Here is a 72,089-nt window from a genome sequence, read left to right on the forward strand (position 1 = left end):
TATCTGATAGGAGAGGACAGTGGACATAGAGTAAATGGAAGGAGGTGTGAGATTGATGGATAGTTTGAGAGAATGTGGGAGGTGGTGTGGAAGGGCCTGAAGGATGTGGGCTGAACGCAGGAAATTGGGATTAGCAAGGTGAATAACATGGTCCGTATGAACTGGCTGGGCCAAAGAGATGTATTGCTTTACCCCATCCTGTCCTTTACAAGATGCAGTTCTTTCCTCTCAGTTTCCCTATTTCCACCGCATCTGTTCTTGTGATCAGTCTTTCCACTCTAGGACATCCAAGATGTCCTCCTTTTTCAGAAAATGGGTCCCCTTTTCACTACCAATACAGCCCTCAACCACATCTTTCCTTCTTTCCCTACCCCACATCACACAGAAATAACAGGCATAGGGCTCTCAGGTCCTCCCCAACACCTTATGATCCTATGCATCTGACATGCCATTTTCCACAATTTCTGCCAACATGTATACCTTCCCTTCTTGTCTCCTCTCCACTTTCCATAGCGATCACCTCTGTGGCTATCATAACTCCCTTGTCCACTTTTCTCTACCAATACCCCTCAAGACACTTACCTCTGCAGCCATGCTCAGTGTTACAATTGCCTCTACACCTTCTCCCTCACCACCATTCATGACCCGCAAGAGTCCTCACAAGAGAGGCAGTCCTTCATACGTAAATCCGTCAGCGTCATTTACTGAACCTGGTGCTCTGCTGCAGTCTCCTCGACATGGGTGAGACCAGATGCCGATTGGGGGAATCGCTTAATGGAGACGTCGGAAACAAAAGCAATGAAGTAACATATTGTGTCCATTTCGGGATGTGGCATTTCAGGGAAGATGTGCAGGTTTAGAGAAGGTATGGGAGAGATTTACCAAAATGATCCCGGGAATAAGGGACTTCAGTTATGTAGATAGGCTGGAGGTGCTAGAGATTAGACCTATAACTAAATTTGTTTTCAGGCATTTTTCAACAAAAAAATTTCCAGAGATACTTTAGCATATTTTAAATTCTTCTTGCTGTTGCCTGCCCACTCCCAAACTACCAAGTTTATTGCTCTGCAACTCATCTTTCACTAATACGCAGGCTGCAGGTTCTCAATGATATAACAACCTCCTTTATTCCTCTCTGGAAATCAGTTTGATTAAAATGAGAATCAATGCCAACAGTGCTGAACAAATAAGCTGCTTGAAGAACTCAGGAGGGTTCTCTGCTTATTAGCTTTCCTTAGCGAGCAATGATATGAAGGAAATTGAGGGGTTACTGGCAATATTCTTGTGTTGTCATTATTCCACTAGAGGAAATTTAAACCATTTCTATTTGGATTAGTACATTACTGATAGTGTCATAAAGTCATTGAAAACGACAGCACAGAAACAGGCCCTTTGGCCCATCTCGACCAGGCCAAGTCATTTAAACTGTCTAGTCACTGAAACTAAATATTCAGTGCTGATGCACGTGGTGCTAATCAGCGTGCAGTAATTGAGAGCTAGTTGCTGTATAGGCAGCCCCATATTATCGATGAGGCAGCATCGTTGCTTTTCCAGAAAATGGTTTATTCTGGAATTTTCCATACCACGAAACTGCATCACCTGCACATGTGTCAAGAAATGTGTCAACACAGGTGCCCCTCAGGACTGTCTCCTAAGCCCCCTCCTTTACTCCCTGTATACTCATGACTGTCTCGCCACCCACTGCTCCAATCTATTAATTAAATTTGCTGACAAAACTACACTGATTGGCTTTATCTCAAATAATAATGAGGCAGACCTACAGAGAAGAAGTCATCATCCTGACGCAGTGGTGTCAACAAAACAACCTCTTCCTCAATGTCGCAAAAACAAAGGAACAGGTTGTGGGCTACAGGAGGAATGAAGACAGGCTAACCCCAATTGACATCAATGGATCTGGGGATGAGAGGGCGAACAGCAATAAGTTCCTCAGCATACCCGTCACCGAGGATCTCACGTGGTCTGTACATACCGGCTGTGTGGTGGAAAAAGCACAACAGCGCCTCTTTCACCTCAGATAGTTGAAGAAGTTTGGCATGAGTACCCAAATCCTAAGGACTTTCTACAGGGGCACAATTGAGAGCATCCTAACTGGCTGCATCACTGCCTGGTTTGGGAACTGTACCTCCCTCAATTGCAGGACTGTGCAGAGAGTGGTGCGGACAGCCCAGCGGATCTGTAGATGTGAACTTCCCATTATTCAGGACACTTACAGAGACAGGTTCATAAAAAGGACCCGAAGGATCATTGGGGGCCCGAATCACCCCAACCACAAACTGCTCTAGTTGCTACCATCCAGGAAACGGTACCACTGCATTAAAGCCAGGACCAACAGGCTCCGGGGACACTTCTTCCACAAGGTCATCAGACTGATTAATTCATGCTGATACAATTGTATTTCTATGCTATATTGACTGTCCTGTTGTACATACCATTTATTACAAATTACTATGAATTGCACATTGCACATTCAGACGGAGACGTAACAAAGATTTTTACTCTTAATATATGTTAAGGATGTGAGAAATAAAGTCAATTCAATTCGAAAGCTAGTTGAAAATATGTGTTGATTTATTTACTGTATTTACAAAACGATTCCATGAGAATTAATTTTATTCCATATCTCAAATTTATGAACCACGTTTTCTGAATTTTGTATGGGTGAATTTCCATAGCTGTAATGAGTAAGTTCTGTATTGATATTTTGAACACACTTTTTTGTTTTGTTATTCTTTCCAGCAGAGGTCACTGCAATATCAATTTAATGTATAAACTGCCACTGTTCTCATGAGTAAACCCTGCCCCAAAGACTTTGATTAAGAATTAAAGACGAAAGCTTTCCTATTGTTGAAAGGATCATTTGGTTGCATCAGTAAGAAGCAGCTGCAGTCAATCATAGGGTAAATACAACTTGTATCTGGAATAAGGTGCTCAAGATAGCTTTCATTTTAGAGACTTCTTGGGTCCTGGTAACCACCTAATGTGATAAGGAACAACAATACTGGGGTTGATATTCTAGCAAAACAAAATTTAGGAATATACATTTTAACCTTCTGCTCCAAATGACCAAGTAGAAGATTAAAATTGCAGTACTTTCCAGGAAATTGGGTACTCAGTATTTATCATCAATGGGAAGTTAAATCTGCAAGACATTTATTCAATTGTTAACAAACTTATATTTAAATATCAGTCAATTTATATTGCCTTGTTTTGTTTTCTCTTGGGTTGCTGTTTACTCAAGTAGTTAGTATTCTGTAAAAATTTGGAAACTTTTGAAAACTTTTGAGAAGTCCTTGTGTAATATTTAGAGTCATAGTCATTGAGTTATACAGAATGGAAACAGGCCCATGCTAACCAAGTTATCAACCTTCACTAGCTCTGTTTGTCTGTGTTTAGCCTGTATCTCCCCAGACCTTTCTATCATTTACTTACAATACACACAAAGTGCTGGAGGAACTCAACAGGCCAGGCAGCATCTGTGGAAAAAGTACAGTCAACGTTTCGGGCCGAGACCCTTCGGTGGGACTCCGGCCTGCTTCAGCAGATTCAAGTATCCGTTTACTTGTCCAGATATTTTCTAAACATTGTAATTGTACCTGCCTCTACTACATCCTCTGGAGGCTTGTTCTGCATACCTGCCACCGACTATGTGAAAAGATAGGCCTTCACATCCCTTTTAAATCATTTCCCTCTCACCTTAAGTCTTTTTCTTTCTTTTGCCCGCTACACCGCTGGCATGTATGGCATCAATGAAGGTCACCTACCTCCGGTGGCATTCACCGCTTCCTCCATCATGTCAGTAGCTTCCTCCCAGATTGCTGTCAGTCATGCAAACTGATAACAGAATTATTTTTTTTTGCCCAGTCATGGGTGTTAACTCTGAGCTGAACCCTGAGCCTGGAGGATCGGGGGATCATTCTTAATCTGGCCTCTAACCTTTGACCTGTTTGGTATGGATGAAGCTACCAAGAGCCAAAGCATAAAATCCTGACTCCAGCCGGCATAGTTTTCTGGGTTTTTGCGGCAAGCTTCCAAACCATACAAGGTTCTGGTACTCTTGGAGGCAGTTTATCTAAACCTTCTACTTTTAGGCTCCCTACCATGGTAAATAATCTGTGCCTATTCGCCTTATCTGTACCTCTCATATTTTATATAAGGTCATCTCTCAGCCACCTATGTCCCAAAGAAAAAATAACGGCCTACCCAATCTCTCCTTAAACTCAAGTCCTTCAGTCCTGGGTACTCCAGTACTGTTACTATAGAACAATAAATTTCCTGGCATATGTCAGTGATAATAAACCTGATTCTGATTCTGATCATGTTTCTGAATTTTTTTCTGTGCCCTTTTCAGCTTAATGACATTCTTCCTGTAGCTCTGTGACTAAAACTGCAAAAAAATTCTCCAAACATTGTCTCATCAACATCACGTACAGTTTTAGACATAAAATCCCAAATCTTGTACTCAATCCCCTGACTGATGAAAGCAGGCCTACCAAATGCCTTCTTCATTACCCTGTCTACTTATGTCACCACTTTCAGGGAACAAAATACTTGTAGCTAAATCGCATGTATGTACCTAACCCCAATAGGATACAGTATGTCCATCCTTTCACCCTGAGAATGAAACCAGTGAATCTTCTCTGAATTACGACCAAATAGTGAGAACAAAACAGTACATAGAATTCTAGGTGTAATGTTACCCATCTTCTGTATCACTGCAGTGATTTAATGTTATACTTGGAGAGAAAAGACAATATTCCATATGCCTTCCTAATTACCTACATGCTAATTTTCTTTTTTCTTGGAAGAAACCCAAATCACTCTCAACAGAAATATCCTGTAGTCTCTTTTGATCAAAAATTTTCTTTTTTTTTGGTCTTCTTAACAAAGAGGTTAATCTCCCAATTCCCTATATATAGAAACATAGAAACATAGAAAACCTACAGCACAATACAGGCCTTTCGGCCCACAAAGTTGTGCCGAACATGTCCCTACCTTAGAAATTACTAGGCTTACCCATAGCCCTCTGTTTTTCTAAGCTCCATGTACCTATCCAAAAGTCTCTTATAAGACCCTATTGTATCCACCTCCACAACCGTTGCCAGCAGCCCATTCCAAGCACTCACCACTCTCTGAGTAAAAAACTTACCCCTGATATCTCCTCTGTACCTACTCCCCAGCACCTTAAACCTGTGTCCTCTTGTGGCAACCATTTCAGCCCTGGGAAAAAGCCTCTGACTATCCACACGATCAATGTCTCTCATCATCTTGTACACCTCTATCAGGTCACCTCTCATCTTCCGTCACTCCAAGGACAAAAGGCCGAGTTCACTCAACCTATTCTCATAAGGCATGCTCCCCAATCCAGGCAACATCCTTGCAAATCTCCTCTGCACCCTTTCTATGGCTTCCACATCATTCCTGTAGTGAGGCAACCAGAACTGAGCACAGTATCCAGTATTCTATTCACCATACTTCGTTATTCTAATTTTTTAAATTTGCAATTTTTGTCATCTTTTCATAACTTTCTTTCCCACTTCATTTTTAATCATCAGCAAATTTAACTACAAGCCTCCAAATCAAGAGTGAGGTCAAGAAAACTGGGCATTATCCGTTGTTTTTGGTTGCATTAAAGTACTTGAATCTACAAGGCCTTCCATGTGAGTAAGATGCAGAAGAAACTGTGAGTTTACTCTGAAAAAGGAACAGTCTATCCTGACGCATTTTAAAAATGCGTCATTTATACTACACGCTGCATCCACAAAGCAAACAGCATTATGAAGGACCCCACACACCCCTCATGAAATCTCTTCTCCCTCCTGCCATCTGGGAAAAGGCTCCGAAGCATTCGGGCTCTCACGACCAGACTATGTAACAGTTTCTTCCCCCAAGCTATCAGACTCCTCAATACCCGAAACCTGGACTGACACCTTGCCCTACTGTCCTGTTTATTATTTATTGCAATGCCTGCACTATTTTGTGCACTTCATGCAGTCCTGGGTAGGTCTGTAGTCTAGTGTAGTTTTTTTCTGTGTTGTTTTTTTACATAGTTCAGTCTAGTTTTTGTACTGTGTCATGTAACACCACGGTCCTGAAAAAATTTTGTCTCATTTTTACTATGTACTGTACCAGTCGTTATGGTTGAAATGACAATAAAAAAGTGACTTGACTTGAAAATAATGGGGCCTTCAATCAGGCTTGCTTGAAGGAATTTCTGGTCAATTACCATCAGCATATAACCTATTATATTAAGATTAAGTATGCCTACTGTTCCATACCCAGACTGTATTTCAGTAAATCTGATCACTTGGCTGTCCCTTTCCTCCTTGCATACAAACAGAGGCTAAAGAGCAAAGCCCCAGAGATTAGGACAACAAAGAATTGGATGTGGGAAGCAGAAGAGTCGCTATGGTATTGCTTTGAATCGATGGACTCGACCGTGTTAAAGGACACTCCTGTGGATCTGAATGAATACACCATGGTTGTCACGGGCTGTATAAAAGCTGTTGTAGATGATTGTTTCCCTACTAAATCATTCAGAGCCTTCACCAAACAGAAGCCTTGGATGAACAAGGAGATCTGCAATCTGCTGAGGGCCAGATCAGAAGTATTCAAGTCAAGTGACCAAAGAAGTTACAAGAGGTCCAAGCATTACCTCCAAAGAGCCATCTAATGGGCAAATGGCAACTGTAGACTAAACTTGCATCAATGAAGCTTGCTCAAACAGTGGCTGCGGGCTTGAATGCTGTCACCTCATAAGTTAAAATCTTATAAGATCTTATGGAACGAAGGAGGATGAGAGGTGACCAGATAGAGGTGTACAAGATGATGAGAGGCACTGATCGTGTGGATAGTCAGAGGCTTTTTCCCAGGGCTGAAATGGCTGCCACAAGAGGACACAGGTTTAAGGTGCTGGAGAGCAGGTACAGAGGAGATGTCAGAGGGGTAAGTTTTTTACTCAGAGAGTGGTGAGTGCATGGAATGGGCTGCCGGCAACGGTGGTGGAGGCGGATACAATAGGGTCTTTTAAGAGGCTTTTAGATAGGTACATGGAGTTTAGTAAAATAGAGGGCTCTGGGTAAGCCTAGGAATTTCAAAGGTAGGGACATTTTCCACACAACTTTGTGTGCCGAAGGGCCTGTATTGTGCTGTAGGTTTTCTATGTTTCTAAAATCAAGCGATTTAGGTGACAACACGCTTCACTTCCAGATGAGCTCAATGTCTTCAATGCTCACTTATACTGTCAAAACATGGAGAAACCATCATGAACATAAAAACGGAACCATTTGAACTCCCTGATGATCCTGTGATTTCAGTCTCTGTGGCTGATGTGCAAGCAGCCTTCAGGAGGGTGAATCCATGAAAAGTGTCTTATAGAAAGTAGTGGATATGGTCTAGTCCACCATGGGTAAAGCCCTCCCTGCCATTCAGCACATCTACACAGGAAAGTGGCACCCATCGTCAGAGACTCCCACCATGCAGGCCATGCTGCAATCAGGAAGAAAGTACAGGAGCCTCGGGACTCACACCACGGGGTTCAGGAATAGTTATTACCTCTCAACCATCAGGCTCTCGAACCATAGGGGATAATTTTACTCAACTTCACTTGCCCCGTCACTGAAATGTTCCCACAACCCATGTCTCACTTTCAAGGGCCCTTCACCTCATGTTCTCAATTAATTATTAATTTTTTTATTATTTCTTTCTTTTTGCATTTGCACAGTTCGTTATCTTTTTCACACTGGTTGAATGCCCAAGTTGGTGCAGTCTTTCTGTTATGGTTAATATCCGATTATAGATTTATTGAGTATGCTGCAAGAAAATGAATCTCAGAGTTTTATAAGGTGACATATATGTCCTTTGATAAGCAATTTACTTTGAACTTTGAACTTTTTATTTTGAGTTTTGAGAGAGCTGAGCAGCCTTCTGGCTGTTGATATGATTTGCCTTTGAATAACATTGCTTTTGAACTGCAATAAAAACTGGTTGAACAAGTGACAACAACAGCTATTTTTCACACCAGTGCAGTTGAAAGTCCCGTCATTGACATATTTTAGGCATTACCTTACTATTGCCATAACTGTGTGGGTTTAACAGCTGAAAAAACAATGCTAAAGAACACAAAACTCTCACGAAGAAGAGAAGATATGATAGTAATAGCTAGCACTAAAACACCCAGAAGCAAGTGCTAATTTACTTCGTTCTGCATTTCAACATTGCATAGATCAATTTCTAACCATGCTCATTTAAAATATCCATGATGATAGTACATTCTTCAATAAAGTTTAGTAGTGCAATTGCGGGTACTACTCAAACCTCAGGCCAAATGAAAAATATAAGCACATACTTTTATTGTCCAGTTCTACAACATAAAATTGGAACACGTTGTTGACAGAGTAGTGTTCAAGAAGGACCTAAATATTTAGTCCATTGTGTTGCTTGGTGTAGTAACTCCTGTGCTGGTCTTCAGAATCTGTTGCACTTGGAGGATGGTAAGATGATAAATATGCGTTAGTGCTCCTAGACTAGGGAAATAGAAATCAGGATACCCACACCTGTTAACATGACTTCTGCCAGATGTATTGGCATAGTCAGGAACCCTCACCAACCAGGCCATGTTCTCTTCTCACTGCTGCCAACAGGAAGAAGGCACAAGAGCCTCTGGACAAATGCCACCAGGTTCAGGAATGGTTATTACCCCTCAACCATCTACCTCTTTTGTCAACTACACTCACCACATCACTGAACAGTTCTTGCAAACCATGGACTCACTTTAAAGGACACTTCACCTCACATTTCCAATATTTATTGTTCATTTATTTATTATTATAGTCATTATCGGTGTATTTATTTTCTCAGCTCAGGCTGGTAAAACCTAAGGAACAGGCATAGCCAGGCACACTCATTTCTCAATTGCCAGGAACTTTCAGACTATTCTAGTGGTGTTTAGTATTGTGGCTTTCTGAAGGTTTACATAAATATTGCTGTATAGGCCTAATTGTTTAATGCTGTTGTGTAGTGTCTTTGGGATGATGCCAGTTGTTAATATTATTATTGGGACAATGTATATCTTGCTTATGCTCCAGAGCCTTTCAATTTCCTCTTTTAATTCAGCATATTTCTGGTGTTTTTTTCACATTGATGTCTGTATGTTATGTGTGCTTGGAATTGTTGTATCTATTAAGTAAGTCGTTCTTGCTTGTTTATCCTGTATTATTATATCTGGACAGTTATGGATCATCATAATATAATTTGTGGGACTCTGACTCTAAAATTGGACCAGGTTTGTATTTATGTAAGGTATGGTTACTTTTATGAGTTTGGATTTTGGTGAATGACGTTTGCCAATTGATTGTGCCTGTGTAAGTAATCAGATTGAGCTAAAGTGCTGCAGGATCCTGTAATGTGTTGGATTGTTTCTGGTCTCTCTTGGCTTTGACTGAGTGAATGGTGATGGTGGGACTGGCTATCAGAACATCTCCTAGCACCATGAGATGGACAGTCCTGTCCACCCGAAACACAACCAAGAGATGGAAAGGGAAAAATAGAAGAGGATAAAACTGTAGTAATTTGTGAAGGGGCAGGAGTTGTGTAAAGTTTAGCTTGTGAGAGCGGCTGAAACATTTTTTTAATTCTTTGTTGTGTTACTACATTTAATTTTATTTTCCTTCATCTTTTTTTTTAAAGTTGTAAGCATTTGGAGTTGTTGAAAGTTCCTGAATATTCGATCATGAGTAAATTTGACATTACTATAGGTACATTGCTCACTGAAATGGTGTGACTTGTTTGTGTTTGGAGTATTTCTTGGGACAGTGAAACCAAGTATAAATGGAAGCAGTTTTGGTCTGACTGAGTAGTGTGTGATTGGTCTCTGGCTGTAACAGATGGCCAAAGCTAGCTGCTGATACTCAGGAGGCAATCACCCTTCTACAGAGTTTTGGTGTTTAACCTTCAGATGGTGTTTGCCAGAATAGTTTTCTCTTTCCCCGCAAGTAACATGTCAGTAGGAAGTGTATCATCTTCATCAGAGTTTATCACCAATGAAGCCTGCATCTCATTTAATCAGTCACAAGGAATAACAGTGCTAGGAATAACAGGAGAAAATGTGGAAATATTCCAGAGGTCGGACAACATGGAAGATCATTGAACTGAAACCTTGATACTATAACTCAGTACTAATGAAAATAATACCTCAGTGCCGTTGGATAGTTAGATCCATTGAAGGAAAAGAAGGAAGATAGAACACCTTTGCTCTATCCACAACAAACAGGATTTCCCATTGACCAACCTTTTTAATTCCACTCCTCAATCCCATTCCAACATGTTGCTCCTTGGCCTCCTCAACTTCTGCGATGAAGCCACTCTCAGATTGGAGGAACAACACCTGATATTCCATCTGAGTAGCCTCCAGCCTGATGACATGTCTAACTGAGTAATTTCTCTGTCCTTCCCTTTCTCTCTTGTTCCATTTCTATTCTGACTTACCACCTTCTCTTTTCTTCACCTATCCATCACCTCATTACAATGATGCCGACTGCTTTACTGAAGCAGCAATCAGCTTACCTAGAGTCCATAGAGTGGTGGCTGGCTCCTGTGATGTGCTGAGCTGTGTCCACAACTGTCTCAGTATCTTGTGGACACATGCTGAACATTTCCTTTACTAAGTCATTATGCATCCAGACAGAATGCTTTCTATGGTGCATCACCTGAACAGTTGTTGGCTCTGCACTCATCCAGGCCAGTGAAGATTATTCTATCATACATATGACATGCATTATAGAAGGTGTCAAGTGCTTTGGGGTCATTTATCTGAGTCATTTATCTCAGGATATCCTGTCTATGACCTACTGTATTCATGCAGTTACAATATTTATATTGCTGATAACTTTTGATTTTCTGATCATTGGTGACTCCCTTGATGTTAATGGTAGACTCAGCAATAACTGAGCCATTGAATGTCAAGGATAGGCTGTATGAACCTCTCTTATATGGAGATAGTAATTGTCCTGCACATTCCATTGTGAGTTTTACATGCACCCTGTATCCAAACATTATCTTGTTACATGCAGACATGGGCTGCCTCAGTTGCTTGGAAGCTGTGCAGAGAACTGTACAATGTGCCATAATCATGCAAACACTTCCAGCTTTGATGAAATGACAGGAGAAAGACTTTGATGAAGAAGCTGAAGGTGGTTGGACAGAAGACACTGTCCTGAGGAATTCTTGCAGGGAAGTCTTGGGGCTGGATAATTGACCATTGATCATGACAAACATCTTCTGTTGTACAAGACTTCATCAACTGAGGTGCTTTCCTTTGATGTCCATTGAATTCAGTTTTACTAAGGTACCATTGATGCCGCACTCAGTCAAAAGTTGCTGTGATATCAAGGACAGTCAATACCATCCATCAAACTTGTGGAATTCAGAATTTTAATCTATCTTTGAATTAGGCTATGGTTAGATATAAAGTCAAATGATCTGATAGTTAGGTTACTGATGAGAAAATGTTGTTTGATAGCACTATTATTGACAGTTTCCATCACTTTCCTGGTGATTGAGAACAAACTCATTGAGCGGTAATTAGATCAATTGGATTTGGTGTGATTTTGTGAAGAAAACAAATCTGTGCAATTTTTCACTCCAGGTGATAACTTTTCACCTGCGCTGGAACAGATTCACTGGCGGCCCATGTTCTCTCTGGTAGGATTCTGAGTTGTCTGTGTTACAGCTGAGACAGACGTGTAATATTTATTGTATCCTGCACTCTCAGCTGTTTCAACTCTGCTCCTAGAGACATGGTTGGATATTCTAAAAGGATGGAAATGTTCCCGCAAATGTAAGATAATGCTTTTAAAGTTACCTGTGGAAAACACTTTCATGTTTTGTCTGAGCAACTCCATTATTCTTTTTAGTCTAATTCCATATGAAAATCTATGCCGTGGCAGGCTTAATGAAATGATTCACTGTTCTCTCTGTATTAAAGCCCATAATCTATACCCAATGCTGAGAAAGCCACAGAGCAATTAAAATGCCATCCTGTAAGTATAATCTGTAATTCTACTCCACTAGTAAACACCACGATTATCTAAAGCTAAAACCTGCCAAGGTAGGAAGCCTATAAATTTTATCAGAGATGTGAATGAAAGCCTCTGTACAATACTTCCTGGCTGCATGTTAGTCTTCCTTACAGATGTTGTTAGATTAAATATAGGTCATGTTTAGTGCATGTCAATAGTATCTACCCATTAAGGAAACTATTTTGAAATCAGTCAGTGCTAATGTATGCAAAGGAAAGGAGTGAGAACACTCTGTTCTGATGGATGAGGTTCAGTGAGTTGGGAAAGAGAACAGAAAAAGCCTGCACATTGTGGGTTTCCTTTTCTTCTGACCATTCAGATTATACATTGTTAATTGTAGAACATACCATTCTGCTGATAATGCCCAGACAGAAATGTAGCAGAGCAAAAATTCATATTGTATGCTCACTGAACACAATTAGATAAGAAAATGTTGTATTGTCAGGTAATTCGGTGTAGATATTAAAGTTAAACATGGCTTCAGTTAAAAACTTTACCAGATTGGCTGGCTACAAAATCACACTAATCTCAGACATTTTCAGATCTTCATATGACATCAATGATTTCACTATTCATATTTGTTATATGGCACAGATGTATGAACAATAACAATAACATTGTTCTATTTCTCATGGTGGTGTTAAGTAATGGCACAAAAAATATAATCATGATCCCTGAAATTTCAAAATTATGAAAGTGAGGGGATTCACAGCCTGAAATTTTGTTCCCCTCTGGTTTAAAACCCCCAGCTGAATCACTTCCAATACTTCAGTAGGGATGTTGCCTAGGATTCCTCATTAAACTCAAAATGGACTCTCATGTGATCTGTGTAAATTCCAAGAGTTCAGCAGACCTTGAGACTACTAAATGGCTATGCTAAGGAATTTAATTGTTTCTTTTCTTCATTGCTGTACAGCTGAAAATTGGTTCTAACCAAGTGGAAGTAATCTACAGTCCTCTTTTATTTACTCCATAACTTTGACTGGGTGCTTCTCAGCTACCAAGCTACACATACACTTCCGTTGTTGTTCAGTTGTTAAGTTAAGTCCGACTCTTCGTGACCTCATGGACTCCTGCACACCAAGCCTTCTTGTTGGAAACTGCCTCTCCAAGATCCCTCAAGATCATACACATTGTCTGAGTAATATTATCTATCCATCATAGCCTCTGTCACCCTTTCCTTCTTTTACCTTCAGTTTTACTTAACATGAGAGTATTCTCCAAGGAATCCTGGCTTCTCTTGATGTAGCCAAAATATTTTGGCTTTTGCCTCAATATGAAGCCTCCTAGTGAGCAGTCTGGCTGTATTTCTTCAAGTATTGACTTGCTGGATCTTCTTGCTGCCCAACAAACTCTTAACACTTTTCTCTAGCATCCAAGTTCAAAGGCGTCGATCCTTTTGTATTCAACCTTTCTAATACTCCAGCTCTCACAGACCTACACCACAACTGGAAATACCATAGACTTGACTATACGGATCTTCATAGACAATGTCATGTCTCTGCTCTTCAGTATTTTACCTAAATTTGTCATTGCTGTCCTCCCCAGGAGTAAGCATCGTTTAATTTTGTGGCTGCAGTTACCATCTATAGCAACTTTTGAACCGAGGAAGACAAAATCCGTCACTGCCTCCACTTCCTTCCCATTTATTACCATGGAGTTAATAGGGCTGGTCAACATAATCTTGGTTTTCTTAATATTGAGCAACAGCCAGCTTTTGTACTTCCTTCTTTCACTTTGATTAGAAGCTTCATCAGATCCTCCTCACTTTCAGCCATTGGAGGAGTATCATCTGCATATCTTTGGTTGTTAATATTTCGTTGGGCAACTTTGATTCCAACATTTGAGTCCTCTAGACCAGCATTCCTCATGATGTGTTCAGCATATAGATTAAATAAGTAGGGTGACAGAATGCAGCCTTGTTGTACTCCTCTCCCAATCTTGAAACAGTTTGTTGTTCCGTGTTCAGTTCTAACTGTTTTTTCTTGAAATTCATAAAAGTTTCTCATAAGGCAGATCAGATGTCCAGGTATCCCCATTTCTTTAAGGACTTGCCATATTTTATTATGGTCCACTCTGTTGAAGGCTTTAGAGTAGTCAATAAAACATAGATAAATACTTTCTCGAATTCCCTCGATTTCTCCAATATCCAACATAGGTTATCAATTTGGTCTCTGGTGCTTCTAAAAACAGCTTGTACATCTGGCAGTTTGTGTTCCATATATTGCTGGAGTCTTGCTTGCATGATCTTTAGCAATACCTTGCTAGCATGTAAAATTAATGAAATTGTTTGGTAATTTGAACATCCCTTTACATTTCCCTTCTTGGGAATTGGGACAGATATGTTCGAATGCTGTTCATAGACTTCAGATCAGCATTCAACACAATCATCCATCAGAAGCTGATTGGAAAGCTGAGCCTACTGGGCCTGAACACCTCCCTCTGCAACTGGATCCTAGACTTCCTGACTGGGAGACCTCAGTCAGTCTGGATCGGGAGCAGCATCTCCAACACCATCACACTGAGCACGGGAGCCCCCCAAGGCTGCGTGCTCAGTCCACTGCTGTTCACTCTGCTGACCCACGACTGTGCTGCAACACACAGCTCGAACCATATCATCAAGTTCGCCGATGACACAACTGTGGTGGGTCTCATCAGCAAGAACAATGAGTCAGCATACAGAGAAGAGGTGCAGTGGCTAACGGACTGGTGCAAAGCCAACAACCTGTCTCTTAATGTGAACAAAACAAAAGAGATGGTTGTTGACTTCAGGAGGGCACAGAGTGACCACTCCCCACTGAACATCAACGGCTCCTCAGTAGAGATCATTAAGAGCACCAGATTGCTTGGTGTTCACCTGGCAGAGAATCTCACATGGTCCCTCAACACCAGCTCCATAGCAACGAAAGCCCAGCAGTGTTTCTACTTTCTGTGAAGGCTGAGGAAAGTCCATCTCCCACCCCCTATCCTCATCACATTCACAGGGGTTGTATTGAGAGCATCCTGAGCAGCTGCATCACTGCCTGGCTCGGAAATTGCACCATCTCAGATGGCAAGACCCTGCAGTGGATAGTGAGGTCAGCTGAGAAGATCATTGGGGTCTCTCTTCCCGCCATTACAGACATTTACACTACACACTGCATCCGCAAAGCAAACAGCATTATGAAGGACCCCACGCACCCCTCATACAAACTCTTCTCCCTCCTGCCATCTGGGAAAAGGCACCGAAGCATTCGGGCTCTCACGACCAGACAATGTAACAGTTTCTTCCCCCAAGCTATCAGACTCCTCAACACCCAGAGCCTGGACTGACATCAACATACTGCCCTCCACTGTGCCTATTGTCTTGTTTATTATTTATTGTAATGCCTACACTGTTTTGTGCACTTTATGGGTAGGTCTGTAGTCTAGTGTAGTTTTTTTCTGTGTTGTTTTTATGCAGTTCAGTGTAGTTTATGTACTATTTCATGTAGCACCATGGTCCTGAAAAATGCTGTCTCATTTTTACTGTGTTCTGTACCAGCAGTTATGGTCAAAATGACAATAAAAAGTGACTTGACTTGGGATATAAACTGATCTTTTCCAGTCTAAAGGCTATTGTTGTGTTTTCCAGATCTGCTGGCAAATTGCATGCAACACTTTTACAGCATCACCTTTTAAAGTTTTAAACAATTCAACTGGAATCCTGTAACATCCTCCAGCCTTATTATTGGCAATGTTTTCTATCGCCCATTCGACTTCACTTTCCAGAATGTCCAGCTCTAGATCGTTGAGATAGTCATTGCAGGTGTCTTCACTGTTGGGATCTTCCCTGTACAATTCTTCTGTGTATTCCTGCCAACTCTTTTTGGTGTCTTCTGTTTCTGTAAGGTCCTTCCCTTCATTGTCTTTTATTATACTCATTTTTGCATGAAATGCTCCTTTGATTTCTCTAATCTTCTTGAATAGATCTCTTGTTTTTCCAATTCTGTTGGCTTCTTCAGCTTCCTTGCATCATTCCTTTAAGTAAGATTCATTATCTTTCCTTGCTATCTTCTTGAACTTTGCGTTCAGTTGAAGTTTCCAATCTCCATTGGCCTTCACTTCTCTTTACTACTCAGCCACTTGTAGAGCCTCCACAAGAAGCATTTTTGCTTTCCTGGCCTTCTTTTTGTTTGCAATATTTTTTGTAGCCACCTCTTGTATAATGCTCCTTACTTCTGTCCATAGTTCTTCTGGCTTTCTCTCTACCAGGTTTAATCCATTGAATCTGTTCTTCACCTCCACAGAATATCCTTGAGGGATACTACCAACTTCAAACTTTGCTGGTACGTTGGTTTTCCTGATGCTCTTCAGTTTCATTCTGAATATCGCAACAAGCAGCTCATGGTCTGAGCCACAATCTACTCCTGGTCTTGTTTTAGCTGACTGTATAGAGCTCTTCTATCTCTGATTGCAAAGTATGTAGTCAATCTGGTTTCAGTGTTGACTGTCTGGTGATGTCCATGTATAGAGCCACCTCTTAGGCTGTTGGAAGAGGGCATTTGCTATAACCAGAGAGTTAATTTAGAAAAATTCTACCAGTCGACATCCTGCTTCATTCTGTACTCCAAGGCCAGAGCTGCCCGTTACTCCAGGTGTTCTGTGTTTTCCAGTCTCCAATGATAAATGTAACATTCTTCTTTGGTGTCATATCCAGAAAGTGCGGCAGTTCAGCGGAATATTTGCATCAGTGATGCACAGGATGGTCTTAATCCCCACACAATGCTCCTTTGGGGAACTTTATTTACATTGTCCTGAGAGCTGCCTGTCAATTAGTTAATTTAATGAACACTCATCCTTAGGGTCTAATGACAGCTTTCTCATCCTGGTCTCAAGCCTGATCCCCACCCAAGATGATAACCATACGCTCTCCAATTCCTATTTCTTCTGTCTAACCAAACTAGTTGTCTACCCCATGTCTCTGTTATCAAGTAAACTGCCAATCTAGTATCATACTTCAAATAATTTTCCAATCTGTTGCTCAATGCCTTTCACTCACCCCCCACCCCACACAAAATCTACCCAGATTGAAACTTCAGTGCGGTAGTGAGAGAGTGGGTCAATTTCACACATGAAGCCTTTCAAAGAAACATTCATATTTCTATTTTACATTAAGATATAGAAGGGGCCCATTCCAGCCCACTGGGTTTGTGCATGGCCACGGAGAAATCCCATTCTCTACTAATTTTCCCCATAACTTATTTTCCCCACACTTCCATTAATAACACTCCCCCCACGATCACCAGATGCTACCATTCTCACTTTCTGAGGCTCAGTGTCTGAATAACTTACCACCTACACGGCTTTGGAATAGGACAGAAAGCCAGATTACCCAGAGGAAACCCAGAGATCACAGACATACTCCATGCAGACAGCATCAGAGAGATCAAAATTGAACTCAGGATGCTCGAGCTATGACTCAGTGGCACTAGTATCTGCACCACTTTGCCACACTCATTTATGGTTGCTAAGAAAATGGTTTGCATAATGTTGTATCTTTGTAAGTGAAGTAATTAATTTTCAAATAAATATTTAAAGTAAGGAAGGTTGAGATTTCTCACAAATTCCACAATTATCATTTCAGGTCTTCCATGCACATGATCTGTTAAGGTAAGGAGAACATTCACCCTGAGGTCCAACAGCATGCAGCATGCCCCTAAAATGATATACAATCGGTCCATGCATGATTCGAGAGGGCACGGGCCTTCTGATATTAGGGTAAGCAGTCTACAGTTTCTTGTTTCCTTTCTTACTTCAGCTAATATAGGAGTAAAATTTGCCATTCCACAATCTGAAGAAGCTGTTCCATTCACTGGAGAGCCTGGAAAATGCTAATCAATGCATCACTATTTCTATGACTGCCTACTGCAGTACCCCTGGGATACAAATTATCAGTGACTGAAGATATACCAGCTTTCAGTGGTTTTGCTGTTATTAATTTCTCCAGCAACCTTATTTTGCTGATACTAATTCTGTTCAGCGTCCTATCTTAACCACTTTTTAGTTCCTTAACATTTCTGGAACCTTAATCATGTCCTTTCCTGTGAAGATACAACCAATGGATTTGCTTAATTGCTCAGTCCTTTTCCTGCTCTATGTTATGAATTCTGCCATTTCTGATTGTAGGGGACCTGCACTTGACCTCAATAATCTTTAGTGTTTTACATCTTTGTAAAACCTTTTACAGTGGATGTTAAGTCGCTGCATGTATATTGTCATGTCCCATTTTTGTTCTCTCTGTTCTTTGCTAAACTCTAAATTGCTTCAGTAATCACATGTTATTCTGCTTTGGATCTAATGCTGTCTTTTAACTTATTTTGTTAGCTATGGTTGGGTTGTTTTCCCATTTGTACTTTTTACAACACAGGAAAATATAAGATTGATAAGTCCCCAGGGCCGGATGTGATATACCCTAGGTTGCTGTGGGAAGTGAGAGAAGAGATCGCTGGAGCAGTAGCTATGATCTTTGAATCCTCTTTGACTGCAGGGGAGGTGCTGGAGGATTGGTGAATGGCAAATGTAGTTCCCTTGTTTAAAAAAGGTAATAGGGAGAATCCTGGAAACTATAGACCAGAGAGTCTTACGTTGGTGTTCTGCAAACTACTGGAAAGGATTCTTAAGGATAGGATCTACAAGCATTTGGAGATGTACAGTCTACTCAAGGATAGTCAACATGGCTTTGTGAAGGGAAGGTCGTGCTCACGAGCCTAGTTGAGTTTTTTGAAGAGGTAACAAAAGAAATTGATGAGGGTAGGGTGGTAGATGGGGTCTACATGGACTTTAGCAGGGCATTTGACAAGGTCCCCCACAAAAGACTCATCCAGAAAGTCATGAGGCATGGGATAAGTGGAACCTTGGCTGTTTGGATAAAAAATTGGCTTACAGGAAGAAAGCAGAGGATAGCAGTGGAAGGAAAGTATTCTGCCTGGAGGTCGGTGACTAGTGGAGTGCCGCAAGGATCTGTCCTGGGTCCCCTGCTCTTTGTGATTTTTATAAATGAACTGGATGAAGAGGTGGAAGGATGGGTGAGTAAGTTTGCGGATGACACCAAGATTGGAGGAGTTGTCGATGGAGCTGTAGGTTGTCGAAGGTTACAAGAGGATATAGACAGGATGCAGAGTTGGGCAGAAAAGTGGCAGATGGAGTTCAATCCAGATAAGTGTGAGGTGATGCATTTTGGAAGGACAAACCAGAAGGCTGAGTACAGGGTTAACGGTCGATTACTTAAGAGTGAGGATGAACAGAGGGACCTTGGGGTTCAAATCCATACATCCCTCAAGGTCGCTGTACAGATTGATAGGGGAGTTAAGAAGGCTAATGGAAGGCTAGGTGTCATTAATAGGGGGATTGAGTTCAAGAGTAGAGAGGTCATGTTGCAACTCTACAAATCTCTGGTGAGACCACATTTAGAGTATTGTGTTCAGTTCTGATCACCTCATTATAGGAAGGATGTGGAAGCTATGGAGAGAGTGCAGAGGAGATTTACCAGGATGTTGCCTGGATTGGAAAACAAGTCTTATGAGGCAAGGTTAGCAGAACTGGGACATTTCTCTTTGGAGCGTACAAGAATGAGAGGGGAGAAGATTATGAGAAGCATAAATAGGATGGATAGCCAGCACCTGTTTCCCAGGGCACAAATAGCAAACAGCAGAGGGCATATGTACAAGTTAAGGGAGGGAAGTTTAGGGGAGACATCGGGGTAAGTTTTTTTTACACAGAGGGTTGTGAGTGCCTGGAATGACTTGCCAGGGATGGTGGTGGAGGCTAAAACATTAGGGGTATTTAAGAGCCTCTTGGACAGGCACATGGATGAAAGAAAAATAGAGGGTTACAGGGTAGTGTGGGTTTAGTACTTTTTTTTAAGGAATATATGGGTCAGCACAACATCGAGGGCTATAGGGCCTGTCCTGTGCTGTAGCGTTCTAGTGTCTAGTAACTGTTGCAGTTTCTGCATTCATTCCTAAAATGCTAGCTATAGCCTATCTATTATATTGACTTTTAATGAAGGTCCACATCTGGCAAGATGGAAAATTGTTAGTAATTCGTACTTGCAGCATGAGAAAAAGTTTACAGTGGCAGGTTAGCATTTCCTACTGTGGTTTCCTTCCACTGAGGTAGACAGACTCTAGAACACTCCACATTATATTTTGTTGCAAAAGTACAGATAAGCGGTTGGTCATTACAGTCCTTAAAGTGGTATGACCTTGGAATAACAAAGATAGTTTACAACCAATAATACATGCTACAGTTGGTGTATGGACATGACCCTCACCATAGAATACTTTGATACTTTGAAACTATCAACAATCATTGATCTGTTTTAAATGCTCTTTGCAGATATTTTAAAACTAGTCAATTACACATAACTATTAAAGTAAACAAGATTAAAAATTAAAGAAAGCAAACACTTTTAAAATAATATATAAGGTATAAAGACTCAAACTTACCTTTCTTCATAAGGCTGGTGAAATTCAAATGAATGGTGCTTCTGTGTCTGTAGCCACCTTTCTCGGGGGCAGGTGCAAAGAACACAGCAAACAGCTCAGTGGTGAGGCTAGTAAGGAGTCAGGTGTGCTGGGCCTGACCTCTGTGCTTCCTAGATACATGCAATTTGATTTTCAGTTCCCTTCTTTAGTGAAACTGCAGGGGAATCAGACATTTGGTGTGTAAATGTCACATTATAAATTATTCCAAGGTGATGATTCGCAGCTTCGCTCCCGTCATTATAGACCTATCTTCTCTCCACTGCAAATGTCTGCAAAATCTTGAACCCAACCCCCCTGACTCTGAGGCAGAGACATCACCGTGTTTGCAGTGGCCATTCTGTCCTTTTTGCAGCATCTCTGATTGTACCATAATCCTAGAACTGAACATAACACCGACTGTCTTATATCCCTATGATAACATCTAGCAGTTTCCATATCATATTCTGACTATAAACCCAGCATTCTATTTCTGTTTTTATTAACTTCTTTTAATTACAAGGCATTGAAAGTGATCCGCCTACCATCACTGGTCTCTTTCCAAATCTCCCTCTGCCAGCTCACTCCCATTTATTGTCTAATTACAAAGCAGCCTTTCTTGTTGTTCAATGTTTTACTTTTGTCCATGCTTTTTGAGCATGGCTGTACAATTGTTCACCTAACCTTAATTATAAAACTTCTATGACTTTTACTGGCTCAACTGTTCTTCCTTCTTAAGTCTTATCAGCCAAGCTAGTAAATGTACCTTTGATTCTGATATCCAGGTCATTAATAACTTAGAAATACCAGAGTCAAACACTGCAGAAGCCAATCAACACTTTCTCAACCATCCGATGATGTGGGATTTTTCTTCAACTTGGAAGAGGAGAGTGCCAGTGGATTGACATCAGCATGTGCTCAAAGCCAGTACGTGGCTACCCCTCTGCATCTTGTAGTCATTGACTACTAGGAATCATGTTGTACCAAATATGAAGAAAATGGCAGGTCCAGGAAATTATAGAGTAGAATCACAGAGATATACGTTCATCACAGAAACAGGCTTTTCTCCCACTGAGATCATACTGATTGTCAACCATCCATTTATATTAATCCCATTTTGCATTCTTCCTCCATTCTGGTCACTTCCACAACAATTGTTTACGCAACTTACAGTGGCCAGTTAGCTTGCCAACCCAAATATCTTTAGGGCATAGAAGGAAACCAAAGCACTCACTGGAAATTAATGAGTCACAGGGGGAATGTGCAAACACTACTCAGGTAGCAGCCAGGGTCAGGACTGACCAGGGCTTCTGGCACTGTAAGACTACAGTTCTACTAGCTGAGACAAAGTGGGTAGGTTTGATGGAGAAATGGGTAGATTTGGAATTGTGGGGATCTCTAACCTCAGAAATTGTTAGCTTTGAATGAAAACTAAAATATCTCAACCTGTCTACATCAGGTTATGACTGAGCCTGGATCAGTTGGATCATTTGGATGCAGGAGATGGCAGTGACTCAATTTCACCAACATGCTTAGAGCAGACTTGTTCCAAAAAGGCACTTCACTTGACGTTTCATCTGTCTTCATGATTTAACCTGAGTTGATCCTGCGCTCTGTAAAATGGAACATTTCACTCCACTCTTTAAAAAAGGAGGAAGGCAGCAGAAAGGAAATTATAGACCAGTTAGCCTGACCTCTGTGGTTGGGAAGATGTTAAAGTTAATTGTTAAGGATGAGATGATGGAGTACTTGGTGACACAGGACAAGATGGTACAAAGCCAGCATGGTTTCCTTCAGGGAAAATCCTGCCTAACAAACCTGTTTGAATTCTTTGAAGAGAATACAAGTTTGATAGATAAAGGAGATGCAGTGGATGTTGTATATTTGGATTTTTAGAATGCCTTTGACAAGGTGCCACACATGAGGCTGCTTTCTAAGTTAATAGCCCATGGTATTACAGGAAAGTTACTAACATGGTTAGAGCATTGGCTGATTGGTAGAAGGCAGCAAGTGGGAATAAAAGGATCCTTTTCTGGTTGGCTGCCAGTGACTAGTGGTGTTCCACAGGGGTGGTTTTGGGACCATTTCTTTTTATACTGTGTATAAATGATTTAGATGATGAAATAGATGGCTTTGTTGCCAAGTTTGTAGATGATACAAAGATTGGTGGAGGGGCAGGTAGTGTTGAGGGAACAGGGAGGATAGAGAAGGACTTAGATTAGGAGAATGGGCAAGAAATTGGCAAATGAAATACTATGTTGGAAAGTGCATGGTCAATCACTTTGGTAGTAGAAATAAATGTGGAGACTATTTTCTAAATAGGGAGACATTCCAGGAAACTGAGATGCAGAGGAACTTGGGAGTCCTTGTGCAGAACACCCTGAAGGTTAACTTGCAGGTTGAGTCGGTAGTGAGGATGGAAGATGCCATGTTAGCATCCATTTCAAGAGGTCTAGAATACAAACGCAAGCGTGTGATGTTGAGGCTTTGTAAGGTACTGGTGGGGCCTCACCTTGAGTATTGTGAACAGTTTTGGGACCCCCATCTTAAAAAAGATGTGCTGGCACTGGAGAGGGTCCAGAGGTGGTTCACAAGGATGATTCCAGGAGTGAAAGTGTTATCATACAAGGAATGTTTGATGGCTCTGGGTCTGTACTTGCTGGAATTCAGATGGATAAGGCGTGATCTCATTGAAACTTCTTGAATGCTGAAAGGTCTAGACAGAGTTGATGTGGAAAGGATGTTTCCCAAGGTGGGAGAGTTTAGGATACAGGAGTAGCCTTTCAAAACACATATGTGGAGAAATATGCTTTTGGCAAAGGGTGGTGAATTTCTGAAATTTGTGGCCATATGCAGCTGTGGAGGCCAGGTCACTGGGTGTATTTAAGACAGAGATTGATAGGTTCTTGATTGGACATGTCATCAAAGGTTACGGAGAGAAGGCTGGGAACTGGGATTGAGGAGGCGAAAAAAAAGGATCAGCCATAATTAAATGGTGGAGCAGACCCGATGGGCCGAATGGCCCAATTCTGCTCCTATGTCTTACAGTCTTCAAGCAGTGGCCCCTTTGAACACACTGATTGGGTCTCATCTTGATGGGTATGGAATTTCTGAGCAGGGATTCGAGTAGGGATTAGGTTAGCATTTCTTTTGATTCCTCTTTAATAATGAGTAGAGTTGGAATGTGTCCCAAAGAGAAATAGACTTAAATTTCAAAAATAACAGACAAAACATCCAATAATCTGACATGATCAGCATTTGGTGCCAGACTGGCAGGTTTCCCAGACTATGATTATCCCAGCAAATGTTTACTTTGTGTTTTTAAATGTTATGTGAAATTGTAATAAATTTTCCAGTTTAAAAGGTGCATGAGAGCCCAGGCACTAGTGAAAGAAAAGGGAACACAGGGGCGAGGGACCCATGACTTGAAAAGGAGGGTACTTGGGTCCTGCTGAAATAAACTTGGCTCCCTTTTCACTAAGAGAGAGTGAGGATTGGGTTCTTAATGGGTGTTAATGGAGAGTGGGAACTGGGCCCAGTGAGAGGAACAGAATGCAGAAATTGAGGCCTCAGTTCATAGAATGGGAGTGCTGGAATGGTGTTCCAGTGAGTGGAAGTGGTCCCAGGATGGGATCCTGGAAGTGTCCCCTGATGATTGAAAAGGGAGTGGAGTGAACATTACCTGGAGAGCCAGAAACTAAACTATCGTACTATTGTACGTGGCCTATCAGCGGTGTCAACAGAGCACCAATCATCAGTTGGATAGCAGGGAAGGTTCGGGCATAAAGGGGAAGTCATCAAAGGGGCTGTCATCGGCCGAGTGATCTGAGGTAGAGTGGTAGGGCTTTGGCTCATTCAGGCTTCAGCAAGATAAGTGGGTAAGTGGACTTTGTTTTTTTTCTCTTTCCATTTTTTTTAGAGGAATACAGAGCATGTCTGTAGGGTTAGTACCTTGCTCTGGGTGTCAGATGTGGGAATCCTGGGAATCTTCTAGTCTCCCAGATGGCCACATCTGTGCCAGGTGTACGGAGATGCAGCTCCTGAGAGACCGTGTTAGGGATCTGGAGCTGCGGCTTAATAGGGAAGGTGAGCAGGAGATAGATAGGAGCTACAAGAAGTTAGTCACCCCGAGGATGCGGGAGTTAGGTAAGTGGGTGACTGTCAGGGAGGGAAGGGAAGAGCTCAGATAGTAGAGAGCACCCCTGTGGCCATCCCCCTCAGTAACTGTTATCTCGTGTTGGATGCTGTTGAGGGGGTGACCTGACAGAGGATGACCATGGTGATTGGGTCTCTGGCACTGGGCCTGGTTCCGTGGTGCAGAAGGGAGAGAAGAAAATGAGGAATGCGGTAGTCATAAGGGATTCCATAGTGAGGGGAACAGACAGGAGGTTCTGTTTGCCTGATAGAGATACCCACATGGTGTGTTGCCTCCCAGGTGCCAGGGTATGGGATGTCTTGGATCAGATGCAGAGTATTCCGAAGGGAGAGGGTGAACAGCCAGAAGTCTTGGTACACGTTGGTACCAATGACGTAGGTAAAAAAAGGGAGGAGGTCCTGAAGAGAGAATTTAGGAAGCTGAAAAGCAGGACCTCCAGGGTAGTAGTTGCTGACTGTGGCATGTGCTAACGAGCACAAGAATAGCACGATCAGGCATATTAATGTGTGGCTGAGAGACTGGTGTAGGGGGCAGGGCCTGGGGTTCCTGGATCATTGGGACCTCTGCTGGGGAAGGCACAGCCTGTACAAAAAGGATAGTTGGTCCAATATCCTAGCAGGCAGGTTTAATAGAGTTGTTAGAGAGGGTTTAAACTAATTTGGCGAGGGGGGTTGGGAACTGGAGTAATAGGGCTGAGGAAGGGGAAAACAGAAATAAATCAAAGATAACCTGCAACAGAGATGATGGAAAGGACAGGCAGGAGATGAAGCGTAATCACAGCCAGTGGGATGAGTTACAGGGCAATGTGGACGTGGTGCAATTAAAACAGAAAGCACCAAATACTGGACTGAAAGTGTTACATTTGAATGCACGCAGCACAAGGAATAAAATGGACGATCTTGAAATTCAGCTACGCATTGGCAAATATGACATTGTGGGCATCTCTGAAACTTGGCTAAAGGTTGGCTGCTATTGGGAGCTGAATGTCCAAGGATATATGGTGTATCAGAAAGATAAATTAGTAGGCAGAGGGAGTGGTGTGGCCCTCTGTAAAAGAAATAATATTAAATCATTAGAAAGGGATGTCATAGGATCAGAAGGTGTAGAGTCTATGGGTTGAATTAAGAGATGACAAGGGTAAAAGGACCCTAATGGCAGTGGTATTCAGGCCTCCAAACAGCAGCCGGGATGTGGATTACAAATTACAGCAGGAGATAGAAAAGGTGTGTCAGAAAGGCAATGTCATGATAATCGTTGGGGATTTTAACATGAAAATGGATTGGGAAAACCAGGCCTGTACTGGACCTCAAGAGAGAATTTGTAGAATGTCTGAGGGATGGCTTTTTAGAACAGCTTGTTGTTGAGCCCACTAGGGGATTGGCTGTACTGGATTGGGTGTTGTGCAATGATCCAGAGATGATAAGTGAGCTTAAGTTTAAGGAACCCTTAGAGAACAGTGATCGCAATATGATCGAGTTCACTTTGAAATTTGAGAAGGAGAAGCTAAATTCAAATGTGTCAGTATTTCAGTGTATTAAAGGAAATTACAATGGCAAGAGAGGGGAACTGGCTGAAGTTGACTGGAAAGAGACACCAGCAGGAAGGACAGCAGAGCAGCAATGGCTGGAGTTTCTGCGAAAAATGAGGGAAATGCAGGACAGATATATTCCAAACAAGAAGAAATTTTCGAATGGAAGAGGGGCACTGCTGTGGCTGACAAGTGAAGTCAGAGCCAAAATAAAAGCAAAAGAGAGGGCATACAAGAATAGAGGATTGAGAAGCTTATAAAAACTTGCAGAAGGAAACTAAGAAGGTCGTTAGGAAGGAAAAGATGAATTATGAATGGATGCTGGTGACTAATATCAAAAAAGATACTAAAAGCTTTTTTTTAAGTATATAAATGATAAAAGAGAATTGAGGGTAGATATAGGACCAATAGAAAATGACACTGGAGATATTGTAATGAGAGACATAGAGATGGAGAGGAACTGAATGTATATTTTGCATCAGTCTTCACAGTGGAAGACATCTGCAGCATACCAGACATTTAAGAGTGTCAGGGAAGTGAAGTATGTGCAGTGAAAATTATGACTGAGAAGGTGCTCAGGAAACTTAATGGTCTGAGGGTGGATAAATCTCCTGGACCTGATGGAATGCACCCTCAGATTCTGAAGGAAGTAGCTGGAGAGACTGCAGAAGCATTAACAAAGATCTTTCAAGAATCGATAGATTCTGGCATTGTACCAGATGACTGAAAATTTGTAAATGTTACTCTGCTATTTAAGAAGGGTGGGAGGTAGCAGAAAGGAAACTATAGACCTGTTAGCCTGACATCAAGTGTTTGGAAGTTGTTGGAATCGATTGTTAGGGATGAGATTACGGAATACCTGGAGGCACATGACAAGATAGGCCAAAGCCAGCATTGTTTCCTGAAAGGAAAATCCTGTCTGACTAACCTACTGTAATTTTTTGAGGAAATCACAAGCAGGATAGACAAAGAAGATGTAGTAGATGTGGTGTACTCGGATTTTCAGAAGGCCTTTGACAAGGTACTGCACATGAGGCTGCTTAGCAAGATAAGAGCATGTGGAATTATAGGGGAGTTACTAGCATGGGTGGAGCATTGGCTAATCGGCGGAAAACAGAGATTGGGAATAAAGGGATCCTTTTCTGACTGGCTGCCGGTTACCAGTGGAGTTCCACAGGGGTCGGTGTTGGGACCGCTGCTTTTTATGATGTGTGCCAATGATTTGAACAATGGAATTAATGGATCTGTGGCTAAATTTGCTGATTATACAAAGGTAGGTGGATGAGTGATAGTGTTGAGGAAACAGAAAGCCTGCAGGGAGACTTAGATAGTTTAGGGAGATGGGCAAAGAAATGGCAAATGAAATACAATGTTGGAAAGTGTATAGTCATGCAGTTTGTTGGAAGAAATAAATGGGCAGACTATTATTTAGATGGGGAGAGAATTCAAAATGCAGAGATGTAAAGGGACTTGGGAGTCTTTGTACAAGATAACCTAAAGTTTAACCTCCAGGTTGAGTCAGTGGTGAAGAAGGTGAATGCAATGTTGCCATTCATTTCTAGAGGTATAGAATATAAGAACAGGGATGTGATGTTGAGGTTCTATGCGTAGGCCTGCATTAGTCACGATAGACCATGGAAAGTTTCCAGGGCTCAAGCCTGGGCAAGGTTTTTTATATGGAAGATGGCAGTTGCCCAAGCTGCAAGTCTCCTTGCTCCACGCCACCAATGTTGTCCAAGGGAAGGGCATTAGGACCCATACAGCTTGGCACTTATAGATTCTATAAGGCACTCGTGAGACCACAGTTGGAGTTTTGGGTTCCTTATTTTAGAAAGAATATACTGACATTGGAGAAGGTTCTGAGAATATTCATGAAAATGATTCTAGGAATGAAAGGGTTATTGTATGAGTAATGTCTAATGCTATTGGGCTGTATTCCCTGAAGTTCAAGAGAATGAGGGGGGATCTCATAGAAACATTTCGAATGTTAAAAGGCCTGAACAGATTAGATATGGCAAAGTTATTTCCCATGGTAGGGGAGTCCAGGACAAGCGGGTACGACTTCAAGATTGAAGGACATCAATTTAGAACAGAGGTGCGGAGAAATTACTTTAGTCAGAGGGTGATAAATCTGTGGAATTTGTTGTCACAAGTGGCTGTGGAGGCCAAGTCATTGGGTGCATTTAAGGCAGAGATAGATAGGTTCTTGATTAGCCAGGGCATCAAAGGGTATGGGGCAAGGAGTGGGAATGACTGGAAGAATTGGATCAGTCCATGATTGAATGGCGGAGCAGACTCCATGGGCCGAATGGCCTACTTCTGCTCCTATATCTTATGGTCTTATGATCTTATTAGGATCTCTGTCAGTATTTTCCTGTAGACCAAATTCAGGGAGGTTAGCATTTTAGAAACTGCTTTGCTGCTTTCACAGAAACATACTCAAGAACTCTGAGAATTTATATATCTCATCATTTCAAGAGAAATGTGTACAGGTTTATACAATGAAGTTCCTCTCCTGCATTTTTATGGAACAGGGCAAGTTGGAAGACTCCCAGATCACCATGCTGAACAGCTTCCCCCTTCAGGATAGCCAGCTTCAATTGCCTTTCTCAGGGTATTTACCATACCCTATCATGATCACCAATCTCTCCCAGCCTTTGACCACTCACCCCAATATGCATTCACGCACCTATCACTTTTGTAGTTGCAGCCTCCCTTCCTGCTGGCAAGCAGCATCCACGTCGGCCAGAGGAACAGACCTATTACTCAGCTCAGTTTGGTGCATGTGGAACCCAGCTCTGGAATTGATCTTTGCTCCCTATCCTGTCAATGAAATCATATGAGGAAGTCTATGCTCTTCTTTCAGAAAGCTCTTAAATGTCACTCTGTGAAAGCAATGGAAAGCAATCTATCAAATAATCACCTCCAAGTTTTATGTAATCATTAATTTTCCTTATGTGTAAGTGTATTTCTGTTTATAGCAAACAAGGACAATTCTTATTACAAAAAAGGAAATGATGAAACTACAGGCAACCTCCTCCTGATAAGAAATTGTGGCCCAAAAAGATCAGGGCAATTAGGGGTTAATTGGATAACAGTGCCCTAATACTTGAAATGCAGCATCCTAAGGAAGCCACAATAGCCATTTTAGGGTTATTCAAATTATGAAGTTGTTAATGTTTTAGATTGAGACCCTACTTCAGGACTGTAAAGGAAGAGAGGGATAGGGATGAGGCAGGGGAGATGGAAATGGAGGAGATGGAGATGGAGATGATGGAGATAGAGATGCAGATGATGGAGATGGCGTGAGATAGTGTTGGCGCGTGGCCTAGTGGATAAGGCACCGGACTAGTAACCTGAACTGAAGGTCACTGGTTCGAGCCTCAGCTGAGGCAGCATGTTTGTGTCCTTGAGCAAGGCACTTAACAACACATGGCTCTGTGACGACACCGGTGCCAAGCTGCTTGGGTCCTAATGCCCTTACCTTGGACAACATCGGTGGCGTGGAGAGGGGAAGGCTTGTAGCTTGGGCAACTGCCGGTCTCCCACACAACCCTGCCCAGGCCTGCCCCCAGGAAACCTTCCAAAGCGCAAATCCATGGTCTCACGAGACTAACGGAGGCCTATAGTCTATCGTTGATGGAGATGGAGATGATGGAGATAATTGAGATGGAGATGATGGAGATGGAAATGCAGATGATGGAGATGGAGATAATTGAGATGGAGATGGAGATGACGGAGATAATTGAGATGGAGATGATGGAGATGGAAATGCAGATGATGGAGATGGAGATGGAGATGATGGCGATGGAGATGATGGAGATGGAAATGCAGATGATGGAGATGAAGATCGAAATGATGGAGATGGAAATGCAGATGATGGAGATGGAGATGATGGAGATGGGGATGGAGATGGATTGGGAAACAAAGGCAAGTGAGAGATAGATGGAAGCAGAAAAGGAAAACAAAACAGGTGGAACAAAATGGGTAGACAGGAGAGTGACAATAGAAGCAACTGCTGGAAAATAATAAGTGGTAACTAGTACTGGATTCTGAGAAGGAAGGAATCTGATATCAAGAATCATTAGGGGAGGAGTGAAGGGCAGAAAAAATAATTTGATGGGGGATGGAATCTTGCAGGTAAAGCATGTGGATAGTAGGTAAATGGACCCAAAAACAGATTGTGGACAAAAATGGGTAATGGGGAAGAGGGAATAGGAAATAGAATAGAAATGGGAGGAGAGAGATAAATGAGAAAGGGAGAGGGAGAATGGATCACAATGGGCATGGTTAACTGAAAGAAGAAAATACAGTTGTTCTAAACTTGACACATTAAACTTGCTAAAGTTTGCATCATGGATTCTGTCCTTCTTGTTGTACTTTATTTGTCAGATGTGAATACTTTGCAGAGATTTGAGTGTCATTGTCCTTCTTTGTGGCTGGCATTGCATTTTTTTTTCTGGAATGTGGCCTAAGCCACAGAGAGGATGACCTAATTTTAGAGCATTTTTAAAAAAACACATACCAGCTCTGTAACAATATTCAAGTGGGGATTCCACAAGGGTGCCTTCATCAGTATTTCCAGCTTATATGTAACCACAGTTATCGGGTACCACTCAATATACATGAATATTCCTGCTATGGCTTATACATACACTTTGTATAGGTAAAAAACGGGATCAGGTCCTACAAGGTGAATTTAGGGAGTTAGGAGATAAACTAAAAAGTAGGACCACAAAGGTAATAATCTCTGTATTACTACCAGTGCCATGTGCTAGTCAGAGTAGAAATAGGATATTCCAGGTGAATACGTGGCTTGAAAAATGGTGCAAGGGGGAGGGATTCAAATTTCTGTGGCGTTGGAACCAGTTCTGGGGGAGGTGGGACCAGTACAAACAGGACAGTCTGCACCTGGGCTGGACTGGAACCAATGTCCTAGGGGGAGCGTTTGCTACTGCTGTTCAGGAGGATTTAAACTAATGTGGCAGGGGGATGGGAACAAGTGCAGAGAGACAGAGGGGTGTAAAATGAGGGTAGAAGCAAAAAGTAGTAAGGTGAAAAATAAAAGTGGCAGGCAAGCAAATCCAGGGCAAAAATCAAAAAGAGCCACTTTTCAACATAATTGTATAAGGGCTAAGAGTGTTGTAAAAACAAGCCTGAAGGCTTTGTGTGTCAATGCAAGGAACATTCGTAACAAGGTGGATGAATTAAATGTGCAGATAGTTATTAATGAATATGATATAGTTGGGATCACAGAGACATGGCTCCAGGGTGACCAAGGATGGGAGCTCAACATCCAGGGATATTCAATATTCAGGAGGGATAGACAGGAAAGAAAAGGAAGTGGGGTAGCATTGCTGGTTAGAGAGGAGATTAACACAATAGAAAGGAAGGACATTAGCCTGGAGGATGTGGAATCGATATGGGTAGAGCTGCATAACACTAAGGGGCAGAAAATGCTGGTGGGAGTTGGGTACAGGCCACCTAACAGTAGTAGTGAGGTTGGGGATGGCATTAAACAGGAAATTAGAAATGCGTGCAATAAAGGAACAGTAGTTATAATGGGTGACTTCAATCTACATATAGATTGGGTGAACCAAATTGGTAAGGGTGCTGAGGAAGAGGATTTCTTGGAATGTATGTGGGATGGTTTTCTGAACCAACATGTCGAGGAACCAACTAGCGAGCAGGCCATTCTAGATTGGGTATTGAGCAATGAGGAAGGGTTAGTCAGCAATCTTGTCGTGCGAGGCCCCTTGGGTAAGAGTGACCATAATATGGTGGAATTCTTCATTAAGATGGAGAGTGACATAGTTAATTCAGAAACAAAGGTTCTGAACTTAAAGAAGGGTAACTTTGAAGGTATGAGACGTGAATTAGCTAAGATAGACTGGCAAATGATACTTAAAGGGTTGACGGTGGATATGCAATGGGAAGCATTTAAAGATCGCATGGATGAACTACAACAATTGTTCATCCCAGTTTGGCAAAAGAATAAACCAGGCAAGGTAGTGCACCCGTGGCTGACAAGGGAAATTAGGGATAGTATCAAGTCCAAAGAAGAAACATACAAGTTAGCCAGAAAAAGTGGCGCACCTGAGGACTGGGAGAAATTCAGAGACCAGCAGAGGAGGACAAAGGGCTTAGTTAGGAAAGGGAAAAAATGCTTATGAGAGAAAGCTGGCAGGGAACATAAAAACTGACTGTAAAAGCTTTTATAGATATGTGAAAAGAAAAAAATTGGTTAAGACAAATGTAGGTCCCTTACAGTCAGAAACAGGTGAATTTATCATGGGGAACAAGGACATGGCTGACCAATTGAATAACTACTTTGGTTCTGTCTTCACTAAGGAGGACATAAATAATCTTCCAGAAATGGTAGGGGAAAGAGAGTCTAGTGAGATGGAGGAACTGAGGGAAATACATGTTAGTAGGGAAGTGGTGTTAGGTAAATTGAAGGGATTAAAGGCAGATAAATCCCCAGGGCCAGATGGTCTGCATCCGAGAGTGCTTAAGGAAGTAGCCCAAGAAATAGTGGATGCATTAGTGATAATTTTTCAAAACTCTTTAGATTCTGGATTAGTTCCTGAGGATTGGAGGGTGGCTAGTGTAACCCCACTTTTTAAAAAAGGAGGGAGAGAGAAACCGGGGAATTATAGACCGGTTAGTCTGACATCGGCGGTGGGGAAAATGCTAGAGTCGGTTATCAAAGATGTGATAACAGCACATTTGGAAAGAGGTGAAATCATCGGACAAAGTCAGCATGGATTTGTGAAAGGAAAATCATGTCTGACGAATCTTATAGAATTTTTTGAGGATGTAACTAGTAGAGTGGATAGGGGAGAACCAGTAGATGTTGTATATTTGGATTTTCAAAAGGCTTTTGACAAGGTCCCACACAGGAGATTAATGTGCAAACTTAAAGCACACGGTATTAGGGGTATGTTATTTATGTGGATAGAGAATTGGTTGGCAGACAGGAAGCAAAGAGTGGGAATAAACAGGACCTTTTCAGAATGGCAGGCAGTGACTAGTGGGGTACCGCAAGGCTCAGTGCTGGGACCCCAGTTGTTTACAATATATATTAATGATTTAGATGAGGGAATTAAATGCAGCATCTCCAAGTTTGTGGATGACACGAAGCTGGGCGGCAGTATTAGCTGTGAGGAGGATGCTAAGAGGATGCAGAGTGACTTGGATAGGTTAAGTGAGTGGGCAAATTCATGGCAGATGCAATTTAATGTGGATAAATGTGAGGTTATCCACTGTGGTGGCAAGAACAGGAAAACAGATTATTATCTGGATGGTGACCGATTAGGAAAAGGGGAGATGCAACGAGACCTGGGTGTCATTGTACACCAGTCATTGAAGGTGGGCATGCAGGTACAAAAGGCAAATGGTATGTTGGCATTCATAGCAAGAGGATTCAAGTACAGGAGCAGGGAGGTTCTACTGCAGTTGTACAAGGCCTTCGTGAGACCACACCTGGAGTATTGTGTGCAGTTTTGGTCCCCTAATCTGAGGAAAGACATTCTTGCCATAGAGGGAGTACAAAGAAGGATCACCAGATTGATTCCTGGGATGGCAGGACTTTCATATGAAGAAAGACTGGATCGACTGGGCTTATACTCACTGGAATTTAGAAGATTGAGGGAGGATCTTATTGAAACGTGTAAAATTCTAAAGGAATTGGACAGGCTAAATGCAGGAAGATTGTTCCCGATGTTGGGGAAGTCCAGAGCGACGGGTCACAGTTTAAGGATAAAGGGGAAGCTTTTAGGACCGAGATGAGGAAAAACTTCTTCACACAGAGTGATGAATCTGTGGAATTCTCTGCCACAGGAAACAGTTGAGGCCGGTTCATTGGCTATATTTAAGAGGGAGTTAGATATGGCTCTGGTGGCTAAAGGGATCAGGGGGTATGGAGGGAAAGCAGGTACAGGGTTCTGAGTTGGATGATCAGCCATGATCATACTGAATGGCGGTGCAGGCTCAAAGGGCAGAATGGCCTACTCCTGACCCTATTTTCGATGTTTCTATGTTTGACTGTTCCAGGTTGTTCTGCACCTGTGCACATACTTATCAATGACTGCACTATCCACTGACAATAAAATATAAATGAAACCAGTTCCAAAATAGAGAGTGCAAGGTGACACAACAGGAGAGTAAATATGTTTTATTTGGAAGATTGTCAATGTGTTGAGAGAAATACTTAGTGTGAGATTTCCATTAATTATGATTAATTACTATAAAGAATGAGGTATGGACACAAATTAGAATATGATGTAATTTATAAATGTCAGAAAAAGCTTTAACATTATGTTCTTCTGCACCATGCCACGTACTACAAAATGATCACAACTGATTAAAGCACCTTTCATTATATTACATACATAGAAACTCCTGTATCCTCTGTTACTATTAAATTTAAAGTCACATTTCTATCATCTATTTAAGTGATGCACACATTAACAACATATTAAAGTGGAAGTTGATAGTTTCCTGATTGGTCAGGGTACCAAAGGAAATGGCAGGAAGACATGTGTATGGGGTTGAGCGGGATCTGGGATCAGCGATGATGGAATGGCAGAGCAGACCCGATGGGCTGAATGGCCTAATTCTGCTCCTATGTCTTACCATCTAAACTCGTTAATTAGAGAAATTATGTGCTGTGATTTAAAACATGAAATAATTTTTTAAAGACGTACCTTGTGCAAGGGGATAACACAAAAACTATTGATGTTCACTGAAAAAAGATACTTGATTGCAATGTATAAATTGCTTTCATTAAAATAAACCTATTTAGGATCTCAAATAGATTTACTTTAATGAAAACTATTTATATGTTGCAATCAAGTATCTTTCTTTAATATACCAATATGGTATCGCATAGGGAACTCCAATTTTTAGTTATTTTAACTCTGGAAACCATATTTACAAAGGGTTCATTGTAGGTACAAGACATAGTTCCTCACTATTTCATTTCTATATATAGGAAAGAACGCCTTTATTCCTGACTCCTTTTGGCTCATATGAGATTCTACACCATCAATGTAGGTAGTCCTCAGATATACCAAAGACGTGCCTGGCTCAAGGAGTTATTAGGAATGGGAATTTAGTGCTGGCCTTGCCAGTAATGCCTACATCCTGTAAACAAGCACATAAAGAGTAACATGGGGAGATAAGTTTCTCACAATCAGCAGTCAGTGCAAGGCAAGCAAAACTTACATGTTTTCCCAAACTTACAACACCTACTGAGACAGAGAGAAAAAAAGCACTTGGTTCATTGAATCTTCCTGTGCAATTAAGAGCAGGAAAAGTCAAGGACGTAGCAATGCCCTATTAAAATTACACAAATCCCAAAACAGTCTATGTTTACTAAGCCAGCAGTAAAGCTTTAATTATGGTGAATTTTGCAAATATGTGTGTTGTATTTGATTTTCAAGAAGAAGCTGCACTGTTCACAGAATACCCATCAGGAAACAAAAAATTAATTGCAGGTCTGGGAAGTAAATGAGTCAGAATTCACCAAGGCCTCTTGCTGTGAGTTGCTCTGCTCAATGCTCATTAAAAATCACCTGTAAAGTCAATGTGATCTATAATAAATATGATTTGACACTTCAGGCTACAGTACAGGTTGATTCTCTAGCCTGTTCTGTTTACTCTGAATAAATTGATACTGATTCCTGTTACCATGGTGCCTAATTACTGGGAATTAAGTAATTCAATGAAGTCAATTGAAATGCTAATTAGTTTTATAAACATATTTTTTAATCCTTTTCAAGATCCAGAAAGATAACTTTGGGCTGAAAATATCAAAATCTCTGGGAAAACTGTCTATCTGACTGTCGATTTACTCTCTGTAGTTATTCAAAAAGACATACAGTAGATTTGATCAGATAAAAATTATCTCAACCTCCCTTCCCCCTACTTGTCACAATTCATTTTCAATATTTTGTTTAACATTTCTAACAGGTTCATACTTGGCATCCTGGATGTAGGCCAAGAGATCTTATCTGTCCATTTTTGTATTTGCTGGCTTGTGCAATTTCTGTCTTAGTTTGAAAGAAATCCTACCTTGAATTGATACCATTTGTGCTACATTTGAAATCTTGTTTCAAGTGACGTACCATCTTAAAGTGGCATCAAGATGTAGCAACATTGAAAATGAACTGCACAGTACAGGACTGTTCACTTTATGTTTCATAACTAAAATGAGTGTTAGTGAAATTCATCCCTGGAAGTTTGTTCAGAAAAAAGAACAATGCAGATTGTCCGTCACCACCAGCATTGCACATCATCTCAGAAGATTCTTTCTTGAAGCTATTCAGCTTCTCAACAAAACTCACAAATGTGTAATAACCTAAACATCCCGCATAACATCTGTTAAATAGTCTTTCCTGTTCTCATTGTTCTGTTAATAATTATTTAGTCTGTTCCTATATTCACATTTATTGATGCTTGCACTAATTGTTGATTGCTCATGGCTGTTTGCACTATTGTCTTGTAAACTGTCAGTTGCTATTGTGTTGTCTGTTATGGTACTGTTCTGTGTTTTATGCTTCGCATCGAACCACAATCAATTCTGATATGTTCCACATTCTGGCATTAAGGTGATTCTGATTCTGATTCTGATTCTGTTTCAAGCTGGTGAGTTTGGACAATGGTTCCAAAACTGATTATAATTCCAAAATAGAAATCCTTTTTACCCAAGTTTCATTTTAAATGTGACACATACCGCAGCAATGATCACTTAGCATCATAATCTACTGTAAGTAAACCCAATAATAACCAGCATTGGAAGCAGTCATTTTTTTCCCCATTTCTTCATAAACATATGTTCCATTTTGTTCCTAAACATGAATAACTGAAAGAAATTAATCCTTCTGTGTTTTTTTTTGAGGAAAACAAGCTCCTATTGCTGAATTCCCTGTGAATCTAAAAGAAAAATGAATGAAAGTTATAATTTGACCGTTGTCTTCATCCGTCAATCAAGAAATGCTCGCCAGATCAGACTCCCTTTCTGTACAACTTACTATAGAATCAAGCCAGTCAGTTGAGCTTATATAAGGTATTGAGGTTCAAATACCAATACAATGTGTGAATTTTGAACTAATACTGGTTTCACTCACCAAAATGGGTGGTTGGGATATCAGCACAATTATTCATACATGCAACAGCACTGCAAAGTACACAAATATCTGACATTCTATCACCTTACGTTAGGACTGTTCACAATGAAAAATTTGCATTTTTTTCAGTACTCACAGAGGTTAAGCAGTTGCTGATCAGCTGGCTGAAGTGTTCACTGAGATCTTTCACGTCTCACTTCAGCAGTCGGAGATACCCTCCTGCTTGAAGCAAGCTTCCATTATACCAGTGCCTAAGAAGAATGTTGTAACCTGCTAGTGTTCATAGGCACTTACATCCACAATGATGAAGTGTTTTGAGAATTTGGTGATGAAACATATCCTAAGAAGTGACTTGGACCCACTTCAATTTACCTAACAGAGCAAAAGGTCCACAGCACATGTCATGCCTCTTCACTCAACCCTGAAACATCTGGGCAGCAAAGATGCATACATCAGGATGTTCTTTATTGATTATAGCTTGGCATTCAATACTACCATCCCCTCAAAACTAATCTGTAAACTCCAAGACCTTGGCCTCAAACCTCGTTGTGCAATTTGGACCTCAATTTCCTCACTTGCAGACCCCAGTCAGTTCGGATTGGCAACAACGTTTCTTAAATCTCCATCAGCACAGGGGCACCACATGGCATTGTGCTTAGCCCCCTCCTCTACTCACTTTGCATTTATGACTGTGTGGCTAATCATTGCTCTAATGTCATATTCAAGCTTGCTGATGACATCACTGTTATAGACTGAATCAAAAGTGGTGATGAATCAGCGCATAGGAGGGAGATTGAGTATCTGGCTGAGTTGTGCTATAACAACAATCGTTTACTCAATGTTGACTTCAGGAAACCAGAATTCCAGAGATGGAGAGGGTCAACAACTTTAAATTTCTCTGTGGTATTATTTCAGAGAATCTGTCCTGGGCCTCTAAGTTCAATTAAGAACAAAGCATGGCAGCACCTCTACTTCCTTAGGAGTTTGCATAGATTTGGCATGATATCTAAAACTTTGACAAACTTTTATAGCTGCCTTGTATGGAATCACCAATGCCCTTGAACAGAAAATACTACAAATAGTAGTAGGTATGGACAAACCATCACGGGTAAAGCCCTCCTCACCACTGAGCACATCTACACAAAATGTTTTCGCAGGAAAGCAACATCCATCATCAGGGACCGTGACCACCCAGGACATGCTCTCTTCCCATTGCTCCCATCAGGAAGTAGGTACAGGAGCCTCAGGACTCACACCACCAGGTTCAGGACCAGTTATTACCCTTCAGTCATCAGGCTCTTGAACCAAAGGGTATAACTGCACTCAAATTCACTTGCCCCATCTTTGAGCTGTTCCCACAACCTGTGGACTCACTTTCAGGGATTCTTTGTCTCATGTTCTTGGTGTTTATTGTTTATTTATTTACTTATTTGTTTGTTTATTATTATTCCCTGTTTTGTATTTGCACAGTTTGTTGTCTTTTGCACACTGGTTGAATGCCCAGGTTGGTGCAGTCTTCCATAGATTCTATTAAATTTATTATTCTGTTATGGATTTACTGAGTATGCCTGCAAGGAAATAAATTTCAGGTTGCATTTGGTGAAATATATGTACTTTGATAATAAATTTACTTCGAACTTTGAACAAGGGAGAAAAGTCTCAGAATGCTAATTGAGAGAAAGAATCTGCCGGGAAAAAGCCTTTGCTTTCTTAATTTTGGTGATTAATTATTATTGACAAAAGGTCAATACATGTTATAATGTACAATATCATGGATTGAAGCTCTGTCCCTGTGAAAACAGAAGATTTCATAATTGTGCAACAGTATTTAGCAAGTGCGAAGCCATCAGCATGGTGTAATGTAAAGCATGCTGAGTATTGTCTGTGAAACCACAATAATGTGTATATTGCAGTAAACATATGTTCTGTCATTGTTGACTGTTGTAGGAATAGAGGATCATCATACAGGAAATTACAGTAGTCATTCACACTAAACTATTATATCACACCACCACCAGACACTGGCAACAACCATAGAACAGTAGGTTTTAATAGAATATAACACAGAGTACAGAACAGTATTGTACAAAAATAGAACTTTTGCTGATCATGTCTCCATTAACCAAGATGACAATCTAACTAGCCACCCTCTATTCCCTGCCTGTTCACACAGTTATCTAAATCTCTGACAGTAATATCAATTAAACATTGCTATCAAATCTGGTTTCACCACTTCCCCTGGCACCACCACTATCTTAGTGTTCAAGAACCTCCATTGAATATCTCTTCTAAACATTTTTCCCTCTTTAAATATCTATGCCCTCTAGTATTCGATATTTCCACCAAAGGAAAATCCTATGACTATTTATCATCTCTCTATCTCTTATAATTTTATATTTTTCTATCAGGTCCCCTTGCAGTTGCCAATACTTCAGAGAAAATAATTAAATTTTGTCCAATTTCTCCTTATAGCTAATACATTTGACTGGAGGTAACATCCTGGCCAATGTCACCTTCATCTTTTACAAAGCCTCCAGATTCTTCTTATAGTGCTGCAATCAGAAATATACATAATACTCCAAATGTGACCTAGCCAAAGTTTTATACAGAGGTGAGTTGCCTTGCCAACTTTTATACTGTACTCAATGAAAGCAAGCATGCAGAATGTGCCATGTCAGACTGTCAGGGTGAAGGATTAGTTTTTGTTGTACTGCAGGCCACGGTCTTTGCTATTGCATGCTTGGTGGGTGGGGATGCTGGTGCTTTTTTGCGGAAGTGGGTGGGGTAGGGGGAGTGTCATTGCTTTGCTGCTGCGTGTGCATGGGAGGCGGGAGTAGGGGGCTTTGGGTTTCCAATGTTTTAACTGTCACTCACTCTTTGGGGCAATCTTTTTTTGTGGATGTCTGTGAAGAAAAAGAATTTCAGGAAGTATTTTGCATACATTTCTGTGAAACTAAATAGAACAATTGACTTTTGAACAGACATATCCACTTATGGAGCCACCTTTATGGAGCTAGGGACTAGAACCCCAATATTACACTAAACATCAATGCTTTTTTAAAGTCCTGACAGTTACCATATATTTTCCTCTTGTAGTCGACTTCCCTAAATACATCACATCAGACCTGTCCAGATAAAACCCCACTTGCCATTTCTCTGACCAAATCTCCAAAGGCAATAAACCTTTTCTACTGTGTAGAAACTTATGGATGGAAATTCATCCAGATCCAATTTTGAATAGCTCCAAAAACATATACTTTGAAAAAATATATTATTTTTGTGTTTGCTGCAATAGACACTGAAGGATTTAAAATGCATCCAGATCTTCCTGCAATTTACCATATGGGAACCGAAAGCAAATGGAAGCTCTTACAATGCCTATTATCCTGAATAGGAAACAGAAATTGGAGGTGTGTAAACTTGCAAACTTGTTTTTGAACTGATTGTATTCTGGTATTCTTTAATGACTGGGTATTGCTTCTCCAATTTTTTTGACTTCTTATTTTCCATTAGGAGGCAGGAATTCAGCACCTAAGCATAGATTCCCACAGCCGTGACCATTTTCAAAAATATAGAAGGCGGACAGTTAGAGTTAATCATTCAGAAACAAATGAGCAGATAGCTAGTCCCCAAGGGAAAAATGAATCAGCAATTGAGGGCAAATATTCCCTTAGCATCTAGAGCAGAATTACTCATTGCCTGCTAACCTCTTAAAATGAGAATAAGGTTTTATTTTAGCAAGTGGCAGTATACGTATGCAATCATCATCATGTAAGAGTTCTCAGCATAATGTAGGACCTAAGCAATAGCTGCATATGACTATACTATAGAAATTAGTGATACTTATTTGGTGCAAGAACTATTAATTAAAATAATGACATTGATGTGGGCAAATATCAATTATTCTAACAATTATATCACAACTTCTGCATTGCTCTGTTGGCTATAATCAGGGCTGAATGAAGCAATTCTATGTTCTGGACATTAAGATCATTCAGTCTCTAATGCTACCTTAAGTCCAATGGAAAACATAGCTTCCCAACTTAAGCATGCTGATCCACTTTGCAAGAGATGAATATTTTACCTGGTCTTCAGATCAGTTTTGCTAAAGCAGTGGGTGGAATGGAGAGAATAGGTGAGGTTCTGCCTGCTGCAGGCTTCAGAGCTCCATTAAGAGTAATCAATAGATGGCAGAATTACAGTAAGAATGAGACTCCGTAAATAGTAAATACATATGGTATATTAAACAATAATTAACACTCCACACCAAAAGGGGCAAACAGATTCAAATGGATAAGTTCTTGCTCTTTTTAGTTGCCTCATGATATCCAAAACACAACAGGTCCAAATCCATCCCCTTCAGGCTGAATGAGCTACCATCATATCCAGGAGCAGTCCGGCAAGCATAGTAGTACACAAGCCTCAAGCTACTAATTGCTTTAGCCCCAGATCTGGATAACCTCATTCAGGAGGCAAGGCTGAGGTGGAGCTGGGAGTTATCTGTCAAAGCTGAGAGTTTTTCTTACAATGCATAAACGTTTTTGATATACAAAATCATTCTGAGCCAAATAAAAGTGAAGTATACAAAAGATTTTGAAAGTACTTAAAATGTCAAAGAAGTAAAATGAACAGAAGTCAAATTAAAACATCCACCAAAACTAAAATATTGCTTACAACTTACAAAGTGGGTGGGTGTCGGTATCACAGCTAAGTCTGGGCAGAATCTAGGTATTGTATTGGCCAAGCTAAGCCTGAAAGTATATACCCTTATGTCTGAAAGCAGAATTTGGCAGATTTGTGATATTTTGACATTCAATTATGATATATGATAAAATAGGAAGTGAAACTTCCTTGAATGAGCTGATTGTGGCTGAGCATTCTTAATACAAGTGATGTCCCATACAAGATAGTTGTATTCATATTTACAACTAATTGCAGAATAACAACTGTATGACAATCATACAACATTATTTACCAGGTACATGCCATGCATTATAACTACACTGATATTGGATCAAACATTTGAGAAAAAAATTGATGAAAAACACACACATACACACAGAAACTGGCTGAAGTTCACTTCAAAAGCAGTTGGCATTAAGGAGAACAGTAATTATAGATCCAATGGCTTACAAGAACAAACTAATGTTTTGTGAATATTGGATTATGTTTTATCCTATAATCACTCTGAAAGACATTTCAGAGAAATATTTGTTTATGATTCAGATAGCATAATTTGTAATCACAATTTTGTGTTGGAAACTATTCATGAACAGTAGAACATTCAGCCCATTTCACCAATATCTTTGGATGAACTAAACTTCAATTGATATTTCACTATAGCTTTGCAAATCTTTTCTTTACGGGCATGTATCCATTGAATCTCCATTCTTCAGGCAATGCATTTCCAGTTATAGCAACTCACTCCTCTACTAACCCTTACCCTCATCTTATTTCTAGCATTCTAAACCTTCTATCACCAAAAGTCAAGCATCCAGAGAGATGATAAATAAAAGGGCTGGCATGGTAGCATAGTGGCTAGCGCATCGCTTTACAGCATCAGCATCCTGGGTTCAGTTCCTGCTGCAGTCTGTAATGAATTTGAATGTTCTCCCCGTAACCATATTCCTCCCACATTCCAAAGAAGTACGGGTAAGTAGGTTAATTGATCATGTGGGTGTAATTGGGCAGCATAGACTGAAGGTCCTGTTAGCATGCTGTATCTCTAAATAAATAACAAAATGGTTACTCATGACCTTTCATTTCCTCCACAAAGGCTGAAGTCATGCACATGAGAAGGAAATATTGGCAGGCTGTGTGGCATAATTGATAGCAGATGGTTTACTAAATTCTACTTCCACTGAAAGTACTACCCATAATCATCCAGGTATGCTGAGTTACTTTATTTCACTGTGACTACCACATCCCTGTGATTTTATCGTCTTAGACTCTTTCAATACCACATCTGCTTCTGCGTAAGCCTAGTCACAACTTATAGGTTTAACTTCTTCTATAGTGTAATTTCTTGGAGTTATACCCAGAGCTTTCATGTTATTCTATAAGTTGTAAGCTAATTAAATTGTAAGACACTGTATTAATAATAATTTTAATTTGCAGTTTCTGTCAAATTTTTAAAATCAAGATATTTAATTTTATAAAATGTACTGGAGTAAAATCAAGTACTTCATTTAAGTAGTTATTAGTCAAATGAATTTTAATTTTTGATTTACTGCATATTTTCAATACTCTGCATGTAAAGCAAACTTTGACTCACCAATTCATTCTACTGGTCATCTCTCTTTTTTGGGGTAAAACTACACCAAGAAAGTAAATGGTCTAATGCTGTAAAGAATATCCTGTTTGATTTTAGCTGGTGAAAATCAAATTAATGATCATTTCTGTCTGCAATTATTCCAATTATGAAATTGGACTGGGCACTTCTGTTCACAATCCACATTGATCCATATTTTCTGTGAAAGCCATTGTTCATACAAAAACCACTTCCACCCATAGCTACTGAAGGTTCTCAAATACAATTATGGAGCAGACACTATAAAGCCTTTTGTTCAAGATTGTTGTTTTCCTCATTGCTTAAAGAGGCACTCTGTTCTTATCAGAAGATCTGAATCTGATCTTACAAAGTAAAAGCAGCAGCATAAATGGCAACAAGGTTTCACTCCCAGATGAGCTCATGCCGCGACCAACAGAACACGAGGGCACCCTTAAGATCTGCCGCAGCCTCTGAATGCCCTGTGATGGCACTTTCCGCGGCCAGCGTGAGAGCATCCTTCAGGAGAGTGAATCTGCGGAAAGCGTTTGATCTAGATTGCGTACCTAGCCAAGTTCTGAAGACCTCTGTTAATAAACTAGGTGGAGTGTTCAGCCTCTCACTTCAGCAGTCTGACGTGCCCATTTGCTTCAAGCAGTTATCAGTTATGCTGGTTCTCATGAAGAACATGGTAATTTGCCTCAATGTAGAGCTTACATATATCCACCATGAGGAAGTGCTTTGTTAAGTTGGTCATAAAGCACATCAACTTCAGCCCGAGGAATGATGTGGGTCCATTTCAATTTATCTGCCATCGCAAATTAACAATAGCAGGTGCCATTTCATTGGCTCTTCACTCAGCTCTGGAACATCCAGTCAATGAAGCTCATCATTCACTCCTTCCGAACTCATCACTAAGCTACAAGACCTAGGTGTTGGTTGCTCCCTGTGCAAGTGGATCCTCAATTTCCACACTGCCAACCCCAGATAGTACATATTGACAACAATATCTCCTACACACTCACCATCAACACAAGTGGACCAGAAAGCAGTGTGCTTAGCCCCTGCTCACTTTACACAATGACTGTGAGCCTAAGCTCAGCTCCAATGTTGGATTTCAGTTTGCTGGTGTTGGCTGAGTCAAAGGTGATGATGAATTAGGAGAACGTAGGAGAAAGATTGAAATCTGGATCAGTGGTGCCACAAAACAACCTTTCACTCAGAGTCAGCAAAACCCAAGAGCTGATTATTGACTACAGGACGAAGACGTTGGGTCCCATGGGCCAGTCCTGATTAGGGGAATGAAGGTGAAGAGGCTAAGCAGCTTTAAATTTCTTGGCATTAACATATCAGAGCATCTGTCCAGGGACCACCTCATAAGTGCCATCACAAAGAAAGCACAACAGTGCCTCTACTTTATTAGAAGTTTGTAAAGAGTTGGCATTTTGGCATTTCACTAAAACGTTTGACATACTCCTAGAGATGCACAGTGGAAGGTATCCTAACTGGTTGCATCATGGCCTGGTATAAAAGCACCAATGCCCAGGAGTGGAAAAGGTGACAGAAAGTGGTGGATACAACCCATTCCAACACAAGGCAAAGCTGTCCCCACCATTGAGTACTTTCAGACAGATGGTACTGCAAGAAAGCAGCATCCAGCACCAAAGAACCTCACCATCTAGGCCATGTTCTCCTTTTGCTACTACCATCAGGAAGGAGGCACAGAAGCCTTAGGTTATACATAAACAGGTTCAAGAACAGTTATTACCTTACAACTATCAGGCTCCTGACCCAGTGGGGATAACTTAATTCACCACTATTCTGAACTGATGATATGACCTACAGACTCAATTTCAAGGAATCTTTACGACTCATGTTCTCAGTATGATTCTTAATTTCACAATTATTCTTTTGCACATTAATTGTTTGTCAGCCCTTGTCTGTTAATACATACTTTTTGCATATAACATATACATAATTTGACAGTAAATTTAATTTGAACTATGTACTACTGCCACAAAACAACAAATTTCATGATATACAGTTTGTCAGTGACAATAAACCTGACTCAGATTCAGAACTGACTGGGCATGTGAGCACAAATAAAGGCTGCCTTCAGCATGTGGAACACCAGCTGCTGCAGGCTGCCCAAACACCCTCTCAAGTTCTGTCAGTGAGTTGCAGTCAATGGTAATGCTTTTTATTTCCCCTCTAGCATTTAGCTGCTGAAATGTGCATGCAGTCATAGTTTCACTGTTAGCTAAAAAAAATGGTTTTGAGAACAAGGCAGGCAAGGAATCTGCAAAGACATTAAATGTTCCCTGGACCTCTCTGATGAACAGACTTAGATTTTCCAGGGTTCTCACCATTGGCAACTGTAGCATTCAGCAGTAAGACCTTCAGTTTCATTCTGTGGAGGTCAAGACCATATTGGCTCTGAAATTCATCACACAGAGTTATTCCAACTGGTTACGGCAGATCTTTATTATGTCTCCAAATTCTGCTCCTCACTGCATGATCAGTGAGGTTACCGAGGCACTGCACTTGTGATGAAATGATTTTCCTACTTGAGGAGGAAGTAGCACCTCAGCAAAGAAACATGTTACTTGAAAAGCACCGGCAGAACATAGAGAGCATCAGAAACAAGATGAGATAACTACTGAGGAGATGATTCTCATCAGCCCACACAACCTCATCTCTCTGCTGAGTGGAGAAGCCAGACATTGCCATAAGGATATATTCCCCATAGGCAAGGGTAATATGCACAGGAATCTGTGAAATCAAAATATCTAGCTGAAAACCAAGTAACATTTCCACACCCCATTCATGACCACCATAATCTAATGGTACTTTACAAATACACACAGAGTCACAGAAACAGGCCCTTTGGCCCATCTAGTTTATCCTATTTAAACTGCCTCCTCCCATTGACCTAGAGAGTCATAGAAAAGTACAGCACAGAAAAACCATAACACCAAATAAATTAATCATTAATGTACAGTTTTACTGAAATAGTTCCATAAATCTGAAGTGTGCAATGGCAGCTCATTCTGGCATACCTTGTGGGAACATAACATTTGTTTCTGTATTGGTCTGTAAAATGTTCTGGGAATTCTTATGCCTGGAAAAGACAGCTCAAGCCACTCCCTACTCCTCTCTTTTTTTTTTGGTGACCCCCATTAGGACTTTCTGGCATCTTACATAGACAGAACTTTGCTCATGGAATCAGTGTCCTTTTGCGGAAATTTGGGAATTCCTTCCTCTCTCCCGCAGCCTCCCTATCATCCATGGCAGCTATCTAGTACATTGTAGTTGACAGTATGCCTTGTAATAGTCCGGATAGTCTTTAAAAGAAATGGACTCTTTTGCACACACACACACACAAAGCATCTTGATCTGCTCTAATCTCTTTTTCAGGACTGTCATCCAATGCACGAGCTATCATTTTCATCTGACTTTAAGCATACCACTTCTTCCGAGATGAATCAGTGAAATTTCAACCCAGCAAAGCATCAAAATGCTGACTGACCAACACTAACTCTGAATTGTGATTTCAAGCATGACTCATTTAAAAAATGATGTGCAGTTGCTTTCCTTCTAAAATCAAGATTAAGAATGTGAAAGAATCTCAAATCACTATCCTGACTCCATTGTATATATAGTACTTGCACAAAATGCTGGTGGAATGCAGCAGGCCAGGCAGCATCTATAGGGAGAAGCACTGTCGATGTTTCGGGCTGAGACCCTTCATCAGGACTGAAAGGAAAGATAGTAAGAAATTTGAAAGTAGGAGGGGGAGGGGAAAATGCGAAACGATAGGAGAAGACCAGAGGGGGTGGGGTGAAGCTGAGAGCCGGAAAGGTGATTGGCAAAAGGCATACAGAGCTGGAGAAGGGAAAGGATCATGGGACGGGAAGCCTAGGGAGAAAGAAAGGGGGAGGGGAGCACCAGAGGGAGATGGAGAACAGGCAGAGTGATGGGCAGAAAGAGAGAAAAAAAGTGAGGGGAGAAACTAAATATATCAGGGATGGGGTTAGGAGGGGAGGAGGGGCATTAACGGAAGTTAGAGAAGTCAATGTTCATGCCATCAGGTTGGAGGCTAACCAGCCGGTATATAAGGTGTTGTTCCTCCGACCTGAGTGTGGCTTCATTTTGACAGTAGAGGAGGCCATGGATAGACATATCAGAATTGGAATGGGACATGGAATTAAAATTTATGGCCACTGGGAGATCCTGCTTTCTCTGGCGGACCGAGCGTAGGTGAATATCTCCCAGTGGCCACCCATTTTAGTTCCACATCCCATTCCAATTCTGATATGTCTATCCATGACCTCCTCTACTGTCAAGATGAAGCCACACTCAGGTCGGAGGAACAACACCTTATATACCGGCTGGGTAGCCTCCAACCTGATGGCATGAACATTGACTTCTCTCACTTTCGTTAATGCTCCTCCTCCCCTTCTTACCCCATCCCTGACATATTTAGTTTCTTCCCCCTCCTTTTTTTCTCTCTCTGCCCATCACTCTGCCTGTTCTCCATCTCCCTCTGGTTCTCCCCTTCCCCTTTCTTTCTCTCTAGGCCTCCCGTCCCATGATCCTTTCCATTCTCCAGCTCTGTATCCCTTTTGCCAATCACCTTTCCGGCTCTCAGCCCCACCCCACCCCACCCCCTCTGGTCTTCTCCTATCATTTCACATTTTCCCTTCCCCCTCCTACTTTCAAATCTCTTACTATCTTTCCTTTCAGTTAGTCCTGACAAAAGGGCTCAGCCCAAAATGTCGACAGTGCTTCTCCTTATAGATGCTGCCTGGCCTGCTGCGTTCCACCAGCATTTAGTGTGTGTGTGTGTTGCTTGAATTACCAGCATCTGCAGATTTCCTCGTGTTTGGTATATATTATACTTCTGGGATTAATATAAACAAAGCAAGTTAATTATGTCTACATTACTTGCCTGTCATTATTATTTTATTGAATCATTTACAAATTGCACATAACTTTTGCAAGTGCATAAAGTTTGGACAAATTAAATAATCATTCATTATGTTCTATTTTATAATTAAACCTTTTTTCTTTTCATCCTCTTGGGCTCCATTGGTCAGAGTTGACCATGGATATTGTGTCCTTGCTACCTGGATAGGCAAGCCTGGGCAGTACAATACGGAGAGCAGGTTGCCCATGTAGCCAGCTCCCCCCTCCACGCACTTGATGAATCCAAAAGGACAGCAGATGCAGTTTGGCACCAACAGCATCGCAAGAGTTGCCAGACAGCGTTGAATTCAATGTAGGGCTACCTTAGGGACTCCAGCTCCAGATTTTTCCTTCGGAGTTTACTCCCGAAGCCTTCCTCATGAGTGGGTATAGCCACAAGGCAGCAGAGGTTTGAGATCAGAGATTTCCTTCTCCTAGGTGAGGTGCTAACCAATTGCCCAAAGCAATTGGTTTTAAGGTCCCAGTAACCCGCCTTTGCCCTTTCTCCTGTCAGTAGAAACTCTTTCTCCGGGCTTAGCAGCGAAGGCCAGGAGCTGGACTTGGTTGTCAGGCTATTTGAGGTGCAAGCCATTGGGAGCATTTAATATGTAGTGGGAGCTTGTCCCCATTATCAGCCCCAGTTATAACAACCTAAAGGAACCTTATTAAACCTAATCATGTTTAATCTACTCACTGCTATAAATTTACCAAGACAATATTACTCTCACAATAAACTGATAAGATATTAGTATGATGAACATGAAAATTTCAGGGGCATTATTCTATTCAGCTGCTGAATTTTATCTCGTGTATCATCAGCGTACTGATGATCAGAGTGGTGCTTTTGCAGGCAGACAGCTGAAATAAGACATTCACATGTTCCAGCCATTTAGGGGTTCTTATTAATTGAATTTAACTCTTCCTTTTGTTTTAGTCTTTTAAATCTTGATCGAAGCACGGTGACGACAACGCTCCCTGTTTTCCTTAATCCACGTACTGAGATTGAAGACTAGTGATCTAGACAGACACTATTAAGGGAAAAGTGTTCACTTAGCTCTAGGTTACTGCTTTTCAAGACACAGTTTGGTATCAGTCTTTAGTTAGTCTGAGAGTTGTTTTTAGTTAGTGGCCCTGTGGCCTAGAGTTCATGATTTTCCTTTCTTTGTTCAGTACGGTTCCTAGTAAAACTCAGTGAACTGTTCATTTCGTGCCTGTGTCTCTCCCGCTGCACTTGGGCCATTACTGAACTCCTGTCAGCAAGACTTGACCATCAAAATAGACCCAGCAGAGAGAGAACAGCTGAAATCGGCCCTGAATTGTGTTGGTCAGGTGGGGGAGAAGATAAAGTCTGTGGTGGCTGGGTTGGCAGAAATGCTTCCTGCAGTGCGCGAACTACTCTCAGAGCGGCAAGCCCAGTCCAAGCTGGAAGAACGGGTGTCAGTCTCACAACGACAGTTCGGCAATCTACACAGACAGATAGAATCAGGTGTCAGCAATTACTGCTCTTAATGCCACTATTCAACAGCTCTCTGCCAGGGCAGCCCCAATTTCACCACTGGCACTTTGCCTATCCTCTACTATTACAGTCTCATCAGCCTCAGCCTCTAATGCTTCGATTTCCTTGGCTGCCTCCAGACCTGAACTGAGCACTCACCCACCAGGCAGATACTCTGGTGACCCTGACAGCTGCAGAAACTTTATTACCAAGCACGAGCTGACTTTCCAAACCCGCACAGGTTGGTTCAGTAGGATGCATGTAAAATAGCTTGCATGGTAAATCTCTTCAACAGACCTCCATTCAGCCTGTTCAACGCCCTGGGAGTTCAAGATTCTCCTGCAGCCCAGTCTTTCCAGCAATTTGTAGTCGAATTTAAAAGAGTGTTTGACCTTCCAGTATGGAGTCCAGAGGCTGCCTACTGACTCCTGAACCAGTGAGGGAGAGAGTTAGTGAAAGACTATGCAGTAAAGTTCTTCACCCTTGAGGTTGAGATAGGGCGGAATGAGAGATCGCTCATCACTGCTTTCCAGTGTGGACTGAGCACAGTGGTCCTGCATCAGAGGACCTGTTCGTGATAAGCAGGACGGCCTGGATGACCTGATAAATCTGGTCAATGGGCAGCCAAGTGGTGCAGAAAGGGAATGCCCAGAGCCTCCCGGTCAGCACTGCCTATCTTCACCCCCCACCCCCCCCATCCTCACCCAGTAAACAGACCGCAGAGTGGGGGGCCTCCACTTATCTCAGGAGGAATGCGATCGGCAGAGAACTGGTTGCTGTCACTACTGTGACTCTTCAGACACTGCTGGGCATTAAGTCCCATACACCAGGAGACCTCAGTAATATGGGGAATTCTGACAAGCCAATTCACCCTGCAAGCATCTTCCTCTAAACAAGCAAAGCTGACAGCTTCCCTGTCGTAGAGTAGCAGACCCATGAGCTTCTGGCACTTATTGACTCTGGGTGATGGATATCTCTCAGGCTCAAAGATGGGGAGCTCCCACTCAACAATTGAAAGAGAATATTGATTTCAAGGCTGTGGATGGTCAGCCTCTGGGCACCAGCAAGGTCCGCCTTGCCACAGTGCCCTTCCAACTTGCTCTAGAGGGCAACCATAGCAAACAGCTCTCCTTCTATCTTGTTGCTTTCACCTGCAATGCTGCTAGTGTTTGGACTTCTCTGGCTCTCAAAACAACCCATGGATCTATTGGTTCCTAAAGACACTCCAAGAGTAGGGACCAGCATGCCCGTCCAACAGTCTGGATCCAACTCAAGACCTTATCTGCATTTCTTCTCCTGAGCCAACCATTAATGTGGACTAGCTGAATAAGCTGACCCTCTTGAGGTCTTCAGTAACAAGGCCACAAACCCTGCCTCAATGCCAGCCATACAAGTGCACCATTGAACTCTTACCTGGATCTAGTCTTCCTTGGGGCCAGCTGTTTTCCCTTTCTTGTCCTGAAATGGTGGTCATGGAAGAATATATCAAGGAGGCATTGACCTTAGAATGTATCCATTCATCTACCGCACCACCACAGGAGGCTTCATTTGCGTGAGCAAGAAGGATGGCATTCTCTAACTCTGCACTGATGATTGACCTTTCAATTCTTCACTTCACGCTGAAGAACAACTACCCTCTACCCCTTGCTTGCCTCTGCAATTGAACATCTCCAGAGAGCAACCATATTCTCTAGGATACATCTGCACAATGCTTGTAACTAGGTTCACATCTGAGAAGGGAACAAGTGGAAGACAGCATTCAACACCACCACTGGCCCCTATGAGTACCTTGTGATGCCATTTGGTCCGTCTAATATCCCAGCTGTTTTTCAGGCCTTAGTCAATGACGTACTCCAGAATATGTTGAATCAGTTTGTTGTTGTGTACTTGAACAACATTCTCATCTATTCCTGCTCTTGCTAAGTTCATGTCTACCATGTCCGGAAGGTTCTCAAATGGCTTGTTGAGACTCACCCTCACACAAAGCCAGAGAAGTGTGAGTTCCACAAGGAGCTGGTGTCATTCTTTGTCTCTATCCTGACCCCTTCCAGCATTCAAATGGACCCATGTAAAGCTCAGGCAGTCACAGAGTGGGCCAACCCATCTATGGTCAAATGGATAAGGTGCTTCATGAAGTTTGCAAACTTTTTTTCACCACTTTATCAGAAACTTCAGTTCCATTTTGGCTCCCATAAATGACCTCACCAAGAAGACCTCTGCAGGAACCCTATGGACAAGTGAAGAAAACCAAGCATTCTCGGAGCTGAAGTGAGACTTCACTGCTGCCCCAGTGTTGCAACATCCAGACCTACACATCCATTCATAATCGAGGTTGATGCATCAGTTGTCGGCATTGTAGCTGTACTCTCTCAACATCTTTCAGTAGATACTGGGCATCATCCCTCTACTTTCCTTTCCTGTCATTTGACTCCTGCAGAGTGTAATAATGATGTCGGGGACCAAGAACTTCTGGCTGTTAAGGAAGCCCTGGAGACATGGCGACCCTGTTCTGGTGCGGTCAGATCACAAAAACCTCTACTACATTTCTGACACCAAGAGACTCAACTCCTGTCAAACCTGTTGGGCTTGCTTCTTTACCAGTTTAATTTCACTCTCAGCTATGTCCTGACTGCAATAACACCAAGGCCAATGCTCTCTTCTGCTAGTTTGACATCTCTAAGGACAATGTCAATCCAGAGCCCATCCTTCCCCGCACATGCATAGGTCAGATCCAACCCAGGTGGGGATCCTCCCAACTGACGGTATGTCCCTGCCACTCAGTGCCCCAAGGTGATGGCGTGGGGTCACTCTTCCAATCTGATTAGCCACCTAGGGATTCAAGAGACCCTGGAATTTAAAAAGGGACTATTTTCATGGCTGGCAATATCCTAAGATGTCCGCAACTTCATTTCTACCTGTCCCACTTGCGCGAAGAACAATTCATTACATCAGCACCCTGCTGGTCAGCTCTGCCTGCAGCCCATGCCTCACAGTCACTGGTCTGCCCTCGTCTAATGGTAACATGACCATTCAGGTAGCTGTGGACTGGCTCTCTAAAGCAGCGCACTTTATTATTCTCCTCAAGCTCCCATCAGCTCATGACACCGCCACCCACACAGTTCAGCATGTGCTTAGGCTGCACAGCTTCCCACAGGACATAGGGACCACAGTTCATGTCCCATTTTTGGAAGGCTTTCTGTTCCCTTTTGGGAGAAACAGCCAGCCATTCATCAGGTTTTCACCCCCCAATCTAACGGCTAGAATGAACGAGTGAAGCAGGAGATGGAGACAACCTTGTACTATATTATCTCTTCCAACCACATAATCTGGCTCTCCCAGCTGGTCTTGGCAGGGATTGCCCGCAACAACCTCCAGTGATTCTTCACTGGTGGGTCCCCTTTAGAATGCCAAAAGGGATTGCAGCTACCATTCTTCTCTGAGCAAGAAATTGACTTGGGAGTCTCTGCTGCAGAACAGTTGGTCCAATTCTACAAGGGCACATGGAGAAAGGTCAGGGTTTCTCCACTGCGCTCCCTGAAACAATATGCCCAACAGGCTAATCAGCTCCACCAATGGGTGATTCCTCTCGAGGTGGGGTGGGGAGGGAACATCTACAGATCTTCCATTGAAAGTAGGGAGGCACAAGTTGTCCACCATTCATAGTGGAGAAGTCTATAGGCTGCACCTACCATCATCCATGAAGACTCACTCAGTCTTCCATGTTTCCCACCTCAAAACTTCCTCCTCTTTTGTTCCTTCCAATTTAGTGGATGGGCCCCTGATCTATTCTGTGTGGCACACCCCGAGTTCTTACCAGGTGTAGGTGATATAGAGTACCTCATTGCTTTGGGAGGGGCTTGGTCCAAAGGAATGTTCTTGTGTTCCGGATTGATACATCCTGGACAAGTCTCTCATATGGGATTTCCAACAGACACAGGCCTCTATCACCTTGGGAGCTGTGCCTAAGGAGGTGGACCCAGCCACAGGCACTATTGCAGAGTCTGGGCACTCTTTGACGTGGATCGCTGAAAGAAATTGGCAATCACGTGGTGTAAGAATGCACATTCCAACCAATTAGGGTTACTTTGCAATTGTATTTAACTCTGTTCCTTTTGTTTCAGTCTTGTCAAGTCTTGATCGAAGCACAATGATGACAACACTCCCTGTTAATCTTACTCCACTTTCTAGAAAAGATTATTAATTTAGAGAGACACTTTTAAAGAAATTGTATTAATCTATTTCTAGGTTACTGTAATGTACGGATCTATTTCTTTTAGAGCAATAACCCATCCCCTTTAACACTATGAATTGATCTGTTGTCTGTGCATGCACAGTTATCTATGCACACACTTTGTTCTCTCTCTCTCTCCCCCCCTTTCCTTCACCCCACCCCCCCACACACACAGTTAAACCACCTCTTAGGACTGTGCTTTTATTTATTTGATATGTAGTTGTGCACAGACACAACAAATTGGTGATGAGTATGAACCTGAATATTAGAAAATATCACAAACTGCACCAGCGGTTACGGGACAAAACAGCAAGAGTTAAGCAGCACAAGAAAGCTGTCACGAACGCCAACAAAGGAACGCACAAGTAACTGTGAAAGACGTGCTGAATTTAAAGTGAAAATAATGTGGCAATGGCTTCAGTCAGGTAAATTGATGAATCTGATTGTGCTAATGAAGGCTGAGAGTCATATATTGAGAAGATTGAACTGTATCGTAAAGCGAACAAAGTGGAGGAGCAAAAGAAAGCATCTACACTTCTTAGCTTAAAGGACCCATTACACAACTTTTACAGTCTCTTGCGCAACTTAGTATCCACTGCAAAGCTGGTGAGCAAAACATTTGTCAAAATTGTTACAATTTTACAAAATCACTCAAGCCCTAATCTGCTGGTAATAGCTGAAAGATTTAGATTTTACAAAAGGAACCAGTCAAAAAATGAAAGCATTTCTGAATACATTGCAGAACTGTGCCAACTTTCCCAGTAATGTGACTTTAGAGATGGACTTTCTGATGCATAAAGGGACAGGCTTGTATCTGGCATGCACAAAGCACTCAAAAGAGGCTACTATCTGAAAGAGACCTAACCCTAGGACAGGCATTGACCATTGCAATATTGTTAGAGACTGCAGCAAAAGATGCAGCAGAACTACAGGAAAGGAGGATAGAATGTGAAATGCACAAAATGTCCCTGAATGGTGCATAAAGCCAAAAATGTTATCAATGTGACAAATCCTCCCAGATGCAAATGACTGTTGGTTCTAGAAAAAAGCCTGCAGAAAGTGTCACAGACAAGGTCACATGGAGAGAGTATGCAAGTCAGACAAATAGTACACAGGGTGAAGAGTTACACACACAAAACTAAACAAATGCATAAAGTGACTGAATGAGAAACAGACAGCACAGAGTCTGACGAAGATGAGCTGTCATGCCTAGAATTGCATAGCATCATTCATAATCAACACTTTCAAGGGAGTATTCCAGTATAGTTGTCTTGTTTTTGGCATTGCATCAGCTCCAGCAATTTGGCAAAGATCAATGGACCAGGTGCTCCAAGGTATCCCAGGAACACAATGTTACCTTGATGACATCATCACGACTGACAAAAGTGATGAGGTACACCTCCAGAACCTTGGTAAAGTGCTTACCAGGCTGAGTGAGTATGGTCTGTGCACAAAGAGTTTTTCAAAAATAAAATCTGATAGTGTAGGCATGCCATTTACAAGCATAGTTTACAAAAGTCACAGGTGAAGATTGAAGCAGTGCTACAGGCACCCAAACTGGAAAAATGTGTCACAACTCAGGTCATACTTGGACCTTGTAAACTACTACCACTAGTTTTTCCCAAACATTGCTACAATGGGAATGATCAGAAAGATGTGAAAGAGCATTCAAGGAAACAAAGAGACTAATAACATCCGATGAACTGCACACCCATTATGACCCATCCCTGCCCATCAGACTGGCGTGTGATGCATCCCCATATGGCACTGGAGCCGTTTTGTTGCATACAATGAAAGATAGATATAAACATCCAATTGCCTTTGTTTCAAGATCACTGGCGAGCACAGAACACAACCTCTCACAGATCAACCGAGGGTCCCTTAGTCTAGTGTGGGGAATAAAGAAGTTCCACCACTACCTCTATGGACAAAAGTTTACTCTAGTGACAGACCACCAGCCCCTGATGTCCATTTTCAATCCCAGGAAGGGAATCCCAGTGATACCTGCTACCCGATTGCCATGTTGGAGGCTTTTCCTAGGAGCCCACTCTTATGACAGAGATAAGGGATACCAAACAGCAGAGCAACATTGACAACTTGCCATGTCTGACACTGTTGGCAACTGGAGAAGAAAATCTTCATACTGTGACCCAGCAGAAGTGTTCCAGCATTGGTGGACCGGTTGCAGGTAACAAATTCCGAAATACAAAGGGAAACAAAGAAGGTCAAAGTTCTATGAAATCAAGATGCAACGACGGCCAGCTTATTGTAATCCTATGTTTCCAGAGATCTCAGTGAGATGAGAGCAACACTGATGTGTGGATCCCATATTGTGGATCCCTCTAAACTGTGCACCAGAGTATTAGAGAATCTGCAAGCAGGACGCCTGGGTACAGTCATGATGAATAGTCTCACCCGGAGCTACATGTGGCGGCTGTGAATAGATAGGCAGGTTGAACATTTGGCCAAAAGCTGTTTGGTATGTCAAAAGTTCAAAATGCACCCCACAGGCACCATTACACCCTTGGGAGTGGCCGTCATCACCATGGCAAAGAGTATATATTGACTTTTCTGGGCCATTCCTGGATTCCATGTGCCTGATTGCTGTGGATGCTCATTCAAAGTGGCTGGAGGTTATACCAATGAAGTCAACCTCCTCAGCTAACATTGTTTCTGCCCTGAGGACTATCTTCACCAGAAATGGCTTACCAGAACAAATTGTGAGTGACAACGGGCTACAATACACTTCAGAAGAATTCAAACTGTTCATGAAAAAAAATAGCATCAAATAATTCAGGTCAGTGCCTCACCACACAGCAACAAATGAGTTAGCTGTAAGGTTTACCCAAGCCTTCAAGAAGTCCATTTAAGCCATGGACCAGAAGGACGTTTCTCTACAGCACAAGGTGGCTAACTTCCTTTTTGTATATTGGAGCTCTGTTCATGCAACGACAAATTAAACACCTGCAATGCTGTTCATGAGCAGGAATCTGAGATCTAACATAGACCTCCTGAAATTAGACCTATGGACAGAGGGTACAGAATAAACAGTTCAACCAGTTGTAAGCACAAAGTACACTGCAGATGCTGTGGTCAAATCAACAGGTACAAACAAGCTGGAGGAACTCAACAGGTCGGGCAGCATCCGTGGAAACGAGCAGTCAACATTTCGGGCCGAGACCCTTCGTCAGGACTGAAGAAGGAGGGGGCAGGATCCCTATAAAGGGTGGGGAGAGGGTGGGAAGGACAAGGCTGGTAGGTGCCAGGTGAAAAACCAATCAAATACAAATACTTTATTGTCACCAAACAATTGATATTAGAGCGTACAATCATCACAGTGATATTTGTTTCTACGCTTCATGCTCCCTGAAGTACAAATCAAAGTAAATATAATAGAAATTTAAATTATAAACCATAATTAGAAAATAGAAAAGGGAAAGTACAGTAGTGCAAGTCAGGTCCAGATATTTGGAAGGTACGGCCCAGATCCGGGTCAGGATCTGTTCGGCAGTCTTATCACAGTTGGAAAGAAGCTGTTCCCAAATCTGGCCATACGAATCTTCATGCTCCTGAACCTTCTCCCGGAGGGAAGAGGAACAAAAAGTGTGTTGGCTGGGTGGGACTTTTCTTTGATTATCCTGGCAGCACTGCACCGACAGTGTGTGTTGTAAACTGAGTCCAAGGATGGAAGATTGGTTTGTGTGATGTGCTGGGCTAGGTTCACAATCTTCTGCAGCTTCTTCAGGTCTTGGACAGGACAACTTCCATACCAGGTTGTGATGCACCCTAGAAGAATGCTTTCTATGGTGCACCTATAAAAATTAGTGAGGGTTTTAGGGGACAGGCTAAATTTCTTCAGCTTTCTCAGGAAGTAAAGGCGCTGGTGGGCCTTCTAGGCAGTGGACTCTGCTTGGTGAGACAAAGTCAGGTCATTTATGATATTCACCCTGAGGAACTTAAAGGAACTTAAACTTAAAGGGGCTGGAGACTACCCAGACGGTACATACCCATCCGACACAACAGACAGGATCTCCTGGTTGCCACCCACTTCAACTCTGCTTCACATTCCCATTCGGATATGTCCATACATGGCCTCCTCTACTGCCATGAGGCCAAACTCAGGTTGGAGGAGCAACACCTCATATACTGTCTGGGTAGTCTCCAGCCCCTTGGTATGAACATCGAATTCTCCAACTTCCGGTAATTCCCTCCCTCTCCCTTCCCCCATCCCACTTTCACTCTGCCTCCTCTTCTAGCTGCCTATCACTCTCTCATGATTCTACCTTCTTCTACTACCCATAGTGCTTTCGCCTTACATTCCTTCTTCACCTTTCCTGCCTATCCTCTCCCTGCTTCCCCTCCCCCACCCCTTGATCTTTCCTCTGATTGGTTTTTCACCTGGCACCTACCAGCCTTCTCCTTCCCACCCACACCCCACCTTCTTTATAGGGCCCCTGCCCCCTCCTTCTTCAGTCCTGATGAAGGGTCTTGGCCTGAAATATTGACTGCTCATTTTCATGGAGGCTGTCCGACCTGCTGAGTTCCTCTAGCTTGTTTGTACGTGTTAGTTCAACCAGTTGCCAAATGAAGCAGCAAGGAGATTCTAGATTTGACTGGAAGTCCTGAAGTGTAATTACCAGGAAGACAAGCGGACACTCTGTAGGATAGCTACAAGAACCGGAACCCTGATATACACAGTGGATGTTGGAGATCAGACATGGAGACATCATGTGGAACAGGCACTGGATGCTCAACCAAAGAACACACCTGAGCCGATTACATCCATCAGATGGACACGTTACAGTCACTGGACTTGCCTCTTAGTGATGATCACGTCACTGACAGCAAGGTGACACCAGAAACAGAGAACATTGGCTTAGACAAACACCTACCAAACCCAATGCCACTACACAGGTCCAGAGGCACGATGAGAACATTATCGTTGACAAGACACCTGTCAAACCTGATGCCATTCCATGTCCAGAGGAACTATCCTGAATTAAACAGAGTGCCACCCAAAAGACTGAATCTTTAGAACTGTGAAGTTAGTTATGGATTGTTTTTGTGAAAGCATGTTTATTTGGAATGTGAGTTTATGAAAGGGAAATTGAATGTTTGTATTTATACAGTACAGTTTTATGTTGCATTAATCTAAAGGGGGATGAAGTGTAATGTATGGATCTATTTCTTTTAGAGCAATGACCCGGCCTCTTAGCACTACATATTGATCTGGTGCCTGCACATATACTGTTGTCGACACATGCACATTGTTCTCTCTCTCTCTCTCTCTCTCTCACACACACTCTCTCGCTGCAATATGAATACGCCAAATAATCATCTCCCACAAATGTGCTTTTATTTAATCAATATGTAGTTGTGCACAGGCACAACAGTTACTGCTTTTGAGCACAATAACAATGTTAGTTTTTAGATAGTTTGAGAGTTTTTAGTTAGTGGCCTTGTAGGCCTAGCATTTATTACTTGCCTTTGCTCTGTATATTTCTTATTAAAACTCAGTGAATTGTTTATTCCACGTCTGTATCTCTCACTCTCTCTTTAAATGGGCCATCACTGAACTCCTGTTAGTCAGCTTTATCAGGATTAACTAAACAGCATGGATCAAATTCAGAACCTTTCATCAAAAAACTGGTTCATCCAGTCTATCCAGTCCAGATAAGGTGCTGATTGATCAGTCACAAAATCATCTGTGGGAAACCCAAAACCAGGGGTGAAAAATACTCATTTTTGTTCAGGGCAAAAGAAACTGAGAAATTGTGCTTGGAGCATATTATGAATGCAATCCAGCCAGTATCAGAATATTAATTGATACCCTCAGTTGTATCTACCCTCCATCTACCTTCTTGGACAAGACATGTCCCCTACTCTGATGATTGTACCCTGCACCCATCCAGAGGACTGTCTTGGTGTCATACATGTCTTGGTAGCTTTGTATTAGGCTTCTCATTCCATATACATGCTACCATGATAGAGCACCTACTTTCTAAATAACCAATACATTATATTCCAAAACATGGGCATGAAAATTATTTCAGGGATCTAGACATCTGAGCATTAGCCTCGAGGAACTGGTGATGCATTATATTTTTGAACCATAGCAACACTTCTGGTGAACTCACCTCCATCAGTAATGTTGCTCTAGGATGTAATAAAGGAGCAGAAGTACATTTCCAAATCAAGGTGGTGCTGATCTTGGATGAGAACCTGCAGATGGCAGTGTTCCAATGTGCCTGGTGTTTTTGTCCTTCCTGGTTAGGAGTTTTTGTCGAAGTAACCTGGGTGAGTAAATGCAGAGCGTTTTGTTGATGTTGCACACTGTTGATGAAGGTATTGTGAATTGGTGGCAAAGGGCACAAATACTTACGGGTGAAATCAAGCAGTTTGTTTTGTTCTGGATGCTGTTGGCTTTGTTGAGAGTTGGGGGTGCTGCATTCACCCAGGCAAGTAGAGAGTATTCCAGCACACTCTTGATTTTGCCTTGTTTACAATCGAAATGTTTTGAAGTATCAAGAGTTGTTAACCAAAGACTCTTGCAAATTTCTGTAGATATTCAGTGAAGCACATATTGGCTGGTTACATCACTGCCTGGTATGGAGGCTCCAAGGCACAAGATTGCTAGAGGATGCAGAACGTTATAGACTCAGCCAGATTCATTATAGGCACAACAATTCCCATTATCAAAGACAACTGATGACATAATCTCATTATTCCCTTTCCTTTCATTATTTATTTAGTTTTTTTCAGTAATTTCGTATTTTTGCACTGTATTGCTGCTGCAAAACAACAGATATAAGATAGTGAAAATACACCTGACTGTGATCCTGATTCTGATTGGTGAAATATTTACCACAGGATATACAAATCAATACAGACCAATGGCTGGAGGAAATCTGCAGGTCAGGCAGCATCCATGGAAGTGAATAAATAGTCAACGTTTTGGGCCATGACCCTTCCTCAGCACTTAAATGGAGGGGGGAGATACAAGAATAAAGAGGTTGGAGAGGAAAGGATGCTGTCTAGAAGGTGATAGGTGAAGCCAGGTGAGTGGGAAAGATAAAGGGCCGGAGAAGAAGGAATCTGATAGGAGAGGAAAGTGGACCATGAGAGTAAAGGAAGGAGGAGGGGTCCTGGGGGAAAGTGATAGGCAGGCGAGGAGAGGTAAAAGGCCAGAGAGGGGAATAAAAGAAGAGGGGAGGGGGAGAGGAAAAAACTTTTTACAGGAAGGAGAAATTAATGTTCATGCCATCAGGTTGGAGGCTACCCAGAAAGAGCAACACCATCCTGAAGGTGGCTTCATCTTGGCACCATGGACCGACATGTTGGAATGGGAATGGGAATCAGAGTTAATATATTTGACCACTGGGAAGTTTCACTTCAGGTGGATGGAACAGGAGTGCTTGACGAAACGGTCCCCCCAGTTTATGATGGGCCTCACCAGTGTAGAGGAGGCTGCATCAGGAGCACCAGACAGGTAAAGTGTTGCCTCACCTGGAAAGAGCTTTCTGGGGCACTGAACGGAGGATAGGTGAATGGCCAGGTGTAACACTTGCAGGTCAGGGTAGCATCAATAATGGAGGAAGGGATATCGCATTCTTTGAAGAAGGAAGACATCACTGAAGCCCTGGAAAGGACGGACACATCCTGGGATTAGATGTGGCTGAAGCAACAGAGCTGAGGAAAAGGAACAGCACTTTACACGAGGTAGCATAGGAAGAGATATAGTCAAGATAACCATGGAAATCGGTAGGTTTACAAAAGATGTCAGTTGACAGGTTGTCTCGAAGATGGAGACAGAGAGATCTGTAAAGGGGAGGGAGGTGTCGGAAATGGACCAAGTGAATTTAAAGGCAAGTTGGAAGTTAGAAGCTAATTTGATAAAAGTGATGAGCTCAGCATGGGTGCATGAAGCAGCACCAATGCAGTAATCAATGTAGCAGAGGAACAGTTGGGGAGTATTACCGGGGAAGGCTTCAAACGTGGACTGTTTTATGTAGCCAACGAAGAGGCAGACATAGTTGTGGACCATGCAAGTGCCCATGGCTACCCCTTGAGACTGGAGAAAGTGGGAAGAGCCAAAGGAAAAATTGCTGAGGGTGACAACCAGTTCTGCCAGATGGAGGACAGTGGTAGTGGAGGGGAAACTGGTTGGTTCATCATCAGAGCCGACAGCTTTGAGGCCTTCTTGATAGGGGATAGAAATGTATAGGGACTGAACATCCATGGTGAAAATCGTGGTGTCAGGGCCAGGGAAATAAAGTTATTGAGGAGATCGAGAGCATGAGAAGTGTCGCAGATATAGGTGGGAAGGAACTATGCAGTGCAGGCTAAGGGAACTAGAGTTTTATGGCGATGGTTGGAAGATTTCCAGATTTGATGAGGTCAGTGATTCTCTCGGATATGTTACCAATGATCTTCTTTTGTAGCCCTTATCCTCTAATATTGTGGCCCCTTACCTTGAAAACCTGCATAATAAAGAACCAGAACATAATGATTAAAAATCACACAAAATTTAAACCAGTTACTTGCCATCAAATGCCAACACAAATGAATACAAAAAAAAATAATTTGTTGAATATCATTAGTCTTGAATGGCAAGTTGTGCCATTTGTTCAACCAACAAATTTGTAATCAACACTTGACACGGAGGGGTGCCAGATGACTGGACCACACAATCCAATAGCACCTGACTGGGTATCACAAATACAAGGCAATCTGCAGATGTTGGAAGTCCAAAACAACAGACACAAAGTGCTGAAGGAACTCAGTAGGGCAGGCAGCATCTATGAAAAAGAGTGAATGATGAGTAAAAGTTTTGATGAAGGGTCTTGGCTCAAAATGTTGACAGTTTTCACTTTTCCATAGATGCTGCCTGACCTGCTGAGTTCCTCCAGCATTTTGTGTGTGTTGCACCTGACCAGAAATATTGTCCAGCCCCACACCTCTTTCAATGATGTGACATCTAGGGGGCTTTCCTCGATGTCATGTCATTCATTGCATCACATCTTGCATAGAAGGCATTCAGCCTATCAGGAAGGAAAGCATCATTGTCTCTGTTGTGCAGGATGGACTTGTAATCTATTATGGTTTGTATACCTTGCCACATGCGCCATGTGTCCCTGGTGTCATAAAGATGACTGAATTTTCTATGAGTACTCTCACTTTGCCTTCTAGATCACATGGGAGAGCAAGCATGGGTCTTGTTTGCCTTAGAGTATTCTCTTCCCATAATCTGAAAGCAGTGACCCAATCCCTAAGCAGTGCATGAATCTCTGCAGTCAGACATGTTTCTGGTTTGTTCTGGCAGTACAGCATTTAATCACAGTAATGTCCTCAATCATTTTTCCTACACAGCAAATCACCAATCACACATTTTCATCAATGTTGACATGATGATCGTAGGCAGGTGTCTCCCTGACTATGCTCCAGTCCGAGTTTTTGAAACAGTCCTGCAGTGCTGAGCTGGCATCTTCATGAGCAGTTTGAGGGTCACTCCATATGCTAGGCCATAACTGCACTGCACCTTCATAATCCAGCTCACGAGTGAGGTCGCCCTGCAGATTTTAGTGTTCTTTATGACTATGTTTTCCAATCATAGAAATAACAAACAGGACATGAAATTTCATCGTTGGTTGAAGTTGGAGAGGCATGCCACCATCTTGTGACATGAAGGTAGACTGGATGGAAGGATGGGCTGTGATTGTGATTGAAAGGGGAGTGTTAGGAGAATTTTGGCAGGAGAGTGTTGAGCAATTGTACAATACCACTGCCTTTAGCTGTTGCTCAGTGACTAGTTTGTAACTTCCAACTTTATTTGAAGTTTGGAACTGTCTCAGAACTGGCTTCCATTTTTGTGGAAAATTATGATGTGCCAAGATGGAATTGACAAAATATTACATGGCAGAAAGACTAATAATTAGGAGCAGTGAAGGGATTAGTGGAAGAAGTTTAAAAATAATTATGCAGAAGGAAGAGGTACTCTGAAACCCATTGTTGATACAGAAACCGTCACTGCATTTAAAAAGCACTTACTTGGTCACTGAAATGACCATGACATGAAAGGCTACAGATCAAGAGCTGGGAAGCTCAATCCTGCTAGAGAGTTCTTCATTCTATATGTTGCATTTTCTTTCAGCATAGAAAGAGGCCATTTGATCCATTTTGTCTAAACTGGCTCCCAGAGAAATCCCATCTATTCCTCTGCAACATATACTCTTCAACACTCTTCAGGCCCTCCGAATGCCCACATACCCAAGGGTAAATTATTGGCAAACAGAAATGCAATGGGATGAATAGGTTCATTTTGAGCTGGGTATATCTATGAATTTATCACCAATTCTAATGCTGTGTTTTGGCACTTTTCTCCCTACTCCATTACTGATTTTGGTTTAAAAAATTTAGTGAACCATTTTGCTTCTCAGACCATATTTTCTTTTCAGTCATGATCTTGCAGAACTAGTTACTAAATACTCATTACAATATCTAATGGCCTGGAATTTGCATTTGTTTTTCAAGGGAACCTGTCAGATTTTGACATCATTACTAAATGAAATTGACAGCCACTTTTGGTTTCTGTACATGTACTATTGAGCCCAATAATCCAAAGGCTACTGTCAGAGTCTTCCAACAGGTTTTGCAGACTCAATCAAGAGAATCATTGTGTGAATCTCAATTTTTAAACATATTCTCATTATGAAAGTATTAACTTATATCCAAACAGAAAATAATTTTATTATCAAAGAAGCTCAGAATTACTGATCAACCTCCTCTTTAGTTCAGAAAAATTCTCACTTTAAGAAATATGCCATCACATTCTCTCAGAACATGTATAAATTTCATGTTAATTTCAAATAGAAGGGAACATTGTGCATTTTCTTAAAATATTTGAATTTCAATTTCCCTCTTGATCCCTTGTGGATGAACCAATTTTTATTATGCTTTGTGTACAATGATTAAAATGTAAAATTTACTCCCTGCTTTATTCCCCCCACTAAACCAGGCTGTGAGCAATGTTTAATCTGATTGGCTGTTCAGGCTGCCCCCAGTCAGTTCTGTGACTGCAAGCCATGGACCCTCAATCAAAGGCACTGAGGAAAAAGGTTGGAAATAGGGAGTTAAGTGTATAGAGGTAGGGAATGGGTAGTATGCTAAAGAATCCATGCCTATTAAGTTATCTTATTGGTGTCCCAGTTCAGCACACTGTTGGGAAGATCAGATTGTCCCAGGAAGACTCCATGACAGGTGCTTTTGAACTGGCACGATGTGAGCTTTTATGCAATACATAGGTGCTTGATATCCCATTTCATCCCAGAAAAATATGCACTTTAATTGCTTTAGCACATAATAGAAACAAAATCTAGTCAAGAACCAGTTAGAACACAACTGTTTTTAAATAATATTGATATCCATGTGTTCAGCAGGTTCTGTGGCAACTTGCACATCAATTAGAGATCATGCTGTTACTTTCTGTCACTTTAATTGAGTTTGCGTGCCAGAGTACATGTAGCTGTACTTGCTCCAGGCAGTAGATTTATTTATATTTTCTTGTCAAGACACATTTACAACACTTTGACCTAGTGTCCTCAAAAGACACACCCCTTTATAAAACTGCATTAAACATAGAAATAAGAGATGCTAACTGAAAAATCAAAGATCTCTTGAAAAATTAATTGGTTTTAACATTTTGATTGGATCTAATTTGTGCAAAGTCTTCCAGTTTCATTAAATTCTGATTTTAACCAAAGTGATTCTAATACACAAATGCAAAGTTGACCACAGTGGCATAGTGGTTAGTGTTTGGGATTCAGAATTTGGAGTTCATTTCCAGTATCTTCTCCAAGAAGTTTGTACATCCTTCCTGTGAGCGTATGGGTTTCCTCCAGGTGCTCCAGTTTTCTCCTAGAGTCCAAAAGCACATCCCATTAGTAGGTAAATTGACCTGTGGTTGTGTCAGGGTTAAATAGGTGTGTCATTGGGCATTACAGGTGGATGAGCTGGAAGACCTGTTCTGCACTGTATCTCTAAATAAACAAACTAAATAATCGACATTCAGAGGCAATCCCTGGACCAGTTATGTGAGTAAACATTTGGTTTGGTTTCGTCGTAGGTCAGGGAGTTGGTAATTAATGGGAACAATTGATTTTGTGAAGTTGTTGAAAAGGTCAAATTTATTCCAAATACTTCAAAGATAGGAACCTGTAACCTTAAAAGCATGTTCTGTTGGAATTTGCAGTTAGATCCAAGCCAAAAATGTCAGCCCTTAATATTATTGTTCTGATGACAACATCTGTTATCTGCACCAACTCAAGTACAAAAACTTAATGCTATTTTGTTAATAATACCTTGCTCCTCCACAGTATACAATACTCCAGTCTGCATAATCAACACTAACACAGAGTGACTGATGTGAACTGAATATCAACTCATTGCACTCTTGGTGTAAAAATCACTGAAGATGTTATCATTGTCGTTATTTCCCAGATTATTTGATCAAATTAAGTTTCCTCAGCTGCAGCAGCGGATTTGATCTTGTACCACACCACCAATACAGGCATCTAGATTACTAGGCCAAGAACTTAATTATTATGTCATCACGTCTCTAAAATAATTAAACTGTTAAAGATGATATTGTTGATTTTCTTAAGCACCTTTTGAGCCATAATGGCTGATGATTGATGCACTTAATTCCTTCACAATAATTATTTCAAAATCTTTTTATGGTAAATTTAAGACACTCTTTTTTATTTTAATCTCATAAATATCCCTGTCTTTATAGTTATAATAACTAGAGATTTTCACTTTGCTTTGGCTGGCAGTCAGTTCTAATGGACTCCTCAGACACAGACATTACAGGTACCAGGTGTGATACCTTTCATGAAGAATGTGCCAGAGAGAAATTAATGTTAGAGGAAGAAAAATCTTTGGCATCAAGTTTAGAAATTTGTCAGCAGGTTTCTTTTAAGCAAATGCCTTTTAGCCAGCGACCAGAAAACATGTCATGAAGCTAAAACACATGTTTTACAAAATAAAACATTTATACATTTATAAGTATGGTAGGGCAAATGGATTTTGACATTGCCCAGAATTTTTGTCAGCAGCAAGTCATTGTTGCTCATCCTTGGCTAACAAGCTTGGACTTTCCTGCTGTAGTTCATTAGCAACAGCTTGTAGTTTCGAGCTAACTTGATCCATGTGGAGAGAGCTGATATGGTGAAAAGGCTTTCAATAGCATGATGGGACCATGTGGGTTGGCAGCACAAACTCCATCTACAAAAAAGTTTGTAATCCTGTGGAAAATTGCTAAGCCAGCTGTAAACCTACTAAATACTTTGGTTTCTGACATGCAAAAACATCTTTTTAATATTCAATACTCTTCATACTTATTAAAATATTAACAATCTATAAAATAAATATAAATGCTTAAAATGTTGTTATTATTAAAACAATTATTAAGTTAAATTAAATTGTATTAAATTGCATGGTAGTTTTTTTCAAATATGGGACAATGATGAATTTGAATTTTTTGAAGAGGTTACTAACCTCTTGGACAGAAGAATGTCTATGGATGTAATAATTTGCTTGTCTACAAATCCTAAAATGAAGCAACTCATAAGTACACTCATTAAAAAGCACCTGAGTACAGTTTAACCAAATAGGCAAATCTGTGACAAATGGATTTCAATGCAGGAAAACATATGCTTAAGCACTTTGAAATTTGAAAGGATGGAGGCGAGTTCTTTTTTAATGAAAAAAATTCTAGAAATGTTGCAAGTTTAAAGTGGCCCTTGACAAAGATCAGAATGGTCATGTTAAGTTGAATTTATTGTCATACAAGATGTATTGATATATTGTGTATAAAATGGTGAGAGGCCTTGATCGTGTGGATAGTCAGAGGTTTTTTCCCCAGGGTTGAAATGGTTGCCACAAGAAGACGCAGGTTTAAGGTGTTGGAGAGTAGGTACAGAGATGTCAGGAGTGAGTTTTTTTTTTTTTTTTTACTCAGAGTGGTGAGTGTGTGGAATGGGCTGCCAGTAACGGTGGTGGAGGCGGATACGATAGGGTTTTTTAAGATACTTTTAGATAGGTACATGAAGCTTAGTAAAATAGAGGGCTATAGGTAAGCCTAGTAATTTCTAAGGTAGGGACTTGTTCGGCACAACTTTGTGGGCCGAAGAGCCTGTATTGTGCTGTAGGTTTTCTGTTTTCTATGTGCATATGTGAAGTGGTACACTTTAGAAGTTTGAACTTGAAAGCAGAGTACAGTGGTTAGTGGCAGGGTTCTTAGCAGTTTGCAGGAACCGAGGGGTCTTAGGATCCAAGTCCATAGATCCCTCAAAGTAGCCTTGCAAGGTGATAGGGCAGTTAATAAGGCATATAGTGTGTAGGCCTTCATTGGTTGGTGAATTAATTTTAAGATTGAAGTAATGCTGCAGCTCAATAAAACTCTGGCTAGACCACAGTTGGAGCATTGTGTTCATTTCTGGCTGCGTCATCACAGGATGGGGGTGGAAGCCTTAGAGAGAGTGCAGATGAGATTTTCCAGGATGCTGTCTGGATTAGAGAAGCCTACCTTATGGGGAAAGTTTGTGCAAGCTAGGGCTTTTCTATTTGGAGTGAAGGAAGACAGGAGTAGTGCCTAAGATGAAAAGAGGTTGATAGAGTGGGCAACCATTGTCTCTTTCCCAGGATAACAATGGCTAATATATATTTTTTGGGGGCTGGAGGAAAGCATAGTGGGAAATATCAGAGCTAGGGTTTTTACATAAAAGGTGTCAAGTGCATGGAAAGCACGTCTGTTGTTGCTGAGTCAGATTTACATAAAACTTACGTTAAAAAATTTACGATTTATGTAAAAATTTACACATTTACGTAAGACACTCTTAGGCACTTGGATAAAACATGAAAGGCTGTGTGGGGGGAGGGGCTTAGACTGAGCTTGAAGTAGGTTAAAATGTCAACCCAGTATCGTGAGCCAAAGGTTCTGTGTTTCATGTTCTCTGTATGTACAGGTGCAGTGAAAAACTTCCCTGCAGCTGCATTGCAGGCATACAGCATCAGCGTCCCAACATTCACAAGAACAACATCAATTAAACATAAATTATACAAGAAAGAACACAATTTTGCCTATTAGCCATGTGCCTATCTAGGACTCTCTTAAACATAAAGAGAAGTGCCAAGCGGTCAGATTACAAATCCCATTGCAGTACAGTGTATACTTAAATCAGTAGAGATTTAGATTACACTGTATGCATGAAGTGCTGTAAATAATATGTATTCTACTGCTTCAGATATTGCACAGGCACTTGCAGATTTGGGTGACTGATCCAGAAACGTGACTTCGAATCCCATTAGAGTGAACTGAAATTTAAATAAGGAACAAAAAGTAAAAAGCAGGTACCAGCAGTTGTGACCGTGAAAACCAGTGGATTGCTATTGAAATCCAAACTGACTCATTAAAATGATGGAACTCTGTCATCCTAACATTATTAAAGTCTGAGATAGGCTAGCAAGGAACAGATGCAGAGGAATTAAAATGGGTAATTAGTATATGATTGTCACATACACCAAGGTACAGCAGTTTACATGCCATCCACACAAATCAATACCAAACATCAGTTTATCAATTAGTACAAGGGAAAAGTAACAGAATGCAGAATGTAGTGGACGTTACAGAGAAACGTTACTTCATTTCATCCATAAACTTTGCCACAATGCCAACAATTCCATTATCTAAATCATTGACAAACAATGTGAAAAACAGCGGTCCCAATACTGACCACTGAGGAACACCAGTAGTCACCGGCAGCCAACAAGAGAAGGCCCATTTATTCCCACTCGCTGCCTCCTGCCTGTCGACCATTCCTCTATCCATACCAGTATCTTTCCAGTAGCACCATATGATTTTATCTTGTTAAGCAGCCTTGTGTGGCACCTTATCAAATGCTTCTGAAAATCCAAGTAAATGACATCCACTGCCTCTCCTTTGTCCACTCTGCTTGTTATTTCCTCAAAAAACTAACAGATTTGTCAGGCAAGATTTCCCTTTTTAGAGTATGGAGCTGATGGAATTCAGAGCCAAATCTGAAATAAGCAAGACCTGTTAGTACATTCTATGGTGGTGTTGATCATTCGAGCTATTGAGCAGTTGGTAAGGGTCGATAAAAACATGTTTAAGTGGCGTGCCTGTTGTGGGAACAGACAGTTTGTGAATGGGCCAGTGTTAGAGTAGAGAGCTGAGGATTTAGCCAAAGAGGCTTTGGCAAGAAGAGTCAGAAGGTTTGTTAGCACAGCTCTGGGAGTTTTAAACTAGAGAGGGATGGGAACGGAAGTGCCAGAGCAATTAGTGGAGTGGTTATAGGGAAAGTAGGAGTTAAGCCTCAGGAAATGAAAGATTGAGTATGCATCGACTGAAATAGATTGTACCTATTTCAATGCAAGGAGTATTGTAAGAGGGCAGATAAGCTCAAGAGGATGGATCAGCATATAGAATTATGGTATTGTAGCCTCTAGTAAGACTCAACCTGTAATGTTCTGATCATCATTCCTCTGCCAGCCAATGTCATCAATATAAAATGCTTGACATTTATTTGCCCACTCTCAATGGAATCTGCTGACAGAATGGCTTCTGCATTTGGAATGACGATTTCAGCAATAATCACTATGGAGTGTCATTAGGATACAATAAGATGCTAAAGTAAGCACAGAGGCCAGTGATGTCATTTTGATGAAAGTGTGGAGCTGAGCTGTTCATTTACCTCAGTTCCATTTTACACATACAAGCTCACCTCATCCTGATGCAGGGTCTCAACCCAAAATACCTCCCCACCACCTGGTAGCCTCTTTCTTTCGGAGTTCAGAGTCAAGTGTCTACTTTCATAGTCATAATGTAGGGCGTGTGAAGGGTGTGGGAGAGAGGAGCAGAGTTTGTAGTGACGTTGTTGCGCTGCTTGTTGTACTGCTAAGCATTGTGGGTATGTTATGATGCTGTTGGAATGTGTGGTGATACTTGACAGCTGCCCCCAGCACGTCCCTGTGTGTGTTGATTGTTAACATAAAAGATGCATTTCACTCTATGTTTCAGTGTACACATGATTAATAACAATAAATCATGAATCTTGATTCAACTAAGTGTAACTAGAGCATCATTGTTAGAATGTTAGAGTGGGAGCTGACAGTGATATGGGTTCACTCCTCTCCAATGACTTTGTACAGATACGATTGGCTGTAGCTTTCAGTGTTGCTGTAGGTAGTCTAATTACATAAGCAAATAAAAGGACAGTGATCACAGATTGAGAGCTGCTCGTGAACACATTCATGGTGAGCTCACCATCCTCCCACTGACCTCTTGTAAGCTAAAAAGTAATTCAATAAAAGATGAGACAAGGCATAGCAGGAAAAGTTGGATTACCATTTATTAGACATGAATGTAAGAGCTGAGATAACTTGATATTAAACTGGAGACACAAGAGATTGCAGTTTCTAGACTGCTAAGTAATGCAAAGAAAGTAATGCTGCCAGAGGTCAGACAGCACCAGACTGGGGAAATGGACAGTTATGTGCCGGGGGCCCCATCCTTTTTGCCAAGCTCAGTTTTCTAAGCACAGCAGTTGGCACTTCAGGAGATCAAAGGGTTGTTTTTTTAATAAGATTAATTTCCAACTATTATTCTTTTTTTAGCTGCTGGTTGCAAATGGGAGGCAGTTTTCAGTGTTTAGTGTA

This window comes from Hemitrygon akajei, chromosome 10 (assembly GCF_048418815.1).
Source record: "Hemitrygon akajei chromosome 10, sHemAka1.3, whole genome shotgun sequence".
In the NCBI taxonomy this organism is placed as follows: Eukaryota; Metazoa; Chordata; class Chondrichthyes; order Myliobatiformes; family Dasyatidae; genus Hemitrygon; species Hemitrygon akajei.